Source organism: Cricetulus griseus, chromosome 2 (genome assembly GCF_003668045.3).
Source record: "Cricetulus griseus strain 17A/GY chromosome 2, alternate assembly CriGri-PICRH-1.0, whole genome shotgun sequence".
NCBI lineage: Eukaryota > Metazoa > Chordata > Mammalia > Rodentia > Cricetidae > Cricetulus > Cricetulus griseus.
The window spans coordinates 277,875,204-277,947,292 of NC_048595.1; the positions used below are offsets into that span (position 1 = coordinate 277,875,204).

At 41.4% G+C, this 72,089-nt stretch overlaps 2 protein-coding genes across 2 annotated transcripts; one reads left to right on the forward strand and one right to left on the reverse strand.

Moving 5' to 3' along the window:
* Positions 1-32,403: 32,403 nt before the first annotated feature.
* On the reverse strand, positions 32,404-34,657 carry LOC118238365. The gene is made up of 2 exons (XM_035440391.1): positions 34,442-34,657; positions 32,404-34,020 (listed from the first exon to the last, which is right to left on the reverse strand). The coding sequence occupies exon 2, from the start codon at positions 33,363-33,365 to the stop codon at positions 32,433-32,435; it is 933 nt and encodes a 310-aa protein (XP_035296282.1). The 5' UTR covers positions 33,366-34,020; positions 34,442-34,657; the 3' UTR covers positions 32,404-32,432.
* A 5,079-nt stretch (positions 34,658-39,736) lies between these two features.
* Rab32 (RAB32, member RAS oncogene family) lies at positions 39,737-54,839 on the forward strand. The gene is made up of 3 exons (XM_027402027.2): positions 39,737-40,144; positions 48,831-49,108; positions 53,304-54,839. The coding sequence occupies exons 1-3, from the start codon at positions 39,901-39,903 to the stop codon at positions 53,451-53,453; spliced, it is 672 nt and encodes a 223-aa protein (XP_027257828.1). The 5' UTR covers positions 39,737-39,900; the 3' UTR covers positions 53,454-54,839.
* The last annotated feature ends 17,250 nt before the right edge of the window (positions 54,840-72,089 follow it).

Here is a 72,089-nt window from a genome sequence, read left to right on the forward strand (position 1 = left end):
CTCTACAATCAATAGTCAAATATAGCTTGTGGTGGTTTGAATGAGCCTTATAGGCTCATAAATTTGAATGTTACTTCCCAGTTGGTGGAACTGCTTAAGAAGGATTAGGAGGTGTGGCCTTGTCAGAGGAGTTGTGTCACTGGTGGTGGGCATTGAGGTTTCAAAAGTCCATGCCAGGCCCAGTCTCACTTTCCCTGCTTCTTGCTTGTAGATCAGATGTGGTCTGTCAATTACTGTCCCATCACCATGCCTGCCTGCCATGATCCCAACCATAATGATCATGGACTCATCCTCTTTAACTGTAAACAATCTGTCAATTAAATGCTCTCTTTTATAAGTTGCCTCTGTCATGGTGTCTCTTCACAGTAATATAATGCTTACTAAGACAGGCTCCATGGTGGATAAGAGTTTCGTCATTTTTGTGGTTCAAGAAAGATGTGCAGGGTGGTAGGAATTCATTCTATATTAAAGTTTGCATGTGATCACAGTATAAAACCATAATATCAATTGACTGTTTCCAAATTATCAGACCCATGAGAGGGATGGGATGGGTAGGGTGAAGTGCACTTCTTTCAGCAAGACTCTGTGAACACACATAGCTTCATCACTTAACAGGGGAAAGGGCAGTGCTAAAGAGAGTTCTTTGCTAATTGGGGGCATGAGGGTAGGGGGGAAGGAGCTGCTACAATAAGAGCAAGAGAAGAGGAGTAGAGGAGAGGAAATGGAGGGGCAGAAATATTGAGTTGGGGGAAGAATAGAGGAAAGAGAACAGGATGAGAGATACCATATCAGAGGGAGCCACTATAGGTCCGAGAAGAGATCTGGCACCAGGGAGATCTCCAGAGACCTACAAGGATGACACTATCTGACAATCCAGGCAATGGTGGAGAGGATAACTCAAAAGCCCTTCCCCTAAAATGAGATTGATGACTTCTCTTTATGCCATCCTAGAGCCCTCACCCAGTGACTGAAGGAAGCAGAGACAGACATCCACAAATATACACTGAGCCGAAATCGGGAATTTAGTTGAAGAGAGGGAGGAATGAAGAACGAGGGGGTCTGTACCAGGTTGGAGAAACCCACAGGAACAGTTGACCTGAACAAGGGAGAGCACATGGACCCCAGATGCTGTCAGGGAGACCAGTACAAGACTGATCCAGACCCCTGAACATGGATGTCAATAAAGAGGCCTCTGCACTCCAGGGAGCTTCTGATGGTGGATTAGTATTTTTCCCTGGTGCAAGAAGGGACTTTGAGAGCCCATCCCACGTGAAGGGATACACTCTGGCCCTGGACACATGGGGAAGGGCCCAGGACCAGCACAGGAAGATTTGGTGGACTTTGCAGAGCCCCCTTTGAGGGCCCTACCCTGCCTGGGGAGTGGTGGGTGGATGGGATGGAGGGTGGGCTGGGGGTAGGGGAGGAGGGTTGAGGGTGAGGGGAGGGAGAGGGAGAAGGAACTTGAAATAAGCTTGTTCCCTAACTAGAACTAATAAAATAAAAAATAAAAAAAGAGAGTTCTTCTCATGCTTCCTTTAGGTGAAAACCAGTCACTAAATACTATTTTTTAATAGAAAATACTATTTTAAAGAGTATTGTTATGTGCAAATGTGTGTGTGTATGTGAGAGAGAGAGAGAGAGAAAGACTGAGAGAGAGAGAGAGAAAGAGAGAGAGAGAAAGAGAGAGTTACAGAGAGAGAGAGACAAAGAGTCAGAGACAGAGAATACATTTATATATGGCCATGCTGGTATTCAGCCATTTAATACTTTCTGGTAATAGTAAGATTATATGGGACATGAAATTATCATCTCCCAAAACAGACACTTGGTTTCAGGATGCTGTGTGTTTTCCATGTTGTAACTACGGCCATGATTTTTATTTGTTTGTTCATTTTTTGTTTTCAAACAGGGTTTCCATTTGTAGCTATGACTGCCCTGGAACTTCCTCTGTAGACCAGGTTGACTTCTGTCTCCCAAGTGCTGAAACTCTGAAACTAAAAGCATGAGCCACCACGGTCTGCAGGCTATGATTGTTTCTCTTCCCCAAGAGAAGTTAATAATGGTCCCTTGCCTTCTACCTCTTTCACTCAGGCTGCTTCTGCTCCACCGCAAGTTTGAGGGAATCCCTGGAGTAGGTTAGAATCAGTTTCCAATGGAAATGCTTCTATTTTAAAAGAGAAGGCAGGAGGGAGTGAAGATTCCTCTGCCTCTGTGATCCTCCTTCTGACAAACTGCTGTTTGGGAGACAGATTGCTTTTTCTGCCACCTCCGCACATCTGGGGGTGTGCAAGGATGTGCAAAGAAGCCCTCTGTATTGGAGATTGTTCTGTTCTGCACACATATCTCATAAGGAGGGAATAAACTTGTGGAGAAAATGACACAGGGACCTTTTGCAGAATGTGCTTATAAGAGACCTCCCGAGTCTGTGCAAACGACCCCTCCTGGACCACACACTCCATGTTGGTGTGATTTCAGTGGTGTGTGATTCATTTGCCTCTCGGCTTTGATGTCAGAAGCCAGGTAGCCTAAGATACTCAGGATTTTCTTCATTTGAGTTGTATCATATGTTCAAGCTGTCTCCCTAAACTCCCGATGGAGCTGCTAAAAATAATGTGACTCCCAAGACAAATAACGAGGAATCCTCTGAGCAGGGTGATGGGAGAGGGAGGAGAATGTTTGCAGCTGAGATTTCAAAAAGAATCAGTGGGGGAAAGAGATCAAAACAATTGTAAGAGTGGAGGGGGAGAAGCACCCCTCTCCTGCCGAATTTTCTCCCATGTTGCCTGTCATTGAACCAGAGCAGAAACAAAAGCATCAAATGGGTTCTCAAAGAGCAGCCCTGGGAAACCTTAAAACTAACAAATAAAAATGTCAAGCAGTTGTCAAGTTGAAAATATTCAGAGAAACTCTGTTAGGTTCATTATCAACAGAACCGTAATTATTTTTGTTGGTAGGGAAAATAGGTTAAGAAAGGTTTGATGACTGACCTATGCCATAAGAAATAAGCAAAACAATCTTTATCCTGGGAATCAGAATCATGGTTTCTGGAAACAGAAACGGTTCTCAATCAGTCTTCTTAGCACACAAAGCCCTTGGGTTTTCATCATACTGCAGCAATCGAAAAGTTTTTACAGCCCTTTGCTGTTCATTGTGAGGCACGTGTGTACACAGATGTATGTGTATTACGTATGTGTGTGTATGCATATATGTGTGTGTTTGTGGGTGGGTGTATATGTGTGTATATGCATGTATGTGTGTACACAGGTGTGTGTATGTAGGTATATGTGTATGTGTGCATGTGTATGCATGTATGTGTATGCATGTATGTGTATGCATGTATGTGTGTATGCATGTGTGTGTGTGTGTGTGGCTGGGCATTGGGCCCAGAGCCTTGTGCCTGCTGTACAGATGCTTTACCATTGAGATACAATCCAAGTTCTAGATAAGGAGCACCAGCTACCATTTAATCAAGCATATAATGAATAAAATAAATGAGTCATTTTGGCAATAGATATGAAATGTAACATCCCCAACCTGGAGAGTCTCTCATACTAATCTCTGAAATTTCCCCCAAGGTATGATTTCAGATGACTTTTGGAGTTATAATAAGTGGTGGTGAATCTTGGGGATCAAGAACAAGGGGTTTAAGCAAGCACTTGGGAGGCAGAGGCAGTGGATCTCTGTGAGTTCGAGGCCATCCTGGTCTCCGGAGTGAGTGCCAGGATAGGCTCCAAAGCTACACAGAGAAACCCTGTCTCTAAATACCAAAAAAAAAAAAAAAAAGCCCAAGGGGTTTAGAGTCACCGTGGAAATAAACATTTGGGCACATCTGTGAGGCATTTCTAGACTGAGCTAAGTGAAGTGAGAAGATATACTATAAGAGTGAGCAGCAGCAGGCCTAGCACTGGGATCTTAAACTAAATAAAAGAGAAGGTGAGCTTAGGACCAGGATCCCTTTCATTGTTTCCTGGCTGTTGACACAGGGTGACCAGATGCCCCGCACCCCAGCCACCATGCCTTCCACACCACTAAGCTTTCCAACTGTGAGTTAACAAAAACCTTTCTTTCCTTACCCTTCTTTTGTCAGGTGTTTTGTTACAGCGATGAGAACAACGACTCGTGCATTTTAATTTGTAAGAATTTTTCAAGTTCCATAGTCCTAAAGTTAGTTCCATTTTGAAACTTGAGTTTTAAATTTGGAAAAGTACATCAAAGAGCAACCTTTTCCAATCCAGTAACAATGATGCTAAGGGCTCTTAACTTGATACTTTAAAAATGAAAATAAACACCCTCCTCACCTTTATAAATTGGTTTGAATCTGTGTTTTAGAAGTTTCTAACCAAAATTACATTTCACTTGGGCCTACAGTCCCATGAAATCGTTCAGGGGCTAACTATAATTTTTTAATATTGTATTAAGATCTAAATTGATATGTTATATGAATTCTCTTGCATTCTACTATAAATCATCGTCATTTTGTATGAGAAATCCGTATTACACCAAATATTGAAGATTTATTTTTAATCAGTGATCTGCTTGTGCTGGGTAAGTGGATGCATTTTTCAAAAAACATTGCTTCCGACCCTGCCCATCACCATCAAGACTGAGCAGGAGAAGGAGACCCTCACACCTGCCCAGGGTCCTGGGCAGTGAGGAGAAAACACTGTTTGACTGTGCCTTGCCCTGAGTCATGAGAGTGTAAGAGCTATACCCGGCCCTCAGCACCTGCAGCACTCCTGAGAACAGACCCTTACCTGGGAAGCACAGTAGAGCTGACTTTGTTGGCAGAGGTGCAGACCCTGAGGGCATGAGATTGGGAGAGCTGACCCTGACTCCCTCTTCTGCCATGTGGTGATGAGGGCAGGGGAAAGATGCCCTTCCCCCCCCACCCCTTGCCACCCGTGACAAGCGAGGGAGCCTACCCTCCTCCTTACCGGCTACAGCACTCGGGAAAGCAGGCCCTGAACCTTCCTTCGGTAGCACAATAGAGATGACCCTGTTGGTGCGGTGGGGAGGCAGGGGGCAGGTGAGCCAGCCTTGAGGGCTTGAGCATGGGCGATCTGTCCCCACCCCACATCTGCCGTAAGGTGGCATGGGTGAGGGAGTGATGTCCTCCTTACTATACCTCTCACCCCCTCACCACCTGTGTCAGGTTGAAGAGCTGGCCCTGGTCATGAGAGCAGGAGAGTTGTCCCTGCCCCTCACCAGCTGCAGCACTCAGAAGAGTGACCCCTGCACCGCACCTGCGCAACACAGTAGAGCTGGCCCTAGTGGTGCGGGTGTGAGTGAGCCAACCCCGAGGGCATTAAAACAAGAGAATCTACCTTGCCCCTTGCTCTTTGCTGCATAGGGTGAACTAGCCCAAGCAATGCTGGAGAGCTCACCCTAATAGTGATGATAGGGGAGACCCGGCAAGCCGACCAATCTTGCAACCACCCAGGCCCAGAACCAGGGCTATGAGTTGGCCCACCCCAACATCCACCCCGTCTGTGACCTAATGGAGTAGGTGAAGGGATGGTCCCATAGACCCAAAGCTGAAGAATCTCCAAGACAAAGGGCAACAACAGGATATCTAGGCAGAGTCCCAGTGAGGGCCCAGTATTGATAGAGTAGCAGAAACCAGAGGTTTTAAACCAGACGAATGACTCTGTGCAACGAACACTTCCAAGTAAAGATATAAGAACTAAAGGGTAATCTGTGTGACTCGCTGACTACAGCTTCCACGAAGAGATCTTTGTTTCTTTCTGCCTTCCTTCCTTCCTTCCTTCCTTCCTTCCTTCCTTCCTTCCTTCCTTTCTTCCTTCCTCTTTCTTTCTTTCTTTCTTTCTTTCTTTCTCTTTCTTTTCCTTCCTTCTTTCCCTTCCTCCTTCCCTCCCACCCTCCTTCCTTCCTTCTTTTCCAAGCAGAGATATCAAATTCTATTTAGTTTCACCACTTAAGAGTAATCAAGCTCTCTCTAGAGGTATGAATCCTTGAGATAAGGATTTGTTTTACCTGCTATAGGAAAGAAGCATAAAGTTCAAAGGAAAAAGCTTTATCACAATGTGTCGAAATGTTCTGTATATAGAATGCAGAGCTTCAGGAGACAGGTCAGAAACCTATAACACATCGCTGATTTTTTGGCAACTTGGATTTGCAGAGACATGAAGGGGTCAGTTGCCAGGGGCATTGTTTGTTTGCTTTTCTTTGTCCAAGCCATAAGCAAAATCACAATAAAGTCAGAATTTATGACCCATTATGCATACTAAAATATCATAAGGATAAAAATGTTGACTCTAATATTAACTTCAATGCCTCTTTAAAAGATATTAACCAAATGATATTAAACAAATCTCATTAAGCACCTGAGCAATGTTCTATGTCCAGTTTAGAAACAGAGGGAAGAATACAACACAAAGATTAATATTTTAATTCAATAACTACTTATCAAGTTACTAGAGAGAGGTGGGATTCTAGCACACAGTACCCCAAACCTCACATGAGTGGAAGACTGAGAGTTCACTTAACAGCAACTGGAAGATGCGGTTCTGCCCATGCACCCCTTCCCAGACCTGCCACCTGTAGTGAGAGAAGAAAAACGAACATGGGCAAAGCCGTTTAAATAAGCTTTTGTTGAGAAATCATGCTTGCTGGTATTTCATATTTCTATAAATATAATAGGGAAAGGCGAGTTCCCTTGCATACCAAATATGGCCATAAGAAATTAAATTTTGATGCTACCATGGACACCCAGATTCTAGCCAGAAGAATGTAAATAGAAATGATGAGAATACCCTCTCCCAGCTGGAACTGCATGTGGGCATCCCTGCAAGAGGTGTGTGTGTGTGTGTGTGTGTGTGTGTGTGTGTGTGTGTGTGTGTGTTTGTGTGTGTGTGTGTGTGTGTGTGTGTGTAATTATATGCCCAAACAAAGCAACCCCTTCTTCTCCAAGGTGGGTCTGCTAACCCCTGTGGTATAGAGGCATGTGGGGATTAGAGAATGTCACCTGAGGCAGGGGGCTGTCTTTGGAGCATTGTTCTTCATGAAAATAAAAGGAAGAAATAGGTCTTTGATGAATTTTTAAACATTTTGCAATTTCTATTTCATCACGAACCTAAGGTACCTGCAGCCAGTCACACCACAGGCAGAACATACCAGGTTTACCTCCTTCTAAGATCTGGGGTTGACAAAAGTGAATAATGGTCTTGAACCCATTGATACCTGCTATTAAGGCCAATCAGATGAGCAAGATTTGAAAATCTCTGAAGGAAGTAATAAAGAAGAGCAGAATTTGGCCATTACTGAAAATGAAAAAACAAAGAAATATGATGGGCTGTCAGGACCAAAGAGGAGGGTTTCCTCTAAGAGGTGGTTCTCAATGTTTCTAATGCTGTGACCTTTTAATACAGTTTTTCATGTTGTGGTGATCCCCAGCCACAAAATTATTTCATTGCTACTTCATAACTGTAATTTTGCTATTGTTCTGAATCAAGATGTAAATAAATATCTGATACATGATCCCCAAAGGAGTTGTGACCCACAGGTTGAGAACCACTGCTCTAAGTCATCACAATGGTTTATACGTAATGGATGACTTTCTGAATGGAACTCTTTTTCACTACCTAACTCTTACATGGGAAGGCACAAAAACTAGGCATGTGGGCTGGAGAGATGGCTCAGAGGTTAAGAGCACTGTCTGCTCTTCCAGAGGTCCTGAGTTCAATTCCCAGCAACCACATGGTGGTTCACAACCATCCCTAATGAGATCTGGTGCCCTCTTCTGGCCTGCAGGGACACATGCAGACAGAACACTGTATACATAATAAATAAATAAACCTTAAAAAAAAAAGAAAAACAAAAACAAAAACTAGGCATTTAATTCTTAGGTAAACACAAAATATAGGGCTTATTGTCTAACTACCCCACAGTGAGTGACTGAATAAGCCTATTTACCTATGATGGAGTTCTCTCATTTGTGAACAAAAAACTGAAGAATTTTATGAAGATAAATAAACTGGTATTTGTGAACCTAGTGTCTGGAAATCTACATCAGAAAACGGAATAAAAATACGTTCTATTATTGAAACTTTCTTAAAGAAAAGAATACTTGAGTTGACTTGTGCTGTACAGTGGGGGATGTGGCCCCTTAGGAGCACTTGTTTAACATTCATAAGGCCCTGTGTTTCATCCCCAGTACTGTGGGTGGGAGTATGTGTTATGCTTGTCTATGCACTGAGGTAGAAAAGCAGTTTCTCTGGTATATTCCGTTTTATAGAAACAGGATTTGGTAACATGCTCCAGTCTCTAGAGGTTTAAAATATACTGTATAATGCTCTATTTTCTAATTGAAATAGAGTGAATTTCCATGTAGATAAAATTATGAAAATACACTTTACTGAAAGGAAATGTTCATCCTGATTTTTGAGGACCAATGGTAGTTGAGATACTTCTTATCCTCTCTGAGTCAAAACAGGTGAAACAAAAAGCTTCAGACAAATTAATGCAGGGGGTAGCGGGAGAAGACAAATGCACACTGAGAGCTGGCTAGGTAGGAGGAAGGACACTCATCAGCGTAATCAGGACAGATTCAACCAAGGTAGTTTTGAAATGGATTTCATAGACTGACTTGGAGAGTTTTCCATGCATAGGTTATAAGTCAAGGTCTGGCCAAGCAGAGGAAAGTACTTACAAATGTCAGATGTAGATGCTTTTGGATAAATGGCAAAATGCTCATCAGGTCTGGGTGGGGTGGGGAGTAAAGGTGGGGGTTGGGTAACAACATGTATGGTCTCAGAGATCTTTCAGCATGGATTCTCAGTGTTTCTATAATTTATTCTTTTCATGGCCCCCAAGCTACCTTTTCTGATAATTTGTGTACAGAGTTTTTAGTCATGTTTTCCCGACTGCTTGGTTCCTGCGTAATAGGTTAGAATGCTGTCCAACATAGTTTATTATCTAGGGATCAAAGTGATTTCTCATACAAGTTCAATTTCATAGTTTACACACATGCCTAATTGCAGGTGATTAATTTACATAGCCATAAACTACAGAAGGCTAATTATGTGTAGTCTCTCTGAGGGGCTGTGTAAGTGCATGTTTACAGCAGGCTCCCTGTGCTTAATAGTTTAGCAGATGCTGCAGACCAGTCACAGCAGAGGGATAGGATACTTCATTTTTTTTGACTTGGAAGTTTACACCTCACTTGGATAAAACAGGGTGATGATGAAGTTGCCAGGATGTGCAGTTTCCTTGCTTCAAAGGCCACATGTGACACACTTTATCAAGAGTTAGCCTATTCAAAATTGCAGACCCTCACCCAGAAGGGCTTTTATTTTAAGACACTACCAAATTATAGAATTTCAGGCTTAGAAATAGCTCAATATATATTTGTTGATTATGTAAAGTCACTGCCCTAGAAGAGGTGGCTACAGCAGTGAGCAAACTAGTCAAGGACAAGAGTTTCAAATGGAGAGACTGTCAAAGTTTACAACATGCATACATACACACACACATATGAATACATTTGTACATACATATATAATGATTGCATTCACATATATATATGTATATATATGTGTGTGCATGCATGGATATATACATTCACATGCATGCATATATGCACATGCATATATATACATGTACACATACATACATACTTGCATTCACATATATAGACACACACATATATGCAGCATCACAAGCGCACAATGAAATGTATACCATATACATGCATGCATACACACACATTCTACACACATGCATACATACATGTATGTTATAGGGAAAGGAGAATGGAGTGAGTGAGGAAGGAAGATAAGTGTTACTTGTCTCCAAGACCAAGGAAGGCCTCCTCAATATGCTATTTTAGGGAAGACATGAAGCTTGGAAATCCATGAGCTTGCATGAGCTGAAGTTGTATGCTGTGAACTATTACCAAGTATTGGAGAAGAGCAAGGTGGCCATAGTTCCTGGAGCAGGTTCTGAAAAGAGAAAGGGCACAGAGAAGAGTCAGAAACTGTCCTGAAACTCACTTTATAGAGCAGGCTGGCCTTGAACTCAGAGATTCACCTGCCTCTGCCTTCTAAGAGCTGGGATTAAAGGCATGCCCCACCACCCCCAGAAACTTATATATAACTCTTACATCATCACACCTTCCTCTTTCTCCCTCTCTTCTTCCTCCTCCTTCTTTATTTTCTCTATTAGATAAACAGGACCTAGCAATCCACATGAGTTTATCACTGGTGACATTAGTTGCCAGTCTTCCCTTCTTTCCTCTTTGAGTGTTTGCTGATGGTCTCTTCTCCAGACCCCCACCTTGGGTTCTTTCCCTTGGACACAAAAGACAGTTTCCTTCCTTATCACTCTTTAACAGACAGAAAAACTCACCATCAGGAGCCATAATCAAATGTTTGGAAGGCAGCTAAGTTGTTGCATAGTTTTGTTGAAGCCAGCATGAAGAATGAAATATTTAAAGGCAAGTGAATTGCTATGAAAATTTAAAAATCCATTCTATTATCATTCCTGAAGCTCTGGCAGTGGGACAGCTAGGCACATTAATTGGCAAGCTTCTCTCAAATAAGCTGGGTATGCATGGAAAGCAATAAACTTCAAGATATTTGGGGAATTAAAATCTAATGAGAAAGCATCTACGGTTTAATTCATCTCATTGATGCATGCCTTGTGCAAAACATTGTGAGGGATTGTGTGAAATACGCAATTGAATGATAACTAATACCCATAATTAAAGAAGGAAAACTACAGAACAAGAATGAAGTATTTAGTTATTTTTAATAACTCCAACCCCCCACACAATACCATACTAATCATTCTCCAAAAGCATCAAGTATCTTCAGATTCCATGTTTTCACACAGCCATTCCAACTACCTGAGGCATCTTCCTCTATTCTCCACCTTTGAAATAGCTTTCGTCCCTTAAGCTAAAGGTTCCTGGGAATTTTTTAATCTTTCCAGTGGGAATTAATCCCTACTTCACTCTTCTTGGCAATTGGGTGTTTTACTGATGATCGATAGCTGTCTGCTTACTCCAGCCTATTCAGAACTCTTTGAAGATGGGCATTTCTTCTTCTTCTTCTTCTTCTTCTTCTTCTTCTTCTTCTTCTTCTTCTTCTTCTTCTTCTTCTTCTTCTTCTTCTTCTTCTTCTTCTTCTCTTCTCCTCCTCCTCCTTCTTTTTCTTCCTCTTCTTCTTCCTCCTCCTCTTCTTTTTCTTCTTCCTCTTCCTCTTCTTTCAGTGTCCTTCCCAGTACCTTAGCCATAAAAAGCATGAAAGATACTTTTGTGAAACTAATTTTTATCATAGGTCATCAGTTTGAGAAAGCTCAAGCAAGGATAAAATAAAATAAAAACTACACATAAAATTTTTTTGAGAACTGGAAACATTGTTCATCTTGCCTGGGAAATATAAGAAGAATGAACTATACACTGTGCTTGAAATTATTGTATTTTCTAGAAAAACCTTTCTGAGACCTTTTTAAGATGAGAAAATTGAAGACCATAAAGCTGACAAATCAAACCCCCTTCAGCTTCAAGGAGAAAATGTCAATCTAGGCATAGTGCAAATTTCTACAGATGGACTCCAGTGATATGTCACTCAAAGTGCTGCTCTAACCACCCATCCCTGCCTCTATCTGCTCCTGGCTGTTGAGAGAGACAGGAAAAGCATAACTTCTTTGAGAACTTACCATGTGCCCAGGATCCTGTAATTACTTAGCATGTATTATCTTATTTGATGGTCACAAAATTTCCAAGCCATCAGCATACAGAGGCTGAGCAAGGAAGGGAATTCTCACAGTTGGTATAGCTAGCTGGTCGCTGATAAGCTGAGCTTTCTGCTCCCGTCTGTATACCAAACTGAATATTGTGTTTATATATTTAGTCCTTCTGGTTTTGTGACACTGAGTCCTCAAAGCCAGCTGAGCCTGCTCTGCTCTACCTGACCATGTTCGCTGCTCCTGGTCAACTCCCTTCTCTCCCCTCTTAGCGAAGTGCAGTTTCACGGCCCTTACATGGCTAAGAATCAGTCTTTTCTTTTCTACCTTTCCCAATGATCCAATACTCCTCAGAGTGCAGAAGAATAGGTCTGTCACCTGGCCACTACTCAGGGGCTCCAGGTGGATTACACCTCATTGCCCATGATATCTTTCTTGCACCTTCTCCCTTCCTCCAACCCACCAATTTCCTACCTCTCCTTCCCCTGTTGGTCTTCACCCTAGACTTCCTATGTGTGAATTTTTCACATTTGACAGTTGCAATATTTGACAACTAGATGTGGCATGCGCTTCTCTCCCACTGTTTGTTTTATTCTAGAACAATCATGGGAATGTTTGGGGTGCAATGTGAGTTACAGTGATAATTATTGCTCTCAACAGTATATAATGTGACTAATGGTGAACTATGATAAAGTTAAGCATGATGAAATTTGGCCAGTTTTGATACCTCAGTTCAAGAGAAGCCAGCTGATGGGATAAGAGTTTGATGAGAACAGGGTCATGCTTAGAGGACAGTGGAGTCTAAATTGATGAGACAACACAGAAATTAGGAAATCAAGGAGTCACTGCTGTTTGATGGCTGTAATGGCTGGTAGTAAAGGGAATCTCAGGATATGTGTAGCTACTGAGAGAGGAGGGCACAGGTTCATATTCAAGAGTGAGGAGCATGGAAGGCCAAGATACTTGTACTTGAGAAAATCATCTTTAATGCTCAAGCTTCCACACAAGGAATTTAAAACAAATTTTACTCAGAAAACCTTCAGTATCATGAGTGGGAGTTTAATAAGCAAATCCCGTCAAGCTCATTTTATGTGGCTTAAAGTCATTTAATTGGCCACATTATTAAATCATACATAGATAGAACCACACATATGCTAACAAAAATCCTTCGTTTAAAAATATCTTTCTTAAACTGAAAAGATAAAAGCTGTGTTTAAGTATATTTTATACTTTGACAGAATAAAGTCAAAAGACCAAACACATTAGATCCTTGGGGCCACCGCTCAAGCCTTCAGTAGCTGCATAAGACATTAAAATTCCAAGCAGACTACATTTTGAGAAATTAGATTGCTTATCATTTATATTATGTCACATATATCCATACGTATTATATAAGTTCCCTTTCTGTGCTATAGTAAAATACCCTCGCAAAATCAATTCAAGGCAAAAGGTTTATTTTGGCTTACTGCTCCAGAGGATACAGTTCATCATAGAGGGAAGACATGGAGGCAGGCAATGAAGTCATGATATCAGGTAAAGAGGTTGGGCGGTCACATTGCACTCTCAGTCAAAAAAGCAGAGAGTGAATAGGTTATACAGCCTGATGACCCACCCCAGTGACACACAGCCTCCACCAGGCTCCACTGCCTAAACCTCCCACAACCATTCCAACCAGCACCAATAGCTAAGGCTACATGTTCAAACACATGAGACTGTGGGAACATTTCATATTTATATGAAATTGCACATACATACCACACATGCACACATATCACACACACTATATGCACAAACATATATAGTATGCACACACCACACACACACATACCACAGACACACATACCACATGTGTACATACACACATACTGCACATGCACACATACCACATATGCACACACTACATGCATGCCACAAACACCACACACACACACACACACACACACACACACACACACACAAACACACACACACACACAAGTCCTGTCCATTTGCTTCTTTCTAATCTGGATGCCTATGATTTGAACTGATTCTCTAACTCTTAATTCTCTTCCCCTTCACATTGATGAGAGCCATTGGAATCCATTTGCTTAGGAACCTGCTGAGGGTAGAAGATCCTGGCTCTAATTCTTCAGACAAATCTGTCTGCATGGTCAGGGCTTGGCAGCCTTTCATAGTTCTTTCCATATTCTCTTCGTCCAGTCCATAATATTGTTCTCTTTCTCTTTTTTATCTTGGTCAGTCATGCAGTTCTCTGTATTTCAGTTCACTATTTGCAATGACTCAGAAATAAAATTCCCATCGCCCTTTGTCTTAAGGTGTTCCCATGGCTTTGCTGAACATGCTATAGGTAAAGTGCCTCTCTTCTCTGAAGCCAAAGAGCATTTCCATTAGAACACAGTTTAATCAGTGCCAATAAAAATGTGTTAATATGTCTCTTTTATATCCACTATACTGTGTGTCTCCTGAGAACAGAAATGGCATCTTTTCTTACTGAATTTTCTATAATTCAGACAGCACCTGTCCCATAGAAGAGAGATGACAAATCCTTTTGGAGGCCATCTGTGATCCCAGTGATGGTATTAGATAGACCTCTGTGATCCAGTGATGTCATTGGATTCACTTGTCTATTTACTACACACTCATGGTAGGAATGAAATATTCCACCTTTTCCAGTTCATTTCCTCATCTGTTAAATAGGATATTTTAAAAATTATTTTAGTATTTGAAATGATTCTTTACAAAAATAATACAATGTTTGTAGTCTTGCATATGTTACTGTGCTAACTTCCAAGTTTGCAGCTGAGAATGTTATAGGGAATATTTCTGGCCAGTGAGTTTCTACTGGGGTTAATTGTTTGCCCACACCTCTTCCAGGAGGCATTTGACAATGTCACATCTGGGTCAGGGGAGGATTGGTTATTGGTAGCCCTAAGTTAGAAGGCAAAGATGCAACCTGTATCACTTAATGCATTGAAAAGTTCCACATGGTAAATAATTAACAAGAATGCAAGTTCTAGCAAGCTTACTTAAAATTTAAAAACATGAGCTATGAAAAAGACTCCTCTGATGTATTTGACCCTGTGTAACTGTCAGAGTTTTAGCTATTCCCATGAGTTAAGCACATCACATTTCTTATAACTTTTGGAATAATTCCCAGTCTTTTACAATATAACTAAATGTGCTTGCTCACTCTCTGTATCGTCTTTCAGAAACCGCCACCATGTATGGCAGTTTCTCTGCTTTCCTTTCATTCCAGGTACCTAGTGAGTTTATGTGTCCCCATGTCCCAAATAGTAGACAAGGGTTTGTGACTAACCAGCCCCATTTTTTGTTTTGTTTTGGTTTTGGTTTTTCAAGACAGGGTTTCTCTGTGGCTTTGGAGGCTTTCCTGGATCTAGCTCTTGTAGACCAATCTTGTGGCTAGAAGTGATATATGTGAATTCCATGCCAGAGCATTTAATGGCTGGTGCAGGCTGCTCAGGCCTATCTTGTCCTGGTTCAGGGATTGGAGAAGCAGCAGTTGACATGGTGACACCACAGAGAAGAATCAGCCAGGATTCCAGTGTTTTGTTCAGTGCACGATTGCCTAGAGCTGGTCCTAAGCCGACATCAGTGTTGAACAGTCTCTGGGATATAACAGATACTTTGAAGTATTTTAATCCCTTAGGGCTGGAGAGATGGCCCTATGGTTAAAGAGTACTGACTGCTCTTGCAGAGGGCCTTGCTTTGATTCCCAGCACCACACAGTGGCTCAATGATATCTGTAACTTGAATTCCAGAGGATCAGAGTGTGCCTCTTTGGGCACTAGGCACACACCTACATGATGGTGCTCAAACATAAAAGCATAAATAAACCCATACACATGATAAGAAAATAAAATGTATGCTAATGTATAAAATGTATGCTAATCTCATGTTGAGGTAACATAGGTAAAGAAAATCAGTGACTTTTTGGTTTCTGATGACATCTCTGTTCGGTTATGACAAGCATTTCACAGAAGCATTTTCTCATACAGAAGACACCATCCACCAATTAATTTAAATCATATGCACCCGATTCTTGAAACCGACTGGAGCCTACTGACCCCCAAGGCTCCTCTCCAGGCTCACTAAAATCCCAGGGAATGTCTCACGATCTTTTGCTCCTTGGGGAATGCCTGGGTTAAATTAGCTATGCATGACAGGGCATTTTCTGCCACTACTCAGCGGGTCTTATTTTACAAATCTTGCCCGGGTGAGGACAAACAACACCATCCAGATTGTTTTACCTGGATAATAAATATACAGCAGTCTCCTGATGCCTTTTAAACTACTGATGGATGAGGACTGGGCTCTGCCAAGACAGGAAGGTCAGGGAGTGCAGGACCAGGTCCCTGAGTTGGTGTCTAGAACCTGAGATTTCAACTGCCATTGTAAGGTTCAAGTTTTCATATTAAAGGGCTGGTAAACTTTCTTTATCTGTGCACATGGTTTAAAATAATATGTGTTGTGATGCAAGTATTCAAATAAAGTGACCTGATACATTTTTTTGTAATTTTTTAAATTAGTTCAAATTAGGAACAAGCTTGTTTCACATGTCAATCCCTTCTCCCTCTCCCTCTCCCTCTTCTACCCCCACCCCTAAACCCTATCCCCGGCCTATCCCCCACACCATTCACCCTCCAATTCCCAGGCAGGGTAGGGCCCTCCACAGGGGCTCCCCAAAGTCCACCACATCATCCTGGGCCGGACCTGGGCCCTCCCCCATGTGTCCAGGCCAAGAGTGCATCCCTTCACATGGGATGGGCTCTCAAGGTCCCTTCTTACCACCAGGGAAAAATACTAATCCACTACCAGGGGCCCCCTAGAGTGCAGAGGCCTCCTCATTGACATCCATGTTCAAGGATCTGGTTCAGTCCTGTACTGGCCTCCCAGACAGCAGTCTGGGGTCCATGTGCTCCCCCTTGTACAGGCCAGCTGTTTCTGTGGGTTTTACCAGCCTGGTACTGACCCTTTTTATCTTCATTCCTCCAGAGTTCAGTTCAGTGTATATCTGTGGATGTCTGCCTCTGCTTCCATCAGCCACTGGATGAGGGCTCTAGGATGGCATAAAAAATAGTCGTCAGTCTCATTATATGGGAAGGGCATTTAGGTTATACTCTCCACTATTGCCTAGATTGTCAGTTCGTGTCATCCTTGTAGGTCTCTGGAAATCTCCTTAGCACCAACCAGATCTCTCCTTGAACATATAATGGCTCCCTCTAATATGGTATCTCTCATCCTGCTCTCCTCTATTCTTCCCTCAACTCAATACTTCTGCTCCTCCATTTCCTCCTCAACCCTCCTCTTTTCCTCCTCTCTCATTCTGGCAGCTCCCTCTCCCATACCCTCATGCTCCCAATTAGCTCATGAGGTCTTGCCCCTTCCCATTCCTGGGGGCCATGCATTTTTCCTTTAGAGTCCTTCTTGTTGTTTCCTAGTTTCTTTGGTGAAGAAGACTGTAGGCTGGTAATCCTTTGCTCTATGTCTAAAATTCATATATGAGTGAGTACATACCATGTTTGTCTTTTTGTGACTGGGTTACCTCACTCAGGATGATTTCTTCTAGTTCCATCCATTTGTCCATGGATTTCAAGATTCCATTACTTTTTTCTGCTGAGTAGTACTCCATTGTATAAATTTCTCCATCCATTCTTCAGTTGAGGAGCATCTAGGTTGCTTCCAGGTTCTGGCTATTACAAACAATGCTGCTATGAACATGGTTGAACATATGTCCTTGCTGTGTGGGCATGCATTATTTGGGTATATGCCCAAGAGAGGAATTGCTGGATCTTGAGATAGACTGATTCCCAGTTTTGTGAGCAACCGCCATACTGATTTCCAAAGTTGTCTTACAAGTTTCCATTCCCACCAGAAATGGAGTAGTGTTCCTTTTTCTCCACATCCTCTCCAGCGTAGATTGTCATTGGTGTTTTTGATTTTAGCCATTCTGGCCAGTATAAAATGGGATCTCAGAGTTGTTTTGAGTTGCATTTCTCTGGTGGCCAAGCACTTTCTTAAGTGTCTTTCAGCCATTTTTGATCCCTCTGTTGAGAATTCTCAATTTAGTTCTGCACCCCACTTTTAATTTTCATTGTTTAGTGTTTTGGTGGCTAGCTTCTTGAGTTCATTGTATATTTTGGAAATCATCCCTCTGTCAGATGTGGGATTGGTGACGATCTTTTCCCATTGGTGGGCTGTAATTTTGTGTTACTGACTGTGTTCTTTGCCTTACAGAAGCTTCTCAGTTTCAGGAGGTCTCATTTATTAATTGCAGATCTCAAAGTCTGTGATACTGGAGTAATTTCAGGAAGCAGTCTCCTGTGCCAATTCATTAAGGGCATCTCCCACTTTCTCTTCTAGAAGATTCAGTGTGGCTGGATTTATGTTGAGATCAAAAATCCATTTGCACTTAGTTTTGTGCATGGTGACAGATATGGATCTATCGGCAATCTTCTGCATGTCTGAAGAAGTTGTGCAAATACCATTTGTTGAAGATGCTACCTTTCTTCCATTGTATAGATTTAGCATTTTGGTCAAAAATAAGGTGTTCATAGGTGTGTGGGTTAATATCAGGGTTTTCGATTCGATTCCATTCATCTATCCGTCTATTTTTGTGTCAATACCAAGCTGTTTTCAGAACTATGTCTATAATGGATCTTGAAGTCAGGGATGGTGATGCCTCCAGAAGATCCTTTATTGTAAAGTGTTGTTTTGGCTATCCTGTTTTTTTTTTTTTCCATATGAAGTTGAGTATTGTTCTTTCAATGTCTGTGAAAAACTGTGTTGGGATTTTAATGGGGATTGCATTGAGTCTGTAGATTACTTTTGGCAAGATTGCCATTTTTACTATGTTGATTCTACCTATCCAAGAGCATAGGAGATCTTTCCATTTTCTGGTATCTTCTTTAATTTCTTTCTTTAAAGGCTCAAAGTTCTTACTGAACAGGTCTTTCACTTTTTTGGTTAGTGTTACCCCAAGATATTTTATGTTGCTTGTGGATATCGTGAAGTGTGATGTTTCTCTGATTTTTTTCTCATTGGATTTATCATCTGTATATGGTAGGGCTACTGATTTTTGGAGTTAATTTTGTATCCTGCTGCTTTGCTGAAGGTGTTTATCAGCTGTAGGAGTTCCCTGGTAGAGTTTTTTGGGTCACTAATGTAGACTACCATATCATCTGCAAATAGTGAAAGTTTGACTTCTTCCTTTCCAATATGTATCCCTTTGATTCCCCTTTTCTTTTCTTATTGTTCTAGTTAGAACTTCAAGTACAATATTGAAGAGATATGGAGAGAGTGGACAGCCTTGTCTTGTTCCTAATTTTAGAGGAATCTCTTTCAGTTTCTCTACATTTACTTAGATGTTGGTTGTTGGTTTGGTGAATATTGTTTTTATCATGTTTAGATATGTTCCTGTTATTCCTGTTCTCTCCAAGATCTTTATCATGAAAGGATGTTGGATTTTGTCAAAGGCTTTTTCAGCATCTAGTGAGATGATCATGTGGTTTTTCTTTTTCAGTTTGTTTATATGGTGGATTACACTGATGGATTTTTGTATGTTGAACCATCCTTGCATTCCTGGGATGAAGTCTACTTGATCATAGTGGATGATTTTTCTGATGTATTCTTGGATTTGATTCACCAATATTTTGTTGAGTATTTTTGCATTGATGTTCATGAAGGATATTGGTCTGTAGTTCTCTTTTTTAGTTGTATCTTTGTGTGGTTTGGGTATCAAAGTGATTGTAGCCTCATAAAAAGAGTTTGACAATGTCCCTTCTGCTTCTATTGTGTGGAACAATTTGAGGAGTACTGGTATTAGCTCTTGCTTGTATTTCTGGTAGAATTCTGCAGTGAAGCCATCTGGCCCTGGGCTTTTTTTTTTTTTTTTTGGTTGGGAGGCTTTTGATGACTGCTTCTATTTCATTATGGGTTATAGGTTTATACTGCTTATCTGTTTATCTGTTCTTGTTTTAATTTTGGTAAGTGATATCTATCCAGAAAATTGTCCATTTCCTTTAGAATTTCCAATTTTGTGGAGTACAGGTTTTCAAAGTATGGCCTGATGATTCTATGGATTTGCTGTGTCAGTTGTTATATCCCCCTTTTCATTTCTGATTTTGTTAATTAGCATGCTCTCTCTCTGCCTTTTGATTAGTTTGGATAGAGGTTTGTCTATCCTGTTGATCTTCTCAAAGAACCAACTCTTTGTTTCATTGATTCTTTGTAATGTTTTCCTAGTTTCTACTTTATTTATTTCAGCCCTCAGATTATTTCCTGATGTCTAGTACTCTGTGGTGAACTTGCTTTTTTATTTTTTTATTTTTTTGCTATAAAGCTTTCAGTTGTTCTGTCACTTCTCTAGTGTGACTTTTCTCCAGTTCCTTCATGTGGACACTTAGTGCTATGAACTTTCCTCTTATCACTGCTTTCAGAGTGTTCCATAAGTTTGGGTATGTTGTGTCTACATTCTCATTAAATTCTAGGAAGTTTTTAATTTCTTCCTTAACCCAGGAATGGTGCAATTGTGTATTATTCAATTTCCATGAGTTTGTAGGTTTTCTGCGATTTGTATTGCTATTGAATTCTAATTTTAAAGCACGTTGATCTGATAAGATACAGGGGATTATTTCAATTCTTTTGTATTTGTGGAGGTTTGCTTGCCAACTATGTGGTCAATTTTAGAGAAGGTGTCATGTTGCGCTGAGAACAAGGTATATTCTTTTGTGTTTGGATGGAATGTTCTATAGAAATCTGTTAAACCCAGTTGGGTCATAACTTCTGTTAGATTCTTTGTTTCTTTGTTAAGTTTCTGCCTGGTGGTCCTTTCTAGTGGTGAAAGAGGGGTGTTGAAGTCTCCTACTATAAGTGTGTGGTTTGAGCTTTAGTAATGTTTCTTTCACAAATGTGGATGCCTTCGTATTTGGGGCATACATGTTCAGGATTGAGACTTCATCTTGATGGACTTTTCCTGTGATGAGTGTGAAATGCCCTTCTTCATCTCTTTTGATTGATTTTAGTTTGTAGTCTAATTTGTTAGATATTAGGATTGCTATACCAGCTTGTTTCTTGGGCCCATTTGATTGGAAAATCTTTTCCCAACCCTTTACTCTGAGGTAACACCTGTCTTTGAAGTTGAGGTGTGTTTCTTATATACAGCAGAAGGATGGATCTGTCTTCATATCCATTCTGTTAGCCTGTATCTTTTTATGGGCACATTAAGACCATTGACATTGAGGGATATTAATGTCCATTGGTTGTTGGTTCTTGTTTGTTTTGGATTTATTGTTGGTGGTGTCATTGTGTGTGTATTTTGCCCTTCTATTTCTTTTTGTGTTTGGTAAAATTGGATTATCTATTGCCTATGTTTTTGTGAGTGTAGTTATCTTCGTTGGGTTGGAGCTTTTCTTCCAGATCTTTCTGTAGGACTGGATTTGTGGATATGTATTATTTAAGTCTGGTTTTGTCATGGAATATCTTGTTTTCTCCATCTATAGTGGTTGAAAGTTTTGCTGGGTACAGTAGTCTGGGTTGGCATCCATGCTGCCTTAGTGTTTGTAGGATATCTATCCAGGACCTTCTTGCTTTCAAAGTTTCCATTGAGAAGTCGGGTGTGATTCTCATAGGTCTGCCTTTATATGTTACTTGGCCTTTTTCCTTTGCTGCTCTTAATATTTTCTCTTTATTCTGTACATTTAGTGTTTTGATTATTATTTGTCAAGGGGACTTCTTTTGGTGGTCCAATCTGTTTGGTGTTCTGTAAGCTTCTTGTACTTCCATAGACATATCCTTCTGTAGGTTGGGGAAGTTTTCTTCTATGATTTTGTTGAATATGTTTTCTGTACCTTTGAGCTGTATTTCTTCACCTTCTATACCTATTATTCTTAGGTTTGGCCTTTTCACCGTGTCCCATATTTCCTGGATATTTTGTGTTAGGGATTTGTTGGATTTGAGATTTTCTTTGGTCGACGACTGTATATCATCTAGCGAGTCTTCAACACCTGAGATTCTGTCTTCCATCTCTTGAATTCTATTGGTTATACTCACATCTTTAGTTCCTGATCATTTATCTAGTCTTTCTATTTCCAGTATCCCCATGTTCTGTGTTTTCTTTATTGTGTCTATTTCAGCTTTCATGCCTTGAACTGTTTTGAGTGCTTCCTTCACTCATGTGGTTGTTTTTTCTTGGCTTTCTTTAGATTCTTTAAGAGATTTGTTTACTTCTTGAATTTTTTGGTTTGTCTTTTCCTCCATTTCACATAATTTCTTGCTTGTTTTTTCTTGTATTTCTTTAAGGGATTTTTTTGTTTCCTCTTTAAAGGTCTCTATCATCTTCCTAAGATAATTTTTAAGGTCCATCTCTTCTTCATCCTCTATATTGGGCTTTTCAGATCTTGCTAGTGTGGAGTCCCTAGATTCTGGTGGTGTCATATTGGTCTCTTTGTTGTTGAGTGTGTTCTTACTCTATCTTCTTCCCATCCTTTCTTCCAGTGAGTGCAGGTGGGGTCTCTCCCTCTCTCCCGTGGGAGGCAGAGGACTCAGCTTCTGGTGGCAGCCGGGTGGCAGAGGGCAGCAGGTGGACAAGGGTGAGCTGTGTCTGGACTCAGGGTGGGCCTTCCAGTTCTGGACAGGTCCATTCTTGCCCGGGTGGGCTCAGGCAGAAGTGAGCAGGGGGTGATGGGGCAGTTGGGGAGCAGAGAACACCCAGACTCACCTGAAGCTTGGGTGCCTGCTGCAGGACAGAGTGCATAGTGTGGACAGGGGTGAGGTGTGTCCAGACTCAGGGTGGGCCTTCTAGTCTGGGCATGTCCACTCTGAGGCTCTGGCACCTGCTGCAGGACAGAGGGCAGAGTGTAGACAAGGCCAGTGACCTGATATTATCTTCAGCTGTTCTGAACTATTATCTACAATAATTTTTTCATGGTATTATTCACATTAATGAGGTAAACCAGGGTTATTCTCAGAGTGAATTCCTGCTTTACCAGCTAATATCTCGAAATAAATTCAGAACAGATAAAACTATTAGCTTAAGACAGGACTACAACCTGCTTTGAAATATGCCTGACAGATCATGTGTTTTTTACAGGAGTCTGCATCACATCAAGCCATCCAAGTCATGCAAATATTCATATCTTCTCAACTGATGTTTTTAAAGGATTTGAAAGGATAAGAGGTACTTTAATTTTTTTCTCTAAACATTTCCACTTATCTTTAAAATATCCAGGCAATTGAATAAACATTGCAGTTTTAAAACTGGATGTGGATTTTATATTGTAGATAAAATCCAAACTGATTCAAAAATTATTTTAGTGGCTCCATAGAAGAGAGCCAACTTAATATGAGAATATATCATAACAATGGCTATTGTGAGTTCTCTGGAAACTATGTCAAGTAGCTCTGTGCAGAGAAGCTTAAAACCCATTTTACCAGCATCCACACTTGTAGGGCCTCACATAGAACATGGATATAAAATGGCATATCTTAAACTGTGAAGATAATATTGTGTTTAGCTCAGTGATGCCAAGAATATTAGATTATCTGGTACATTGTAGAAGCAAAAGGCAACACATAAACTTGTCTAAACTGGCTATAACTTTATTTACAGTTTGCTAAATTCTTTTTGCTGAACTGCCACAAATTAAATGAAATGAGCACAGAATTTAAATTAAATGAATATATATATATTATATATATATATATATATATATATATGTATATTTAGAGAAGTGGCTCAGTGCTTTAAGAGCATTTGCTGCACAATTGTGGGAACTGTAATTCAAATCCCAGCACTCACAGAAGAAGCCAGAGAATGCACATGCATGCCTAAACTCCAGCTGTGAGGTAGAAAGACACAGGAGGATTTCTGGGCCATGCTGGCTTCTAGCCTAGCTGAGAAAAAGCAAGCATCAGGCTCACAGAGACCTTGCCTTGAAGGTATAGGTAGAAATCAATAAAGGAAGATATGTGATGCCCTCTTCTGGATACAAACACACACACACACACACACACACACACACACACACACACACACACACACACACAGAAACACAGGCACACACACACACACACACACACATATTCACAAACACTCATACACACACTAACACACATACACACACACATACACCACACACACACAAACCACACATACACAAACACACATACACACACCACACACACCACACATACACACAAACACACACACACACAAACACACAAACACACACATACACATATACACATACACACACCTCACACATATACAAACACACAAACACACACACATATACACACAAACACACACAAATAAATAAAAATTTTCAAGTTTTAAAATTAAATGGTTAAATAAGAATATATGTGCTCTGAAAAATTATTGAAAAATGTAATTGCTTAATATATTCGAAATATTTAGTGCAATTATAATTACTTAAAATTCCATTAATAAAGGAACTTCTCTCTTCTTTAACCTATTCATATCTTGCTATTCTAAACACTTGAAGAAAATAAGAGGCTATTAATTTAAACATAATTTCATACTGAAGACACACTTACTTGTACGTGTCCAGTAAAAACCTGACAGGTAGCACATTGCTAGGTACCTAACTTCTTAATATGTTTTCTTAATATGAGATTGATTTTTTAGCACATTTTATACATTTGTAAAGCATATTACACACTCATGAATACCTGAACATCACTTTGTGTGGAAAACAAAGCATACACTTTGGTTTCAGTAAAGCTAAGAAAATGAGAAATTGAAGACTGTGTTTTTCTGAGATCAAATAAAAGGTAGCAGAGCCAGAAACTGACCTCAAGGTACCTCTAAATCTTGGACCCTGCTGCTATTTAAAGAATACAAAAATGGTCAAAAGCTAAAGCTAAAATGTAAACACAGGTCTTGGAACAGAGTCTTGGATTCATTTAATATTCACTTATTAAATACCTAAGGAATGCCTTCTATGAAGATTATGCATATTTATGTCACTATAGTAATGATGCCCGGTGCCTGCATTCCCTTCGCAGCTGGGGGCATGGAGTACCAAATATACTTGTAATGCAGTGCCACGGGGCGCCTCTTAAGAAACTCAGAAAAGTGGTAAAGTTGGTGTTATTTAATGCCAGAGCTGGGCCATTATGAGACGTACAAAGAAAAGTGTAGGAAAGGAAGAGTTCTTTGTAAATCACTGAGATCTATGGCAAACAAAATTAACCATGGTAAGGACTGGTAGAATTAGGATAAGTGGGAAAGGGCCCTAAAAAAGACAATGCTTTCTTAAAAAATTTAGAGCTCAATTGAAATTATGTGAACAACCACTGATCAATTCTTTCTCTTTCTTTTACCTTTATTAGATTTTGATTGATATTTAATGTGTTCACTTTGATGGATTTCTACATGTGCATAAAACTTGCAATGTTGTTACCCCAAACAAAGCATTAAACATTTTCATTTGTATCCAGATTTTTCCTGTGTTTGTTCACGTTTATAATTTTTGTAGGTGTTTTGTTTTTTGTCAGAACATTTTGTATAATACCTAAGTCTCATCTTAGGGTGCATAAAACTGTGTTGTTGACTGGAAATGTAAAAGTTGACTGAAACTGTAATCCTCTTTGAGGAAAAGAGGATTAAAACCTTCTGCATATTGGTCTTTGCAATTAAATATTGTTTTTTAATTTTTTAATTTAAATTAGAAACAAGCTTGTTTTACATGTCAATCCCAGTTCCCTTTCCCTCCCCTCCTCCCCTGCCCCCCACCTACCCCCTTATCCCATCTCCTTTCTGCTCCCCAGGGAAGGTGAGGCCTTCCATGGAGGATCTTCAACGTCTGTCATATCATTTGGAGCAATGCCTAGGCCCTCCCGCATGTGTCTAGGCTGAGAGAGTACCCCTCTATGGGGAATGGGCTCCCAAAGTCCATTCGTATACTAGGGATAAATACTGATCCACTGCCAGTGGCCCCATAGATTGCCGAGGCCTCCTCACTGACACCCACATTCAGGGGGTCTGCATCAGTCTTTTGCTGGTTTCCCAGCTATCAGTCTGGGGCCCAAGAGCTCCCCCTTGTTCAGGTCAGCTGTTTCTGTGGGTTTCACTGGACTTGTCTTGACCCCTTTGCTCATCTCTCTTCCCACTCCAGAGTTCAGTTCAGTGTTTAACTGTGGGTATCTGCTTCTGTTTCCATCAGCTACTGGATAATCTAGGATGGTATATAAGTTAGACACCAATCTCATTATCGGGGAAGGGTATTTAAGGTAGCCTCTCCTCTATTGCTTAGATTGTTAGTTGGTGTCGTCCTTGTAGATCTCTGGACATGTCCCTAGCACCTGATTTCTCTTTAAACTTATAATGGCTCCCTCTATTATGTTATCTTGAAAGACCCTCGGACCGAGGAGTCTCTACAAATTGGACGATCCCCCCAAAAACACTCAATGTCCAGTCCAGCTGATGCAAAAAACAAGAGGTAAGTTTATTATGGGACGTTTGCGCAAACGGGCTTCCCAGTCCGACAGACAAAGAAGAAGCCCTGTTCCTCTAAAGCAGGCTCCTTTTATAAGAGAAAAAACCATAGGATTTTAGGGGTTTGGGTACGTGACCAGAGTCACAGATCCTTTGGAGATCTCTTATCTTTGGGGCCGGATGGTCTCCTGGCTCAGTGGGATAGTCTGTTTCTATCTTCATGACCCTAGGGCAGGGTGGCCCTCTAGGAATTCTTGGTATTCAGTTAGGTTGTCTTGTGGCCTTGTAAGGGAGTTATATCTGCCAGCTAAGAAATTCCAGGGGCTTGGGTCATTGTGACCTTGGTTAGGTTTTAAGTCAGGTCTCCCTGTTCTTAGGGTGAGAGGATTGTTTTTCTTCTTAGTTATTTCTTTGTTAATTCTAAAGTCCTTCATTTCCCCCTTTTTTTTTTTTTTAGGTAACCCATTCTTGGGTTATTAGTGGACAATTTTATATAGCATTTTGACCAGGTAAATGGGCGGCGTCTGTCTCATACTACTTCCTGCTGACTTTGGGGCGTCGTTAGGGGTCTAAAAAATGAAATGTTAGTCAAAAGAAAAGGGGATTTAGGCAGTGGAGAGGCAGCTGGTTGAAGAGTCGGGAGTGTCCGCAGCAGCACGACTGGTTTATAGTCTGGGCCTCATGGTCCTTAGGAGCAGGCTGTAGTCAGTGGCTGATACTTAAATGCGTTCTTGAGTCCTAAAAAAAACTCACAGATTTAGGTTAGAAGAAACATCAGGGACCTCAGCGCTTGGCACAGCGTGGTACTGTTGAGTTAGGACGAGGGCTTGAGTGATGGATAACCTTTCACGTATAAACTGTAGGAGCCTAGTGAGGAGACAAGGGCCAAGTGTCAGGAGTAAGAGGAGAATGAACAGGGGTCCTACCAGGGTGGAAATTAGGGTAGTCAACCATGGGGTCTTATTGAACCATCCTTCGAACCATCCTTGTTGAGCTTCGGCCTCCCTCTGTCTTTTAGCTAATCTCTCTCTGAGTTTTGTCATGGAGTCCCTAATTACTCCTGAGTGGTTTACATAGAAGCAGCATTCCTCTCTGAGGGCAACGCAGAGTCCTCCTTCTTTTAGAAACAATAGGTCTAGTCCTCTCCGGTTTTGGAGGGCTACCTCTGCCAGGGAGGCCAGTGATTCCTCCAGCCTGGTTATTGACTTTTCTAATTCCTTTAAATCTGCCGTCATGGCATTTTTGAGCTCGCTGTACTGTTGCGGTCCTTGGACCAGGGCCGTGGTCCCTGTACCAATCCCTGCGGTGACCCCAATCCCTAACAGAACAGCTAGGGTTATGGATACTGGCTCCCTTCGATATCGGGTCCGATGAGAACCATACATGTCCTCCAGATAGCCCGCTGGATGGTACAATACACGGGGCATCAGTTGGACCAGCACACAGAAGTCTTTGGTTTGGTTGAGGGCTCCTGTATGTATGCAAGGGGTGAGCCCAGTATTGCAGGCCCACCATAGGCCTGGACTAGGTATCAGGTAGGTGGGTTTCACAGGCTGTGGGAGGGTATGGTTACAAAGGTCTTGGTGAGACTGGGGAACAGGCCCTAGGCAGGTACCCATTCCTGAGACTTGAGTAAGAGTTAGTCTATGGTGTGCTCCCCAATCACACTGAGATGAATCAGTGGTGCTATTAAACGTCCCTAGGGTGGCTATGCCTTCATAGTAGGGGGGTGTAGAAGCAAGGCATAGCCAGCAAGGGTTAGTCATCTCTGGCCTGGTTTGGTTAAGGGCAGAGAAGGCTCCCCTGACCAGATTAAAAATTCGCTGTCTAGTAGATGGAATATTTTCTACTTGGGAGGCAGTGGCGAGGGAATGGCTGGTGGCGGTTGGAACCGGGGTAATGGCCCGAGCCAGAGCTCTAGGTTGGGGGAGCTTTGGGGTTCCTAGGTTTCTAAGGACTGGATTAGGCCCTATCGTCCGTGGAGTAGGGCTCTGTATCAGCAACCGGACCTTGAATATGACTCCTCTATCTGTTCCTGTCATGTGCCATCTTAAACCCCAAGTTTTCCCGGTTAGCCAGGCCGTATAGGTTGCCTTCCCTCGGTTAGTGAAGTTAATTCTTAAAGGGAGGCAAAGAGTTCCTTTGCAAGTTTGCTCCCAGTCCCCAAAACTATGGGGACTACATTGGAGGGGTTGCGAGTAGTTCCGCTTGACAGTTATCAGATCCCAGGAGGAGCTGGGTTTCCAATAAGCATCCCCGGTAGTTTCGCAACCCCACTTAGCACAGAAATACTCAGTATAACCCCCGCACCCAGAGCCCCGGGGCTGCCCCTCCCGGGGACATACATAGAAATCAAGTCTGGCTAGCTCACACTGGGTTATCTTATTACTACAGCCAAATCGGCGGTTTCCTCTACCCCTGTAGGTTGTCATCTCATCTGCTCCTATAGTCAGGATATCCCAGGTTTCTAGACCTGCGGCTAAATGGCAAAAATCAGGGGTGAGTGTAGGCCACCAGGTACCGGGTGGCTGAAGGCTAGTGACTGACCAGACGACCTCCTCTGTCTGGGATATCACCTGCCAAGTTAGCTGCTGGGGGGCATGTGGGGCTCCTTTAACTAGGGCTGAGAAATGGAAAAGCATCGAGCATAGTGAAATGATTAAACATCGCGTAAAAGTCTTATCTTGAGTGGGTTTTGAGTGCGCTGTAGTTTCCATTTTGGGGTCTCGTTCGTCACCCAATTCTCGCTGGTGTTGGCCTTCTTGGCATGTGAGGCGTGGACCCATGCTGCGATCCCGTCCACCTTTAGTGCCGTGGGGGTGGTCAGAAGCACGGTGTAGGGGCCTTTCCAGCGAGGCTCAAGAGTCTTAGACTGGTGGCGTCTGATGTATACGGAGTCCCCAATCTGGAAGGGGTGAGGTACAGCAGGGTTTCCGGCCTGGTACACTGCAGCCAATGGTTTCCAGATCTGGTTTTGAATAATCTGGAGTGCTCGTAGTCGGGCCTGAAGGGATGGGGGGTTAACGGAGTGGTTAGGATCAGCAGGGAACACATCCATAATAGGTGGGGGTCCTCCGAACAAAATCTCAAAAGGTGTGAGCCCATGTACCGAGGGGGTATTCCGAACCCTAAATAGGGCCATGGGCAGGAGCTGTACCCAGTCCTTAGCGCCAGTCTCTAAGGCTAATTTGGTCAGGGTCTCTTTAATTGTTCGGTTTGCCCGTTCTACCTGACCTGAACTTTGGGGGCGATATGCACAATGTAATTTCCAATTGATCCCCAATGTTTTGGCCACCAACTGACTTACCTGGGAGACAAAGGCAGGTCCGTTGTCGGACCCTATTACCTTAGGCAGTCCGAACCTCGGAAAGATCTCTTCAAGAATCTTCTTGACCACCACCTGGGCGGTCTCATGCTTAGTAGGAAAAGCCTCAGTCCATCCTGAAAAGGTGTCTATGAAAACCAGGAGGTACCTGTTCCCAAAGCTACCGGGTCTGATTTCGGTGAAATCCACTTCCCAGTTGGTCCCTGGACGTTCTCCTCTTACCCTGGTTCCCTCAGGCAACTTGAACCGTCCTGTATTCACCTTTGCACAGGGGGTACAGGTGCTAGTGATCTGTTGGATGAGAGCATTGAGGTTGTGGATATAGTAGGTTTGTTCTTCTCGTTGTAGAAGGGCTTTTAGCTTTTTGTGCCCGAGGTGGGTCCATCGATGTAGTTGTGACAAAAGTTCCTTAGCAGCCCCCTGTGGCAACAGAATTTTTCCTTGGTAGCGCCAGACGTTTGCCTCCTGATCATAGTTGGCCCCCAGATTTTGAACTGTTTCTAAGTCGCTGTCCGTGTATTCGAATCCTTGGCATGAGGTTGGATCAGAGGTCTTTAGGGAGAGGACTTGTGGCCCCAAGGCTGCTTTTCTGGCCTCTTCATCGGCCATTCGGTTCCCTCTAGCCACTGGGTCATTTCCCTTCTGGTGTCCGGGGCAGTGTATAATGCTCAATCTTCGTGGCAGAAAAAGAGCCTGCAAGAGCTCTAGGATCTCAGTCTTATTTTTAATGTCTTTTCCTGCTGAAGTTAAAAGTCCCCGTCTCCGATAAATTTCTCCATGTACATGGGCTGTAGCGAAGGCATAGCGGCTGTCTGTATAGATATTGACTCTACGACCTTCAGCCATTTTGAGTGCTTGGGTCAGGGCAATCAGCTCTGCTCTCTGGGCTGAGGTTCCTGGCAGCAAGGCACTGGCCCATATTGTAGTCTGCCCGTCCACCACCGCCGCCCCTGCCTTTCGTATACCGTCTTGCAGAAAACTGCTCCCGTCTGTGAACCAGGTATGCTCGGCTCCTTGTAGTGGTTGATCCATCAGGTCTTCTCGGGCTCCGCAGGTCTCGGCCAGGATTAGGCGGCAGTCATGGGGCAGAGCAGTTTCGGCATCCGCATCCGGAAGGAGGGTGGCTGGGTTTAAGGATGTTGCTGCCCCGAATCGCAGTCTGTCTGGGTTGAGGAGCAGAGCCTGGTAATGTGTCATTCGTGCATTCGAAAGCCATCGATCGGGGGGTTGTCGGACCACTGCCTCAATCGCATGTGGGGCTATCACTGTGAGTTGCTGACCCAGAGTCAATCTGTCCGCGTCCTTGGTCAGAACCGCCACAGCAGCCACCATCCGGAGGCAGGGGGGCCAGCCCATGGCCACATTGTCCAATTTCTTAGAGAAGTATGCTACAGGTCTTTTCCAGGGTCCGAGCTGTTGTGTTAAGACCCCTTTTGCCATCCCAGCCTTTTCGTCCACATAAAGGGTGAAAGGCTTGTTTATGTTGGGGAGGCTTAGTGCAGGGGCAGACAGTAAGGCCTTTTTGATGCCATCAAAGGCCTTCTGATGCTCCTCTGTCCATGAAAAAGGGGTGTTAGCCTTAGTCAGAGGATACAGTGGGGCTGCCAGCTCCGCGAAACCTGGGATCCAGAGACGGCAGAACCCTGCGCTGCCCAGGAATTCCCGAACTTCCCGGGAGCTCTTGGGTGCTGGAATCAGGGCTACAGCTTGCTTACGGCTCTCTGTTAGCCATCTCTGGCCACCCTGGAGCCGGTATCCTAAGTAGGTGACCTGTTCCCTGCAAAGTTGAGCTTTCTTTGCTGAAGCTCTGTACCCCAATTCCCCCAGCTTTTGCAGTAAGGCCCCGGTACCTTGGAGGCAGTCTTTTTCAGATTCCGCTGCCAGGAGGAGGTCATCTACGTATTGAAGCAGGATCAGGTTAGGGTTATGGATCCGGAAGTCTGCTAGGTCTTGGTGTAAGGCCTCATCGAAGAGAGTTGGTGAGTTTTTGAACCCCTGGGGGAGCCGTGTCCAAGTGAGCTGGCCAGAAAACCCAGTCTCCGGGTCCTTCCATTCAAACGCGAACATGGGCTGGCTCTGGGGACTCAGTCTGAGGCAAAAGAATGCATCCTTAAGATCTAGCACCGTGTACCAGATGTGGCTCGGAGGCAACATGCTCAGCAAGTTATAAGGATTGGGCACTGTCGGATGGATGTCCTCAGTTCTCCGGTTGACCTCCCGAAGGTCTTGAACGGGCCTGTACTCTCCCGTACCTGGTTTCTTTATGGGGAGAAGGGGGGTATTCCAAGGGCTGTGACAGGGCCTAAGGATGCCTTGTTGTAATAGTCTATTAATGTGTGGCCTGATTCCTTCCCGGGCCTCTTGGCTCAAAGGATATTGTTTAATGGCCGCTGGAGTGGCTGAGGGCTTGAGGTTGATAATTAAAGGAGGCTGTTTTTTTGCCAACCCCATGCCTGCTGTTTCTGCCCAGGCTTGGGGATATTTTTCTAACCAGCTAGACTCCATGGTTGGCGAGGGGGGTAAGGGATCCTCTAGAAGTCTATATTCATCCTCGAGCCTTAAGGTCAGTACCTGGAGGGGTTGTCCCCCCTCTCCTGTGATGGTGGCACCCTTCTGATGGAAGTGAATGTGGGCTCCCACTTTAGAGAGGAGGTCTCTCCCTAATAAGGGGTAAGGACATTCGGGCACCAGCAAGAAGGAGTGAGTCACGTGTCCAGTGCTCAGGTGGACCTTACGTTCAGTTGTCCATCGATGTAGCTTTCCTCCGGTGGCACCCTGGACCCAGGCTGTCCGGGTGCTCAGGGGTCCCTGGGTCTGAGTCAGGACTGAGTGCTGAGCTCCCGTGTCTACCAAGAAAGTTACTGGTTGCCCCCCGACGTTAAGAGTTACCCGGGGCTCAGGGGGAGGCACCTGGCCCTGACTGTCCTAATCTCCCTTTTCCAGAGGGAGAATGGGGGTGGGCTTCCGCCTTGGATTCTTCGGGCAATGTTTGACCCAATGTCCTTTTTCCTTGCAATAAGCACACTGGTTTCTCTCCACTCTTGTTCTCCTTTTGTCTCCCAGGTTCCCTGTCTGACCTGGTCTATGTTCTGATCCTTGAACTACAGTGGCCAAAATTTTAGCTAGCTCTTGGTTTTGCTTTTTGTCTCTTACATTCTCCCTGTCCTCCTGTAACTTTCGTAATCTTTCTTCCTTTTCTTCGGGAGTCTCTCTCTTATTGAAAATCTTTTCTGCTTCCTTTACTAAGTCTCGAAGGGTGTACCCCTGTAGCCCCTCAAGGCGCTGTAGCTTTGTGCGTATGTCAGGCGCCGATTGTCCAATGAATGACATGATTATATCTGCTTCCCTATCCTGAGCCTGGGGGTCAAAGGGTGTATACATTCTGTAGGCTTCCATCAAACGCTCTAGAAACCCTGCGGGGGTCTCTTCCAAGCCCTGAACTACCGCACGTACCTTGGCCAAATTTGTGGGGCGCCTTCCTGCCCCTTTGAGACCCGCCAACAGAGTCTGGCGATAAAGACGGTGACGCTCCCTACCGGCTGCTGTGTTGATGTCCCAGTCTGTCGGTCTGATCAAGGGAAAGACTTCATCTATTTCATTTGGGAGCTGGGTGGGTCTGCCATCTGGCCCCGGGACGTTCTTCCGGGCTTCTAGGAGTACCCGTTGTCTCTCCTCGGTTGTGAGGAGAATTCGTAATAACTGTTGACAATCATCCCAGGTGGGCTGGTGGGTGATGAGGATAGATTCAATAAGACCTGTCAAGGCCTGGGGGTCCTGTGAAAAGGGGGGGTTATGTGCCTTCCAATTATAAAGGTCCGCAGAGGAGAAAGGCCAGTATTGGTAACGCCCCTCCCCCATCGACCGGAGGGGAAAAGCCTGGGAGATTCCAGAGCTGTCAGGCCCCTCCAGTGTTTTGTCTCTTCGAGATCGAAGTCGGGTGGACGGTGGCGACGGGTCCCCAGGGTCTCCGGTAGTAGAGCTCGGTGGTGGGGGGCTCTGGTCAGCTGCTGGGAGCTGGGATGCTGCCTGCTCAGCATTAGGGTAAGGAGGAGGGGAGTCCAGGAGGAGGAGATCCTCCTGTGTATTGGGCAAGACGGCAGGGGCTTTGGGCCTAGGGTTGGGAGATCGGGGCTCTGTCAAGGGGAGCAGGGAAGAAGTCGAAGGGGGTGCAGAAGGAGTAGGGATAAGTGGAGCAGGCAAAGGCAGAGGTGTCGGGCAGGGGCCCGAAAGACGGGGTGGGAGGAAGGGCCTGACCCAGGGAGGAGGATCACGGCTCAGGCTCTCCCAGGTGACAATATAGGGTACCTGGTCGGGGTAGCCCCAAGGTCCTGGCTGGAAAACACGAGTTTTGACCTGTAAGATAGTAGTGAGGTCAAAGGTACCGTCTCTCGGCCAGCCTGTATTGAGAGCAGGCCATTCCGAGAAACAGAGAGTCCGCCACTTTTTCTTCCGGATCTCTACTGATTCCTTGCGTGCTCGGCTCAAAACATCCTGCCAGTGACCTAAAGTCAAACTTAAGGGGGTAGTTAGTTGCTGACCCATGGGGAGAAGCAGAGATTGACACGAATAACAAGCACAGTGGAACGAAATACAACAGACAGGACGGACCGCGGTAGACAGTTGGCGCCAAACAAGTTACAAAGCGGGAGGGAGGCCAAGTCCGGGGCGGCCGCTTCCCCAGAGAAATGAGACTTCGTCTCTTCTCCCTCCTCCAAATGGCCCTCAGACTCTCGTCTGGGCCGAACCAAAAGCTTACAAAGCGGGAGGGAAGCAAAGTCCGGGGCGGCCGCTTCCCCAGAGAAATGAGACTTCGTCTCTTCTCCCTCCTCCAAATGGCCCTCAGACTCTCGTCTGGGCCGAACCAAAACTCCTTACAAGACACAAAGACACAGAGACACAGAGACACATACACACAAATACATAGACTGTCTTACCTCCAACTGGCTGTGAAATTGAGTCTGGGGGGTGTCCTGATCTCGGTGGGACCTCCAAATGAAAGACCCTCGGACCGAGGAGTCTCTACAAATTGGACGATCCCCCCAAAAACACTCAATGTCCAGTCCAGCTGATGCAAAAAACAAGAGGTAAGTTTATTATGGGACGTTTGCGCAAACGGGCTTCCCAGTCCGACAGACAAAGAAGAAGCCCTGTTCCTCTAAAGCAGGCTCCTTTTATAAGAGAAAAAACCATAGGATTTTAGGGGTTTGGGTACGTGACCAGAGTCACAGATCCTTTGGAGATCTCTTATCTTTGGGGCCGGATGGTCTCCTGGCTCAGTGGGATAGTCTGTTTCTATCTTCATGACCCTAGGGCAGGGTGGCCCTCTAGGAATTCTTGGTATTCAGTTAGGTTGTCTTGTGGCCTTGTAAGGGAGTTATATCTGCCAGCTAAGAAATTCCAGGGGCTTGGGTCATTGTGACCTTGGTTAGGTTTTAAGTCAGGTCTCCCTGTTCTTAGGGTGAGAGGATTGTTTTTCTTCTTAGTTATTTCTTTGTTAATTCTAAAGTCCTTCAATCTCTTATCTTGCGCTCCTCTATTCTTCCAATGACTCAATTTTCCTGTTCCCTTATGTCCTCCTCTCCCCTTCTCTTCTCCCCTTCTCTTTCTCCTAGCTTCCTTTCCCATCCCACCATGTTCCCAATTTGCTCAGGAGATCTTGTCTCTTTCCTCGTTTCCTCGGAACCATATATGTCTCGTTTAGGGTCCTCCTTGTTTCCTAGCTTCTCTGGTGGTGTGGATTGTAGGCTGGTAATCCTTTGCTCTATGTCTAAAATCCATATATGAGTGAGTTTGACAACAAAATATCAAATGATAAAATGAAGAAGGGACATTATATTAAGCTAAAGTTTTCTTACAACACAGAAAACAATTAAAAGCATAGAAATGTAGGCTAGTTAATGGGGGAACTATTTGCAAATTCTTTGGTAAAGGGTTAGTGCCCCAAATATCCAAGAATCTCTAACAATTTGATACACAAAAATAAATAACCCAGTTAAACATAGGGAATGGCTTAAGTAGTTATTTTGTCAAAGAGAACACACAAAAACTACCAAGCATGTGGGAAAAAATCTGCAATTGGACTAATCACCAGGCAAATGCAGGGAAAGAGAGGTATTAGTAAACTTAAAGAGAACCTTGATTGAAAGATAAAGAGAAAACAAGATAAAGCTAAGATGGAAACATCTTCTCTACTGTCTAGCTTTCATAATGACAGAAGGCACCGATGGCCCTTCACATCTGTGAGTGCTGTGAAGTTCAATCACAATTTTCCAGGCAAGATGGGACTGCTTGTGCAGTAGTGGCATGGCTGTTATGGGAGTAACCAACTATGCTGCGATTGGAGGTCTGCTCTACAGATGGAAACTCGTGCATATACTGTAAAACCAGTCAAAGACATATGGCTAGGAAAGTCACAGACCCTACTAGGGAATTTGCTACTGATTAGTTAAATAGATGCAGTGATCAAACTGCCTTCTAAATATCAATATTTATACCCATAAAAACAATATTGATGGTATGAAAGTGGAATGTTGCATATTGTATAAAACTTTGTTTATTCTAAAACTTAAAAAAAGAACTACTATATTATCTGTTAGTAGTCAGGAATCTATACTGGCCTGTCCTTAGGGTTCTGACAGGATACATCGTCAGCTGCAGCCACTAAGAGCACCACCTGTGCCTATTCACTATGTTCCCTTTTAAAAGGGCCCTGCTCACCTCCCATTCTTCTCTCTCTCTTTCTCTCCCTCTCTCTGTTAACCTCCCTCATCCCCTCCTTCCTTTCTCCTCTTTTCCTGCTGCTCCTGTCTCTGGAGGCCAGTATCCCCCTCTTCCCTTCCCTTTCCCATTTTTATGATCCCTTTCCCTAATAAAAACACCTCTGTTTGAACCCTGTTGCATGGTGTCTTTTCTTAAATTACAACACTAACAATAGTATTTCTTGGTGTGTATGCACAAATATCAAGTTAAGGATCTTAACACAAGATGAGTACCATTTTGTTCATTGTTCACATTAACTATGGCATGATGATAATTCAAATTTCTAAGAAAAAATGGCTAAATAAAGAAATGCATACAATGGAGTATTATTTACTCTTCAAAATTAAATAAATAAATCCTCCAGTAAGCCAGTCAGAGAGGAGTGAGCTCTACTGTTACCACTTACATGAAGTTTTTAATATAAACTTACACAGAGAATAGAACATGGCCAGAAGGTGGGGAGAGAAGAATTGGAAATTACTGCTCAATGGTATCAAGTGTCAGTTACATGAGATGAACTGTCAATGAGGGGTTTGTTATATTTTGTTTTCGAGATTATGATTGCAACATTCCCCTCTTCTCTTTCTTCATTCAAAACTCTCCTATACACCGCTTCCCACTCTCCTTCAAAATTACGGCCTCTTTTTTCATTGTTATTGCATTCATATATGTATGTGGATATACATATATAGTCTTAAATATAACCTGTTTAGCTTGTATAATGCTGTCTGTATGCATGTTTTACAAACTGGACAACCAAATGGTGTGTTCTTTCCTGAGGAGGGCTATCTCTGTTGCTCCCAGCTTTCTTTGGTTGCTTATAGTTCTTTGTGTAGGGTGTAAGGCCTCATGGGCTTTTCCCCATCCCATCTCTCCAGCTCCCCCTGTGTCCTTATACCCACAGATAAGTGTTGTCTTCGTCTCTCATTAAGGAAATTTCTTTTTGCAGTTAGTGAGATTTTTGAGAAGACATAAACATGATTCAAACTGAATTTTAGAAATCTCATTCTGACTTCTAACTAAGCATAGTAAGGTGAATGAACACACACACACACACACACACACACACACACACACACACACACACACACACACACACGCATATCCATTTGCTCCTAAATCTAGCAAAACATGAAAGTGACTTAAAAAGTGGAAAATTTATAAGGTCAAATAGAATGCATGAACAACAGGAAGTAAGAAATCACCACAGATATTTTGAAGGTGAATAGGACACAATATCACATAAGTTTTAAAAACCAAGGGTGCCTAAGAATAAGATGATTTAGTGTAACCTGCAGACACTTGGGAACTGCAGGTACAGTTACTCTTTGTAAGCTATACTCTCCAAACACATTAAAGATTTTTTTTAAAAAAATGCATGTGTGTATATGTATTTGCATGTATGTATGTGTACCTGTGTTTGTGTATGTATATGTGTGTATCTGTGCATGTGTGTTATTGTATATGTCTGTGTGTGTTATTGTGCATATATCTTTGTTCGTGTGTGTATGTGTGTGCATTGTGTGTTTTGTGTGTGTGTGTGTGTGTGTATATATATATATATATATAATATATATATATATATAGTTTTAAAATCTTAAAAACAAATTTAATATGAAAAAATCTCCAAAAACAGAGAAATTTAGTGACTAGGACAAATATTTTAAAAGAGAAAACTTTTGTTCAGGAGAGATGAGGAAATGCTTGTTTGTTTAAAAGGAATATATACTTTTAGTAAAAAATAAAAAGAACATGGAAGAGTTCTTAGAAATAATGCAGTTGCGGAAGGCAACCATTTTGAAGTCATCTAGAAAAACAAGACTAAACATGTAATAACTAGCTTTATTTATTTTGATTATTTTCTTGCAAAGGGCATCTACTGCTTTTCTCCAAAAAGTGGAGGATATTACTCCACGCTGGTAATGCTGGGCTGCATCCCATGAAGCTCATTTGTAGATAGAAGAGAAAAATGTCCTGGCACAGAACAAAATGAGAAATGCATGGAGCAGATACACCTGAGCAGCCAAGACTAGCTGACCCAGCCAAGTCACAAAGAGCTCCAGACAACTGGAACCCAAACAAACAGACTTTAAAAAAATAGACGTAGGTCAAACAACCAGCTAAAAAGCATTTCAAAGAGAGAAAATCAGGAAGGTAAAAAGGTGAGGTATTGGAAATTATATAGTGTAAGGAACATTCTAGAAATTCTGAATCTAAACTCCACTATCGAGAGTCCTGTGGCCGTTAATCTTGTCAATGTGATTGAATTGAAGCATGCCAAGAATCTTAACATAATACAACGTTTCTCACATTTTCCTTATCTTATGGTCTGAAAAAAGTGCTTTAGTGTGGATTTTTTGTATTCACTGGACTTGTCTATGGGGCATTTCCAGGATGGATTAATCCACCCTGAATGTGGGCAATGCTGTTCCATAGTTTGTTACCCTAACTGCAATGAAGAAGGGCAGGAGCCAGTTAGCACAAGCCCTCCCTCTCCCTTTGTTTTTTCGACTACCATAATGTGAGCTACGTATCATGGCTTCCTTGTCATTTATTTTGTTGCATCCATTTTAAGATTGAATAATACTCCATTGCATATATACACAAACATATATATAAGTATAAACCTATGTGTATTTACTCAATTCGTCTTCCATACTTCTGTTCATGAACACTTCCATTCTTCCCACATCTTGGCTATTGTGAATAAATAATACTATAGTGAATTTAGGAGTGTGTTTACCACCTGGGAGGACCTGATTTCATTTCTTTAGGGTGTTTTCTCAGTACCAATTGCTGGGTCACATGCTGGCACCAAGCTTAGCAACTACATTGGAAATCACCCCAAAGCTAAAGCCGAAACTGACAAATGGAAGTTCATTAACAAGAAAAGTCTCTGGACACCCAAGCAAAATGAAGAAAGAAGCCTATAGACTGGCAGAAAATTACATGTAAGCCAAACACCCAAAACACTGAGGAGTTCACAATCTCAACAGCAAAGAAACGAAACTCTCAAATACCCAATTATCAAATGGGCATGGTGATCTGAATGGGCATTTTCCTAAAAGGGATATACAAATGGCCAACATGTGTATGACAAAGGAACTTGACATTCCTAACCATCAGGGAAATGTCAATCAAAACCTCATGCAGGCACCACCTCACGCTCATGAGGATATAGCTACTACCAAACAGCCAGAGATAAGTATTGGCTTCAGGTATGGAGAAAAGGGATTGCTCGCACACCATTGCTGACGATGTAAATTGCGGTCATTATGGGAAGGAGCGTGCAGTTTCCTCACACATTAAAACTAGATTTATCAGACGACCCAACCTTTGAGTCACCTGCCTTTTATTTTCCAGCTACTAGATATCAAAGGCACGGGCTCAATGCCAGCACTGGCCTCCCAGGTCCCCATGCGGCCCGAGGCCAGCAGGGGGCGCCATGGACCACGAGGGGTCCCGCGGGAAGAGGAAGTGCCGGACCAGGCTGGCCCAGCTCAGGGTGCACCCAGACTCTCCTGGGCCGGCTGAGCGCGGTCGGTTCCGGGTCCGGTGACTCGTGACAAGCGTCGCCGAGTGCTCAGAGAGGAAGGATCTGCCCTGACAGCGTGGTGGAAGATTTCTGGTGCCCATGGCGGGCGAGGGATTCAGGCAGCTGGGGACGACAGCCACCCCGGCGCCCGAGACCCGAGAGCACCTCTTCAAGGTGCTGGTCATCGGCGAGCTCGGCGTGGGCAAGACCAGCATCATCAAGCGCTATGTGCACCAGCTCTTCTCCCAGAACTACCGGGCCACCATCGGGGTGGACTTCGCCCTCAAGGTCCTCAACTGGGACAGCAGGACGCTAGTGCGCCTGCAACTGTGGGACATCGCGGGTAAGCCGGCAGCGTCCCAGTGCCACCAGACTCTCGCTCCTCTATGCCTCCTGGTTCCTCTCTTTTCTTTTCTCTGCCTGAACTCCCTGAGGTGCGCTTTTAGAAGTGGACAAATGGAACGGGAAGATAAGTGACTCCTGGAGGGGTTGAAAGGGTCCTGGAAAGTCGGCTTTGGGAGGCCTATCGCTTCCTATACTGAAGTTCTGGGCGACTAAAGGACTTGCCTGGAGTTCCACTACCGGTTAGGGCAGGGGCTCTCAACACTGGGGGCGACGAACGACCCATTCACATGAGGTTGCCTACGACCATCAGAAAACACAGACATTTACATTATGATTCATAACAGTAGCAAAATTACAGTTATGAAGTAGCAGTGAAAATAATTTTATGGTTGGGAGTCACCACAACATGAGGAATTGCATTAAAGGATTGCAGCATTAAGAAGGTTGAGGATCACTGTGTCAGGGATAGAACCAAACCCAACAAAACCGGGCTGCTCTCGACCACGTTCTCCCTCTCATCTGTCTTGGGTCTGTGCCCAGCTGATGTAAGGGGTTTCTCTCTCCTTGAGTCAAGAGATTTTACCTCTGAGTAATGACAGACCTGCTTATAATTTACTAAAAGGGGTTGGAACTATGAGTGAGAAAAGCTTGGAGCCCAGCCAAGCCTTTGTGAAGGGAAACTCCATTCCTGAAATTCCTCTCACTTGGGAGGCCTGGTGACCCTGAAGAAGGGTTGGGAAAGTTCTGAAACTTTCCCGATGCCTGGCCCTCCCTAAGCCAATCCTCAGGCCTTCCCCTGGGCACTTCCCCATGCCATAAACACTGAATTGTTACCTTTTGCTTTCACTTGTTGCTGTGAAATGTAGGAAACATTAATTGTCTTTGAGAGAACACCCTTCTGTGTGTTCTTGCTGGTGTGATAGGTGCTATATGGGCATACAACAAAAGGTGACCTTGTGTGAAGTTTAATGTAATGGTAGCAAAGGTTAACCTGTTTGATCATTGCATGTTCAGAACCTAGGTCTGCCAAGAAGCATTTGAATGGGAGCTTGTTTAAGATTGTAGAACACCTTGCCATGGGTTGTTCCCACGGAGTGCATATCATGAAGTCCCAGAGGGTGTGATTATACAGGTGGTGGCAGAGTGGAGGGACACTTGGCACTTACACTGGGTAGTAAGTGCCCCGTTTTTGTTTATTTGTTTGTTTGTTTGTTTGATTTTTCCTAGCCTTCCACATGAAGAGGTGTGGAAGGATTATAAACTCTACACTCACTTGCTTAAGAACAGAGCCAATTTAGATAAGAAGATCTATGTATGCACAAGTCTCTCAGAAACTTACTTGGCCTTGGGCTCTACTTGTTTTATTTGTTTAAAAAAAAAAAAGCTAAGAATCCATTGGAAGTGCCATCCATTCTTTAAAGCAAGAGGCCTCATTTGAAACCCTGTCTGAAACTGCTCAGAACACTGAAGAACAGGCTATTGGTTCTTCACAACTTCTCACAACCTGAAGGTTGTCTTACCCTGTCCAGTGCAGCTTTTTCACAGGGATGGTTTGAAACGCCTGTTACAATAGTAATTCAGTTTCTTTTATTATGGGTAAATCAGTATGTTACTACTAAGTATTAAATTACTTTTGGAGATTTGAGGAAACAAGAGCAAGAGTTTTGGATGCTTTTAATCCCAGCCCTTGGGACACAGAAGTAGGCAGATCTGTGAGTTTGAAGCTAGACTGATCTATAGAGTGAGTCCCAGGATAGCCAGGGCTACACAGAGAAACCCTGTATGGAAAAATAAGTAAGTAAATAAATATAGAAGAGTGTTTCCTTTCTGGGCATCATCTCAGCTCTTTGCTTGTCCTCCCCACTTTTACTTCCTCTCTATGTAGCAGAAGCTGGACCCCAACTCTAGATTCTTCTCCCTCAGCTTCCCTACGTTGGAACTACAAGAATGTACCGGTACACCTGGCTTCATCATTCTTCAACTGACACCATAGCCAGGAGGGAGACATAGCCCATCTGCCTCCCATGATGACACCGTGTTTGCACTCTTGCCAAAATCTGAAGCTTGAGCTTTGCTGGGAAAGAAAGAAACATTTTATAATCTCCAGAAGGGATCTCTGATGTTAGCTGCTCCTTTTCAACAGGAACTCTTGTAGTGTTCAGCAAATACATAACTCCAAATAACAACTAGAGAAAAACTTACTAGGTGTCTTAGTTAGGGTTTCTGTTGTTGAAACATCATGACCAAAAGGCATGCTGGGGAGGAAAGGGTTTATTCAGCTTACACTTCAACATTGTTCATCACTGAAGGAAGTCAGGACAAGAACTCAAACAGGCCAGGAATCTGGAAGCAGGGGTTGATGCAGAGGCCATGGAGGGGTATTGCTTCCTGGCTTGCTCCTCATGGCTTGCTCGGCCTGCTTTCTTATAAAACCCATGACCACCGGCCCAGAGATGGCCCCACTCACAATGGAATGGATCCTTCCTCATAATCACAAATGAAGAAAATGCCTTACAGCTAGACCTTAGGGAGGCATTTTCTCAATTGAGGTTCCTTTCTTTCAGATGACTCTAGTTTGTGTGTCAAGTTGATATAAGATGAGTCCGTACATGTGGTACCTATACACTTTTAGCCTTTTCTCATAGAGTCAGAGTTTGGGGCATGCAGATGACAGGAGACACAAATAACTTGGATTCAGGCTGGAATTTGCAGAACTACAGCCTCAACTGTGCTTGGTTTGAACATTTGAGTTAGTAGTAAATTCTGCTTAGCTTATACCATTTGGATGAGGAAAAAGTTGTATAATGAAGACCATGGCAAAACACTTCCCCAAGGCTAAGCAAATGCCATGTATGATTACAACGTTGACTCATACTGAAGTCTGAAAGAATAAAAGTTTTCCCTGAGTTGCAAAACAAAAGGAGGAGCCAGCCATATGACATGACTCAGCTGCTAGTTCCTTTTCAATGCTGTTGTTCTGGAGGCTGCAGAGGTGGACAGGGCCATAAAAAAGAAAACAATAATAGTAATGTCAACCATCAGAAAAGCTTTGAAATGCACAATAGGCAAGAATTATGCAATGCTTTCTGTAAAGGGAGCCAAACAGCTTCATGTAAATCCTTCAAATTAAGGGTCACAGTAGCTTGCTGGTACAGGCCACAGCAAAGTGTTTTTCCTTGCCTCGAAGGAACCTAAATTAGAACATACTTCACACTGTAGACTCATGACAATTAGCATTTTTTTCCTACCTTCATTCCAAAGTCTCCAGTCACTGTTCTTCTTACTTAGGAAGTTCAGAAATCCCGCAGTAGGCAGTTTTTGATAGGCTGCACCCTTTTAAAATGCATTTTGAAAGACTTTCCACTATGGACTACATGTGATAAGTTGTTTATTGGTACATGGCTACAAGAACACACCCTATAAAAACATCAAAGCAATAATAGTGGATGTTTTCCTGGTCTCTGGTAAACAACCACTGATGAAGCCTGAGCCACGTATGGATTGGCTCAGGAATGAAGTGTTGTTTTCAAATACATTCTTGGAGAAATTGTATCCATTGTGTATACTTTATACGGACAATTTGATTGGCTTTTTATAAACTTCCCATATAGAATTTTCTGGGTTTTTTTTTCATAAACGTGGGAGACTTCTGTGAAGCCATAAATCAAGGAAACATGTTTTAGGATTCACCCAAGTGTTCTCATCAAAAGCCTTTTACCCTTTGACTCAGCAAGCCAGGCAGGAGTGGCTCCTTTCTGAGACAGAGATGGGGGGCGGGATGGTAGATATCAAAGATGTAGCTTTGTGGTTTCTATTGGTCATTTTAGCTGACAGCCTGAATTCTCTCTTACCCCATCCTCCCCTCCCCACAGAATTCTCTCTGGATAGTTTATTTATGCATCCTCCACCATAGCTTGTGACTGCTTCTTGAGAGTACTCTGAATATGCTGGGGTTCCTATTGTGATTATCTGGAATCTCTCATCAGAACCACAGGGGCCTAAGCATCCATTGTCTGAAGCATGCACAGACTCCTTAGCATCTGCTGTGTCACCAAACTAGGCTTCAACTGACAACTGTGTTCATTGGGCCTGGATCAGCAAGAGTTACTCCTTTCACACATAAGTCTGGGGTTAGGCATTCCAGGACCGGTGAACTATACCATAAGATCTTCATAGACAAAAGCTGGCTTGCCACTACTCACTTATTCTAAAACTGTATTATTTGTTTCAGTGGTCCAGTAAAATGGGCATGTCTACATGCAAGGGCAGTTAAGAGATATAAGGCTCGTGTTTTAAACTGGGCATGGAGCTTGCTCCAAACTACTTTGTACGGGGAAGTTGGGGCTAACAATTAGCCACCCTTCATACCTGCCAAATGGGAATTTGAAGCACTTGGGAGTTTGTCACCTATCACACACACATGCTGTGTGTGATTCTGATTTCTACTGAAGCTGAGAAGCATTGCTCTATCTTGGGCTCTGTTGCACCCTGGCAACACACCCACATTCCCATTACACTCCAGGAACTTACCACTTAATCAGACAGCCTGCTTGGCATCCACGTTCCCTCACACTCACACCTCCCATGGCCTTCACTTCAGTTCCCAGATTCGCAGCACTTCCATAGAAGTGCCAACAGGCCATCCTCATCCCCAGGAGCCTCTGGCGGAGGCCATTTTATGGACAAAAGAGGAATTTACATATAGAGACAGGATACTTTTTGTTCCTGTTGAATACATGTGTTTAAAGGATCAGGAACAATGTCATAATCTTTTAAAGCTATCATGAATGTGAATACGAATTAAAAGGTATTTTTATTTTCATAGGTAATCATCCTCTTATAATCTGACTGGAGATTGCCTGTTGACAGTACTTTGTCTCTGAAATGTGCCATGAGATTTAAGGGTTTTCTTCAGGAGACCTTCCATTTAGTAATTAGAAACTGGACATTTCTTCCAAGTCACCTTGGGTAGTTAATGGGTAACTCCTGTTTACTCTCAGTAAATGGAGAAGAGGTGAATACCTGAAAGTGGGGAAACTAAGCACTTTTTACTCTATTGCTTTGGGGTTTTGTTACAAAATTTTTATTTTGAATTTCTACTAACATTATTGAAACATTTGGATTTTCAAACAGGAGACACAAATATAATAGACAGGGAAAACCCAAGCAAGTCATGATGGAAATCCCAAAACCCGTTTCTGTGAATTGTGCATCTCATAACAGCAGAAAATGCTATGTTCTTTATTAAGTCTGAGGCAAACACATTCATTAAGATTTTCATATGTTTTAAAGAGATAAGACAAACGATTTTGTGTGTGTGTGTGTGTGTGTGTGTGTGTGTGTGTGTGTTTTACTCAAATGGGAATGTCTATTCCTAGAAAAATACTAGTTTTGCTGTCTTATCCTCCTCAGTGTCATTATTGTGTAGTACTCCAAATAGCATTATAAATATTTTAATCCTTTGCCAACTTAAGATATTTTTTTAAATTTTTATTTATATCTTTTTAAGATTTATTTATTTATTATGTATACAGTGTTCTGCCTGCATGTACACCTTCATGCCACAAAAGGGCATCAGATCTCATTATGGATGGTTGTTGAGCCCACCATGTGGTTGCTGGGAATTGAACTCAGGACCTCTGGAAGAGCAGCCAGTGCTCTTACCCACTAAGCCATCTCTCCAGCCCCCCAACTAAGGTATTTTTAAGATTTCAGCATTTGCATATGTAAGAACTTGTGTGATATCTTTGGAGCCTGCCTCACTCTCTCAGCACTTACTCTTCTTGTCCTTCATGCTTGCCAAAATTCCCAGTTATAATCAACATGCCTTCCTCCTGAGGCAATAGCACATTGTTTAAGAGACAAAACATTTGGAGAATCATTGAAAATGTGCTGTCAGTATGTCAGCAGCAATGTAGATGACAAAGGCTACCCCTAGTATCAGAGTGACTGGTGTACTCTGCAATAGGGGTCTTCCCTCAGCTACTGTAGTAAAGCACAAGATGACTGGGTGTGGGGGGGTGGGCACTGTAGCAGCATTGTACTGTGCTTGAGAAATCAAGTTAGCTACTGGTACTAACTGGTGCAATCAACCCAGAGAATTCATGTATCTCCTTGGGACTCCATTCTCTCATAAGAGAGCTGGACTAACTGGGTGCTTGTTCCTGTCTCCTAGTTTCAGCCAGTAGTGTCTCTTTTAGCACTGCTCAAAGACATTACTCTTGCACTGAGATCCCTCTGAATTAATCTGAACTTGTTCAACACACCTATTAGAATGGTGAGCCCCTAGTTCTGATCAATTTTCCCATCAATGCAAGTTTTAACTCTCAACATTCACACTCTACAGGAAGCAAAGCCTCCCCAGCCTCCTCATAACTACCGAGGACAGGCTTCTTCCTTTACTCAGCTGTTTCTCATGCAAATATTCCATCAGATCCCAAGCCAGGCCCTGCAGCATCTGCAGGGTTTGTCTGCTTTCCAGTAATGTGTCTGTTCTAATGTTTTCACGACTGTTAACCACTGGTTTCTCTTCTTGCTTGGGTGTCCTCTTTCCAAACTTACTATGGATGCAAATCTTCACTGGGTAAGTGACTGACACTTGATTCCCCCCTCCCAAGTCCTCTCCTTTTCATCTGTTGAATTGTATAACTGACACCTTTTTCACTTAACATACAGGTTGTTGGTTTTTATTTTTTTATTGTTGTTGTTTGGTTGGTTGGTTGGTTTTGTTTGAAGTACAGTTTCTGATGTGAGACCTGTCAGGGAGAATTTGCTTCAAGTCTTGACATCTCATAGAATCTGTCTGACATTTCTAAGCCGAAATGTCTTCCCCCAAAATTCCTTATCATAGGCATTGCTGGTTTTGGATGAGTTACCAGAAAGGGCAAATGAGTACATCTTTTAAATCCGTGGATTATGATTAACAGAAAAATTATTTGGAATTTTCAGAAGATTCTCTCTCTCTCTCTCTCTCTCTCTCTCTCTCTCTCTCTCTCTCTCTCTCTCTCTCTCTCTCACACACACACACACACACACACACACACACACATGCAAGCAAGAGTTATGAAAGCTTAGCAGCTCTTTAGAACATATAGTTAGCCATTATTTTACTAATTTGGCACCTTATCTTTTTGAAATGAAAATGGATGATCAAACTGAGAACATGTAATTACCATAAAATGCTAATCCTTCATCTTTCTTAACCTATGACTATCTTAGTAGGAGTCACTTGTTACTACAGCCCTTTTGTGTTCAGTAATTAAAGTTCATAACAGGGGGTTCCTTTAGGCTCACTAGTAGAAGTTGAAGTCCAAACATCTTCAATGCTTCGGTCTAGTTGTTTTTGAAGACTTGGTGACCTTACCCTTAACCTTTAAAATACCCTGAATGAACATATCGATGTCATTGTTCAATGTACATTTATAAAGAAAGATAGGAGCCTAAGTTTCCATAGTTGTCAGCATTTATGATCAAATGAACTACACAGATAAACTAAATCAGATTTATCTTACCAATAAAAACAGGTTCCAACATATTCAGATGTTTGGACATATGAAGAGTCACAAGCCAAAGCAATATTTAAAAATATAATGGCATGATAGAATTTGGAGGAGAGAGGGTATTTGGAGTCTGGGGTAGCTTTGCATTTGTGTAAATAAAGTATAATAAAGATGTAGATGAAGCTTGTTCCTCAGTGTGTTTGAACAGGAAAAGTGGTGCTGTAACTATGCCTTTGTCTTAGATCACAGTGATAATCTTAGACTCTCATTGCTTGCCACTCATTCTCCCCCTCTGAATCTAGTCACTATTTTGACAACTTAAATATATGAGATTAAAAACTCAAGTCAACTGCAAGATAGTTCAGAAACTTAAGCCTGTCTCCTTTGGTGAGTGGCACCATGATCCAGACCATACACCTTTTTGTCCCTCTTTTCATCTGTCAGATGAAGATTGGTAGCCTTGTTATGTGAAAGACTTGTTTGGCAGCAGGTAGTAACAGCCTGCTTTGCAGGCTTGTCTGGATGTGCAGACAGTACTATATGGAGTAGCAGAATTTGTTCAGCAGTTAACAGAATCTCAGTTCTTTTCAAAGGGCCGTATCTAAAGAACTGTCCGTAGAACCTTCTCAAAACCATACAACCAGGTATGTGCCACTTGTTTGGAAAACAGGTTTTTCCAGCACCTGCTTCTAAGAGGGGATGAGGCAACAGCGGGTAGATATGGGGTAGAGGTGTAAAGGGAAGGTGAACTGAGATCACAAGCTACCTTGTCTCCTGTCCAGTCCCAATGTTTTTGACTGGCTTTTTACCACATCATCTGTCTGTATTCTGTAATTAGGATGATTTTATTGTTGACTCCTCTTCCACTTCTACCTCTCTTTTTCCCTCATGCCTCTCCCTTCTTAGACTAATGGGAGAGAAAGCAGACCCATCTGTCTGTGCAGCCTGCAGTACTGGAACCCTGAAGAGTATGGTAAATGTATTCAACAAGGACTAGCTCCTCCTGTCAAGCAATTGTCAGCCACTTTTGTTAAGTCCCTGGGTTGCTGTTCTGTCTGGATGTCCTTAATCCCACCAGTGACGCTTGTTCCTCAAAATGGTTTTGAGGATCTTTGAGCATTCACCTGTACTTTAATATGATCCTCACCATCATGAATGTTTAACCTCTTTTGTATGCATTTCTAGGGCAGGAGCGGTTTGGGAACATGACCCGAGTGTACTACAAGGAAGCTCTTGGAGCATTTGTTGTCTTTGATCTCTCAAGAGGTTCCACATTTGAGGCAGTCTTAAAATGGAAAAGTGATCTGGATAGTAAGGTCCATCTCCCCAATGGCAGCCCCATTCCTGCTGTCCTCCTAGCTAACAAATGTGACCAGAAGAAGGATGGCGCCCAAAGTCCTTCCCAGATGGACCAATTCTGTAAAGACCATGGCTTCATTGGATGGTTTGAAACCTCTGCCAAGGTGAGCTGACTTTCCTGACAGATCTGTTTCCAAAACCCTTGTCAGGCTGGGCTGGGACATGAAGTGAATGGATGGATTTCTGCAAGGAGTTTTGTAAGCTCATAAATAACAAAATCATAGTGTGGATATGTGTCACTCCCCCTCTCTGAAGCAGAAGTGCTTTCAAAGTTAGCTGATGGGTCCATGAATAGACAAGCAGAACTGTCGTCCAGGGCAAAAATTACATGACATTTTCTGCAGGTTTGAGTTCTTAACCAAGGTGTTTCTCTCCTGCTACTGGACTGAACGGGAGATAAGGTGTTTTGTCAAAGAGAAACACTTTTTGAGTCTTAAAAAAGGCAAAGAACAGGAAGAAGAAATGTCTCTAGAAGTTGAATGTTATATGTAGTCATATATATGGCTCATAGTCAACAGTCACCAGCAGACTGGATAACAGCAAGCTTTAAGCAAAATGTCAACATTTACTCTGTGCTTCTTCCTGAATAATTGAATAGATTGTTTTCTCCTATCATTGGGAATTGCATTTTTTCTCTTTTAGAAAACAAAAAACACTAAGATAAATTTTCACAAGCTTAACTATGTGGAAACTAGAAAACTAAGGTTAAAAAAAAATAAGAAATACACTCACTACTGGAGAGTTGTATTTTCTGGAATTGTTAAATAAAAGAATTCAATAATCATCAGACATGCCAAAAAAAAAAGTAATTCCCTTCTTGAGAAATTCTGTGATAATCATTCATTCCTTAATTTGCATATAATTTATACTGTTGAAGCTTATAATATGTGTGCTCTAGATGTATGTATTGTGTGTGTGTGTGTGTGTGTGTGTGTGTGTGTGTGTGTGTGTGTGTGTACATCGTTGTTCCTCCAAATACCCTTCCTGAGTGATGGTTTTTGGGATTCTTGTCAGGTTGCTTTCAGCTTTACTAGGCTCTTACCCTCAAGGTGGGAGATTGTTTAATGTCAGTTCTCATCAGAATGATGAAAGCAAGTGATGAGTGGCTGCATCATAGGGCAGCCTCTGAGTGTTGAGTGATGATGGAGTCACTGGCAGAAGAAAGTCCCTGAAGGCAGAAGTGAGCGGTCCCAGCCATACACTGTTTTGATAAATGCAGCATCTTATGTTGTCCTTGCTTTCATGAAAAGTTGTGGTGGAAGAATGATGGAGCCCAGAGATCCTACAGGAGTTATTTAGCATGGCAGGAATGAGGAAATCACAGAAAAGGAAAGCCATCATGGAGAGACTGAATTTTCCAGGACTGTGCCTGTCTCTGCCCTGTGTACATACATGCCATATAAATTTGCTCTAACTTCCCACTGCAGAGTAGTGTGTGTGTAACTACATGTAAATGTTGAGGAATGTCCTATATTGCTTGTAAAATCCCATGTAGGATTTATTTGATCTCCTAGCTAACAAATTTAAATTTTATACAAAAACCTGCCTATGAAATTCATAAATTATTGTCATAGGACCTACAATTTGAAACTGTAAGTGATTGGCTTTATTACATTTTTAGACAAGATACTATGTAGAAGGGGGGGGGCATGTTTATAAGTGAACATTCTCATGAGCGTCCACCTGATTTCCTGTGTGGCAACTCAGGAGTATTCTAGAGTCTAGAATCTCTAGTGTAACATTACTATGAGTTTTTACTTTAAAAGTTTGAAAAATCGAATCAAAGCTTTAAGTATTATGTGAGTATTACCAATAGATCTGCTTCCAGATCAGCCAGTAACTAACTTTCACAACTGGATTTTACTTGAATTCTAGTGCTATGGATTCTAATGGATACATAGTCAGAAGGTAGTATTGAGGTCACAGATTTAGTATTTTCTCCTTCATGGCACACATGGATTTTTATATGGAACTCTGCAACTCATTTCACTATAATATGGAATTTTTGGTTCCCACTTACCTTGGAATAACCACTGCTAAAGAGCTGTGTTTGAAGGAGAATATCCCCAGAGGCTCGTGTATTGAATACTGATGTATTTGATGGAACTGTTTGGTGAGACTTAGGAGGTATGGAGGAAGTAGATCACTCGGAACTAGCATTGAGATTTGAAAATCTCATATCATCCCCAGTTTTCTCTCTCTGCTTCCTGCTTATGGTTTGAGGTATTATCTCTTAGTTTCTAGTTGTCCCAGTTTCCATGCCTGCCTGCTGACATCCTTCCCCCTAGCGCATGATGGTGACAGCACCTCTGGGTTCCATCACAACTATCTATCTGTTCACAAAACTAAGGACAACATAAGACAATATATTTGCCAAAACAGTGTACGGTTGGGACCACTCACTTCTGCCTCGAGGGACTTTCCTTTGCCATCAACTCTATCATCATTCAATACTCAGAGGCTGTCCTGTGATGCAGTCGCTCCTCACTTGCTTTCATCATTCTGATGAGAACTGACATTGAATAATCTCCCACCTGTGAGCCCAAATACATCCTTCCCTCATAAATTGCCTTGGTCATGGTGTTTTATCACAGCAACAACAATACAAATATAACTAATGATGAGTGGAAATGACAAGAGCTGAGCAACACTTTTGGAAATTCAAAGATCCTTGCTTCTGTTAAAGTTATCTTGGGAGTAAAGGTCTCAAACCAGTCCATGCTGTGAAAAACATCCTAAATAAACAGCATCCAGACAGTGGTGGTGCACGCCTTTAATCCTATCACTTGGGAGACAGAGGCAGGCAGATCTCTGTGAATTTCAGACCAGCCTGGTCTACAGAGCAAGTTCCAGGACAGGCTCCAAAGCTACACCAAGAACACCTGGTCTTGGAAAAAATAAACAGCATCACTCCCAAATGAACAGCCCTGCTATCTGATAAAGTTTACACAAATAAGGGAGATAATTTCATAGTGTTGGATTTGGCTGGAGACATTAATATAGTTTCCTATTTTATAAATTTATGTGTGTATTCATATATATGCATTTATTTTCATGAATATTTATAAAAATACAAAAAAGATGTAGGTGGTGTGTGTGTGTGTGTGTGTGTGTGTGTGTGTGTGTGTGTGTGTGTGTGTGTGTGTGTACACATGTATTTAATAGCTCTATTTGCCAAGAGGACTGGGGGCATATAAAGAATGAACTCTCCTAATACAATTACAATACAATTTTTCAAATAAACAGATTGACAATATCAGAAGAAAGACATGATTCCATGGCTGATGGGAATAGAAAATGAAGATAATCTTGAGATAGTCTGTGTTGCCAGAAAGTAAGGAGGTATTCACAAAACAATGTGGACATGTCCCAAAGAGCATAGGGGCCTGCTTGTAGATGCTACAGAATTATAGGACAATCACTAAGTAAAGAATTATTGGGATGGGCTTAATGGATAAAATTGATAACAACCCATGATGTGCACAAACAAATGATGAATACATTTTCTCTCACAGTAGAGTCCTAACCAGTAAATACAGAAGGACTGGTGCAAATGAAATGACAGCTTCCATTAGCACAGTGGTAATTGCCTAGAAGAGAACTAATAGATGCTAAATTTAGTGAGGAGAAATGTGTAAGAAGTAGGATATTCACCTATTTGTATTCACTAAGTCCAAAGGTGGAATTGCAACTTTTCAACAGGAAGCCTGGAAGCATGACCTTAATCCACATGTCTTCCGCACTCCAAAGACACATGGTTCTATCTGCTTCCCACCAAGAATGCAGCACTTGAAGTTACTCAAAAGTTACTCAAAATATTAGAAAGACCCAGGCCAAGGGCTATACTGTGGCCAGTGTTCTCCAAGACGTCACTTGAGGTTACAAAAGTGGTGTAACCACTATAACATTTCCTGTGTTTCAATAAATAGCCTCCCACTCATGCTGGGGCAACAACTCTAATTAACTCAGTGAATCACACACAAAAAGACATGAAAACGGTGGGGGGAGGAGACGTTTCTGGAAGATGAGGCTCTGGGAAGAAGGATGGGATATGAGAGATTAATGGTAGCAGAATTAACTAAAATTCATTCTATACATGTATGACACTTTCAAAGAATAAATAGCAAATTAAATTAATGCCTTGAACGCTTAATGTAACAGATGCTAGCATTGGAGAAGAGATTTCGCTGTGTGCTTAGTGCCCTCTGGCATGTCTCCCTAGTCCCCTCACTGCACTCATCATTTATTTTCTGAGGCCAAGGCAGACACTGACCTTCCCATTCTGTGTTCCCATCACAGGATAATATAAACATCGACGAGGCCACCCGGTTCCTAGTGGAAAACATCCTTGCAAACCAGCAGAACTTTCCCAGTGAAGAAAACGACATGGACAAAATTAAACTGACTGATGAGCCCCTCCCAACAAAGGCCAGGTCCCAGTGCTGCTGATGTGTTCTGCACTGGCTGCACTTTCTCCTTGGTCCTGCGTGTGTCTGAGGATACTCACCATGTCACTGTCCCCGGTGAATCTTCCCTCAGGCGTGCTTCCATCGGGCCGCACAGGACCAGCTCATGGAGGGAGATCGTGGAGAACTGTTCCCACTAGAGGCCCTGTGACTTACCAGATGAACCCTAGGCACTTTCTGTACTGCCAAATACAGACTAATGTTTACATCCTTTGAAACATTATTGGACATGAATTTCAAGTGTTAGCTTTTAGTGTAAGTACTGAAGTAGTAGAAAAACTTCCCCACAGTGTTCCTGACATTTTGAGTGTCTTTGTTCCTGTGTTTATTCTCATCTAACTCCATTTTTAAGAAACAATTTTTTTTTTCTGTTAGCTATGCAGAATTGAAGATCCCATGCAGTTATTTCCTAGTCAAAACTTTGTACTTCGTATAAACTTTTTGTCCTTAAATACCATGAGTTTAAGCTGGGCTGGGTGGTGGTGGTGCTTGCCTTTAATCTCAGCACTAGGGAGGCAGAGGTAGGCTGATGTTTTTGAGTTCGAGGCCAACATGATCTACAAAGCAAATTCTTGGACAGCTAGGACAGTTACACAGGGAAACCCTGTCTCGAAAAACAAACAAGCAAGCAAAAAAAGTGATGTTCTGAAACATCTTGAGATTCCCTTTCCTAACTAATCAAAAAGTACTGAGCTGGCAGTGTGGCCCAATGAGAGAGTGCTTGCCTAGAATGTTACAGACCCTAGGTCTGCATGGTAGAAAGTGCTTGCACCATGCCTGCATTATGGGCATCTCCCTCTGGATGCCCTCAGGTATACTTGTCACTACCACTTGGAAACAATATAAACAAACATTCCTTCTCTGCCCTCCATTCTGTGTTAGAGCCTAGAGGTATGGAAGGCCCAGCCATAGGAAGTGGAACTTGCCTTTCCAGATTTCTCATGGTCAAGGGGAGAGTTTTTTCCAAAATGTATGCAGTTATATCCAAGTTTCTCGAGTATGAAACCTGAAAGAAGGTAAACCGTGTGTATATCGTTTTTTTGTCTGTGGTTCCAGACACCGACTGTATAATGCCTAAGACGATTTAGGCAGATCTACAATATTTGAGTTGCACTTAACTCAGTGAAAATAAAGATTAAATATTTTAACCTAAGCCTGTAAGTTGAATGAATATGTTTCTAGAAAGGCACTTTAGAAAATGTTGTGTTTGACTGGGATGTTGGCCTACATCTGTAATCCTAGCATGCAGGAGACAGAGGCAAATGTGTAGAAGTTCAAGGCATCTATTGACTACATAGCAAGCTCAAGGACAGCCTGGACTACACAAGATCCTTTCTCCAAAAGGAATAAACTTTTCTTAAAACATTGATTTCTGTTGAATTTTTTAGATTTAGTTACTTTATTTGTGTCCTCTGGTTGCATTGTCCCTATGTGTATCGTGTGCGTGTGCGTGTGTGTGTGTGTGTGTGTGTGTGTGTGTGTGTGTGTGTGTGTGTGTGTGTGTGTGTCCTGTGGGGGTCAGAAGAGGGCACTGGATTCCCTGGAACTGGAGCTATGGATGGTTGTGAACCACCATGTCCATAATGGGAGCCCAGCCCACATCCTCTGCAAGAGCAACAAATGCTTTTACTCAATGAGCCACCTCTTGATTTTTATTTTAAGGCACTTATCACATGATGCTGTAAGTTCAGCTTCCTTAAAGAAATTTAAAGAACCTTTGTGTCCTAGTTTAAAGCTAAAACAGATGAAATACTGGACACGTTTGTCTCCTGAACCATGTGAACATGGTAGGTGAACAGTCAGCCATAAAAATAAGAAAAACATAGAAATGCTATCATTCTGGCATGTGTATCCTGAGAATAAAGGACTCACGGGTTCTTTTTTTTCACTAAACTTACGTCTTACCTAAATGTGGCTATGTGCTATATTTTCAAATAATAAAATCATTTTAACTCTTTGGACAAGTATTCATGTAACCAGGTTTTCAGAAGTGAAGGATAACTAGGGTTTGATTGATGTGTATAATTTTATAAATCCCTTTAAGTATTTTTGTCATGTATTAAATCTCTCGTTCTAACAAATACATATCACCCAAGTGTAAAACACAGATTTATAATGGTTGATATTTCACAGCCAGTGAAAAATATATAATGTGTGGCTATCAAACCCCATATGATGAAAACATAAAATCTATCCTAAATAAATACTGAAAGTAACTGAAATCACTTGAAAGTTTTTTGTGTGTAACACAATTTTAATTTTTACAAATAATCTACCACATTTAAATCATTTAGCAGTGGTCTTAATACTCAATTTGTTCATCTTTATAGTGTTGGTTTATGTACAGTATTCATCCAGGACAGATCCTGACAAAATTGATTTCTGTTATATCAAGTGAGACGGTTTATACTATGTACTGTTCACATTTCAGAGAAAGAATTGTTAATCTTTTGCTTTAATCTTAAACTCTTTAATGTTTTGTAACTTTAGCATAAAATTTGAAAAAAAAATTGAATCGAGGCTAAATGACATAAAAAGGACTAAATGAAAGAAAAGAATTCTTTGTTCCTCCATTCACTTTAAAAAGTAGCTATACATTTAAACATATACCCTAGCTCAGACTCTGATGTTAAGTAACCAATTAAAAGAACTATCAAGATGTTGCCAAATTTCCTGTCTGCTATGTGTGGGTCTTTAAACCCCATGTTTCTAAATGTTATCACTGAGGAACAGTGACTTTCCAATGTGTAGTTTCATTTCTTTCATTATGTCAATGAAGGATTGAATTCCTTAATGAAATTTCTCAAACATCACTTCAGACTTGCATGGTTTCTTGGAAATACACTTTTATGGAAATCCAATATCTATTTTGAAATCTCCCATGCTAATTAGTATACAAAATTACTGAGTTTGAAATCTATAGTATGCTCAAAACACTATTAAAACATAAGGCTGTATTTCTGGGCAAATTATTGTTAGTATAAAGTCTAGGCACTTTAGACAATGGACTAAAAATATAAATTTGCTGTCACCCATTGAAGTCAATAGGTGCTTAAGGTTCTTGCTACCACTGATTAGCCATTTAATCTACATCATAGTTCTCTGTTGCTTGCTCCCAAGATTACATAAGGCCAAAATTAGTTTAAATGTGAGAAAAAGAAATCAAACTACATAAACTGTAGGGCCATTAGTGGGGAAGTATGCTAAGAAAATTCTTAAGCACTCTCAAGTGCTGAGAGCCAAGAAAACAAAAACATACATTTGATTACATAAGAATATAAATAAAGACAATGTAGACGGAATTCTAACAAGCAACAAACAAAATATTTACAACCTATTTGACTAGGTGGGGATTAAAAAGCAGGACAATGACAAATAATGAATGACAATGGGCAAAGAATGCAAAGCCAGCATGAGTGTGTAGTGATGAACCCATGTGCATTCATGCAAAGCATCCAGAGGAGGAGGACACTGGGTGTCCTTCTGTATCATTTTCTGCCTTAGTTCCTTGAGCCAGGGTTTCCTCACTGAAGCTAAAGCGCTAAACCTTTTTTTGCTATGCCCAGCTTTTACCTAGGCTTAGATTTCCTAGGGTCCTGACATTAACTTTTGGTCTCCACATGTAGCATGTGTGCATGTCTACATTTGTACATGTAAACACGCATCTGCCCACACACAGACATTACACACAGATGCAAAAGTTAATCATCAGGAAACAAAGTAACTTCTTGCCAGATTAATAAAAAGTGTATAACTTTGATTACATTTTTTGGTTATTTCCTCGATGTTGGGATCATAGAAATAAGGCAGTCTTAGCTGTTACACTCCATTTATTAGAATAGATATTGTCAAGTTTCCTTCCCCAAGCCGCTGCTCACTTTACACACCAAGTCCATATCCTGCCAAGAAGTTGTTAGGGGAAGTATAGTTAAAAGTGGAAAACTTTTATTTTTGAATAAGTATTATCAAAAACGATGTGCACATTTCAAATAATTCATTAGAAACTGAAAAAAAAAAACCCAGAAAGTACCCTCACTCTTTCATTCAGTCAAGTACATAGGACATGTTAGTACAATTTCTTAAGAAAAACACAATTAGTCCAAGAATAAAACAAATTGTCATCATTGGTCAAACAGTTTGTCCTGAGCCCATCTGGAAACTGGGAGGGTTATCTGTTTTGACCAGTTTTATCTGAAAGGGGAGAAAAAATGAACCCATGGTGTTGTGACAAATAAGTTTGTGTCTCCTGGCAGGTTCTCACCAAAGTTAGTCCGCACCAGAAGCTGTGAGCCAAAGGTTCTCTCTTTGCTGATACCTGCATTTCAAAGAGATGGCCCCTGTGCTTGGAAAAACTGGTGAGAGGCTAACTTACAATACAAAAGGACTTCCCACATCTCAGAGGCAGCAAAGGAACTTGAAAGTTTCCAAATGCAGTATCTCAGAAAAGGGTATGGGAAGCACTGCTTCCTTCATTTTCAATAGCGGAATTAAGCCTTTCATTTTTAGTGTGTGCTTGTCCTTCCTATCAACCCCAGTTAAACACTGGCTGTGCACACAAATCTGTTAATGTTCTTAAAGATCAACAGAAGCAATATCAGGCTCACAGCAAAAATGTAAACCTATATTTGGTGAGGTATTCATGAAAAGACAATTGTACAACTCAAAGAGGCTTTATACATAAAAATTACATGTCTTTAAAATTCTGTTTTGGAAGATGATTATATAGAAGCTATAATTCAAAGACTTGAACTGTAGTTTAGTGATAGAGTGCTCAAGTGAGGGGAACAAAGCCTTGACTTCAGCCCCGATCAACATACCTATACACACACACACACACACACACACACACACAGAGAGAGAGAGAGAGAGAGAGAGAGAGAGAGAGAGAGAGAGAGAGAGAGAGAGAGAGAGAGAGGGGAGGGAGGAAAGGTGGGAGGGAGGAAGAGAGAGAGAGAGAGAAAGAGAGAGAGAGAGAGAGAGCTGGCCCTACTTACACACTATAAATTAAGTCCACTCTAAGAAGCCATTTGAAAACCATCTAGTACCCTCTAACATTAGCATGTTCCAAAACATATCCCACTCTCCCCATGCCACACTTGCTCTAAAAGCTTAAGTGTTCATGCATTGAAAGTATTAAACGGAGTTACATCCACTGGAAGGCAGCATATGAAACTGTCTCTTGAAGGAAATGCTCATTTGGCTGAAATTTGAGGCCACATTGATAAAAACTTTGCTTTTGAGTCTTGGGGGATAGCATCAGCCATGCCTATAAAACTGGGAAAGACCCTGATTGAGTCTAGCCTCCATCTCATTTCAGTCTGTCTGTCTGTCTGTCTATAAAGACTGACTTCCACGACTTTTTTTCACTGATATTTCTTTTAATTTTGAAATTAAAATAGAATCCCATTATTTCCCCCTTCCCCTTTAACCTATTGCATGTACTGCCTCCCACCTGTTCTCTCTCAAATAAATGGCCTCTTTTTCTTTGATTGTTGTTATTCCTTCCTTTTTATTGATTACAAGCTTTTAAGGTACTGTCTAAAACCTTTTTCTCCTGTGGAGAGTTAGTTCTGTAAAATGCTAGAGTGCTTTTATGCTGGCTTGATTCAGAATGATTTTCTTCTCAGGGAAGAGAGGCCAAGTTTTCACATTACTGTGTCTTTAAAATAGGGCACATAGTCTAGCTTGTCCCATGGTACTGTTTGAACATATTTACACCCATTCCTACTTAACACAGCAATGGCTAAATGGTAAGTTAAGTGCACATTGATAACAATACACAATATAGTCAAGAGTATACTTTCTGCAGACAGGAATTAAAGATAAAACAGGACCTTGATGCCAAGAGATAGAATGCACCATTTCTCAGGCACACAGAATGCTAATTGCACCATGTTCTGAAGTAGAGATTATACCTAACTAGAAATCAGCTATGGTCAAGCATTCAAACATCTCATCCTGTAGTGTAAGATGAAGCCTGATTGTTGCCATTGCTGCATTGAAAGTGTTTTGTTCTGATAGTATTCATGTATTTATATATTACAATGTCTATTTCAATGATTTCACATCACACATTACTGAACTATAAAGGGAATATGAAATAAATAATTTTCTTGGTAACAGAAAATTTTAGTCATTGTACAATTTAGTGAAGGTCTCCAATGAAGAAGAGGGTCTCTATGTATTTCAAGAGAGATCTCTGATGAAACAAACTAAAGTAAAGCCATAAACAGAACGGAATCCTCTGTGGTAATACTACCTCTGATCTGGGAAACTAAGAAGGGTTGAGCCTGGTGAGTACTTGAATAGGAAACAGGACATGCAACCAACTCCTGTGTCTACTCCCTTTTAGCTCATTACTCTTGCATGTCCTGACTTGTAAGTGACAAAGTCTACTGCAACAACTGTCTTCTACTAAAAGCATCAGTCTTACTTTTAAATCCTGTACTGGTTGATTAAATTATTTGTATATTAAATGTGTATTTTATTTTTATTAAACCAATGTCAGCTGGAAGAGCAGCAAGTGCTTTTAACAGCTGAGGCATTTCTCCAGGCCATAGATCATGTTTTTGTCACTGAAGATGCCAACCAAGGCTTGCTCTCCAACTCTGAGTCCTCATGCAGTGTATTAAGTCACCAAATAAAGAAAGGAAGCCATGCTTTCTTCTCTTACTAATGAGTTTGACAGACTTTCCATATAGCTACTTGTAGCAGGGATATTTTTGGAACTGTGTATTACGAAGAGTCTGTCTTTTAACCTTTACTAAATGACATGTGGTAAGTTCACCTTTGAAGCCACCTTGTTCTTTGCAAACCAAGACTAATGTTGAACATGAAGAGGACAAGGAAATGGGGTCTGTCAGTGGTGTTAGTCACCCTTGAGCATCTCCACATACTCAAGCTGCTGTTATCAATTTTTATTCTGCTACAGTCCTAATGTTTTATGTTGGCATGGCTGCTTAACTCTGCTCTAACATTTATTTTAGGGGTCACCTTAAAATCTTAGAATTCACTATTTCTAATCCAACATTTTTATGTACCTTAAACATGGAAAAAATAATGTTTAAAAATAATTTTGAAGCAAAATTGAAAATGAATATGCTCTTTACTGAAATAAGGTCACTTTCTTTCTTTTTTCTTTCTTTTTTTTTGAAATATTTTTTGTGTGTTTCCAGATCTTTTTTTCACTGTTTCAGGAAATTATATTGTTAGCTGCTTCAACTACAACAAGATCAGAATTTATACCAAGGTATTAATGGTACAAAGATATGTAATGGATATGACTGAAATATGACCAGATGGTGATCAAATGGAAACATAGATGGGATGAACACCCTGTAAAGACAGTAAGGAGCTCCATCCCCAAGCCAGTACCACCAAAGATTTTTAACAAATCACCACATGCTGCAAGGAGTGAGGAAGGATTCCTCTAGAGGTTCTGGGGCCATCGTAACACATGAAGGTCTTGATCTTGGATTTGTAGCCTTCATAGTATTGCAGTAGTGTTGCTTTAGGCCACCAAGTAAGTGGAGCCCTGGAAAATAAATAGACACATCCTGTGGTGGTTTGTGTGAGAATGACTCCCATAGACTCATATAATTGGCTCCTTGGTTCCAGTTGAGAGACCATTGGCAATGATCAGGAACTGTGGCTTTGTTGGAGCAGGTGTGTCATTGGGAGTGGGCTGTGAGGTTTCAAAAGCTCATGCCAGGCCCAGTATCTGCTCTCTCTCTCTCTTTCTCTCTTTCTTTCTTTCTCTCTCTCTTTCTTTCCTTCTTTCTTTCTCTCTCTCTTTCTTTCTTTCTTTCTTTCTTTCTTTCTTTCTTTCTTTCTTTCTTTCTTTCTTTCTTTCTGTCTCCTGCCTATGGATCAAGGTGTAAAACTCTCACCTACTGCTCCAGCACCATGCCTGTCTCTTCCCCACCATAATGATAAGCAACTATTGCTCTGAAGCTATAAGCAAGCCCCCAGTTAAATGTTTTCTAGTGTAAGAGTTGCCTTGGTCATGGTGTTTTTTCACAGCAATAGAGCACTCACTAAGCCATCCTCACAGCAGCTTTGTTTCTTTCAGCAGATTAGATAAAAGAAGACAAAAATGAAGGATAATCATTAGAAGACCAAGATCTTGTTAGTAATAGAAGAAAATAGATGCTTGGAAACAGAAGGATGAACATGAGAAACTCAACTGCTAAAAGAAATTGCGATGCTCCCAAAAGCAGGAACTGAGGCCTAACCATCTTTGTCTTCAAAATATACCAAAGGCAATGTTTTTGAAATGTAAACACTAGGAGAGAAAAAAACAATCACAAATATCAAGAAAAGTGAAGCAAGGCCAAAGTACCATAAAACACACACACACACACACACACACACACACACACACACACACACACACACACACGTTACTTTATTATAGAAAGAAGAATTCACAGTAAGTACCTCAGAGTTGTAAGTCATTACAACTCATCATCAGTCTGGGAGCTCTGGGAAGTGTGAGAGGGAAAATGTTTGTATGAGACTGTGCTTAAACCTTCTTCAAACAAATGTGAAACAATGGAAGATCAGTCTAACACACTAAAAATGGCATGCTTTTTTTCCTCAAGTTACCTTCCAATGATCAGTCATACAAATGACTGTGGAGGAGACCATAAAGAAGCCTCAAATTCAAACAAAAACACAACAAAGTATAATTTTCAGCATTTATCACAAAGCAATGAGTTGAGATACTAGCTGTAGGCACATTACTGAATCAAATAAAGAAAACCTAACCTGAACATACATCTCAAGCAAAGGATAAAATCCATCCCATCATTTTAGTGTACCTGAAAAATAACTACCATGAAAAAACCACACACAGATGTCTTTGAGCTTCAGATGGTGTCAAAGGGAAAATACTTACACTGGAAAAAATCAAGAATTAAGTTGATGGATGAATTATCCCTTTTTAAGAACATCAAACAAATTACTTAATAAAGGTGTTACATATTTTTACTAGATGTAATGTGACACAGAACTGTGTCAATCTGAAAGCTTTTAGTCACTGGTCATAGCTTTGAGTCCTGCAGCTTCCATTCAGCATGGTCCTGGAATTGCTATCTAGAGCAGCTAGAGAGAAGGAGGAAATCAAATGCATCTAAATTAGCAAGAAAACAGTAAAAATGTCTGTTCAGAAACAATGCATTCTTATCTATAAAAGTAAACCTAAAGAGTCCATGCATGCATGAACATGCAGCATATAGATGGATCTCAGATGGGAATCCAGAAGTGTTCTCATTGCAGCATGATCACAAAAGCCAAGGCACACAAATAAGCCACATGTCCACAGATAATGAAGACAAAGAAAATGTGTTATGAGCATGAAACAGAACATGACTCCATGTTTTTCCAAGTAAAGAACTGTTGAGGAATCTCACTGTCCCATTCTTTTAAGTAATATATTCAAATACACTTTTTATTAATTACACCAGAAAAATTACTTGTCTATAATGTTCTAGAAGACAGTTGTCTGCTTTTTGATTCTGTGAAATCTAACAGTTGGGAAGACAATCAGAAACAAATTGCTCTGGACTGCCAAGCATTTTCATTGTAATTGATAGAAGAGAAATGTTTGTTTTTCCCAGTTATGAACTGCTGCAGTAAAATGTCATTTAGATAGATGTTGCTAGAAAAAAGGGTTGTTTTCATCCCTAAATTATATTCTACAATGCAAAAGCATCAAATGTTGGCTATAGTGAGTATACTGCTCTGAGCCTTCTATTTCATGCATTTGGACATGTGGGAATAAGTTTGACAGTGTAGAATGTTAATAATAAATTTCATAATGCTTCTGGATTATTTAGTAGCAGAGGGATTTCTGAGTCCTACATAGAAATCAGCATAGTAAATGAACTGAAGATACATTCAGAAGTAAGAAAAAAATGTGAAGCAGCATGAAATTGTCCCTGACCAAAAAACACATGAGGAGACCTCATGACACTGAGAATTTTGTATGGTTGTATTATATGTAGGGAGTAATTACAATGCTGCATACAGCAATGTTCATTGGTCAGAGCAGAGAATTATAATCCAGGATCCTCACTTCCTAGTCAAAGACAAAAATCCTACACCATAAAAGAGACTTTAGAATGTCCAGTTGTGAACACTTATGAGATCTTTAATCAAAGTGAAATAGGACCTCTATTGCTTGCAAAAAAATAAAGAAAATCTGAATGAAAACCAGAAAGACCTTTGATTGTTAGGTAATGTAAGATCTCAGTCATCACTCAATCAATGACTGCCTTTGGAGGATGAAGGAAGTTTGCTGAATGCTGCTGCTAAAGTAAGCTAAAAGTCTGGGAATGTGTTTGGCTCTTGCATGACAATGGGTGTTATTTGACATCGTCTGATTGCATGTCAAAGACAAACCCTGACACTCATGCAGAATCAACAGAACTGAGAAGCAGATGAAGGTGAGGGGACACCTTGATTATCTTGAGAAATAGTATTAGCTGTTCAATTTCTTTGTGCATTTTTCCAGGAGAAATTTCCTTAAAGAATGATATGAGCTAGAAATGCAAGACAATATTAATATTAGGAATAATATTTTGCTTAAGAGCAGCAATCTACCTAAAGTATTCCAAAAACAACTTCTTTAGGCAGGATGTGAAGGTTCATTTCCAGATGCAAGTGGGTGAAGAAGCAGGACCACCAGTTATTACTGGAAAACAGACAGGGCATAAGCAGCATGGATAGCTGACTCTGGAAGAGCCACTGAAGGAACACCTAACTCTTCCACTAGCTCAGTCAACATGAGCAATCAGTTTTGCATTAAAATAAGAATGGTCGGGAGCAATATAACATCTGGTGGTGCTGAGAACCCCTCCCTTGGTGTTATAATGCCAAATCCCTGGGGTTTGGCTTCTAAAAATGCTATTGTGAAACTCATAACTTTATAAGTAAGCCTAAAATGTTTATGTATGTGAAAAAGAAATATATAAAATTAAATACAGTTGTGACAATTAAAACCGTTTTTATTTATGTGTATGCACCATAAGGTCTTACTATAGGGATGATGTACAATAGGATCATTCAACACTGTGTTATAATAAGTACCCATGTATGGTACCAGCATAAGAATAACAACATAGACCAGAGCTTGAAAATTCAAAAATGAATCTGAAACCATTTATAAATATAGCATATGATGTGATGTTATTTCAATTCAACAAAAAGTTGATTATTTAGTAGAATAAGGGTCAATAACCAGGTATATATCTAGGAAAACATGTTGGTTCCTGTCTTAGTCACTGTTCCATTGCTGTGAAGAGACACCATGACCAAAGAAACTCTTATTAAAAAGGAAGCTACTGGGTCTTGCTTGGGTTTTTGAAACCCCCAAGTCAACCCCCAGTGACATACTTTCTCAAAAAGGCCACACCTACACCAACAAAGACAAATCTCCTAATCCTTACAATGCTTTCAAACGCTTCTACTCCCTGATAACTAAACATTCAACTATATGTGAGCCTATGGGAACCGTTCTTATTCAAACTACTACAGCTCCCTGTATCGTTATTTGTCCAAATAAATTTCAGGTAAAATAAAAATTTAAATTAAAATATATTTTCTAAATTACTAATATTAAAAAACAGTACTTAAAACCTCAATCACGACTGTGAAGTCTGATTTATTTAACTAAATAAAATTAGGTTCTTGCTCAACATCACCATAAATAAACTTATACAATGATCCTGGAAAATTTCTATATCACATATAAACTGACATTTTTCATTAATTTTTAAGAAATTCTCAAGAAACAAAGGAAAAGCCTAGCAGAAAATCGATCACAGAATAAGAAGAAATGGTTCATCAAAGTGAAAATTCAAATGGCAATTTAACACATGAAAAGATACTCAGACTTGCAATAATCCAAATTTAAAACAAGACTGTATTAGATTGGACAAAAATACAATTGCTAAAAAATACTAAGGTTTGATAAAATAGACTCTCATGTTGCTGAGACTGTGAAAACCAGTGAAATGCATGTGATCGTATGTAAATGTATGTAAAAACATCCATCACAATTACAAATGGAGTGTTGAGAGGCAGCTCAGTGGTAAAGACTTGTCTAGCACATATAAGGCCTGAGAACAAATTTCTCATACTCCCCTCAAATATACGTGTGTGTGTGTGTGTGTGTGTGTGTGTGTGTGTGTGTGTGTGTGTAGGTGAGTATGCAATGAGATGGCTCATTGGATAAAGGTGCTTGCGGCAAGGCTGATGACCTATGTTAGACTCTAAGGACCCACATAGTGACAGAACAGAGCATACTCCAGAAAGTTGTCCTTTTCTACTCTGTGGCACTCCAGCCTCACTTACATACAGATAAATAAACATTAACTGAATAAAATAAAAAAATTAAATGCTACTTTACATTGCAGTTCCACAGAGACCTTTAACTCAGAATGTAAGGATGTTTGCTGCAGTAATATTTTCAAAGGTGGAAATTTACAGGCTAGAGATCAAAACCAGAAAGGTGCTGTGGTATTATTTCATAACTATAGAAAAGCATGAATGCAGAAATGGTCCCTTAAATGGGAAGATAACAGTTTTACAGGCTATTCTGAAAGTAAAAGACTAAAATACCCACCATTTGCTCTGCATTGTAGAAATAAAATCTAAGTTTATGTATGTCTCTGATTTCATGGAGATGATTAGTTACTGAGTTCTATGCTGAACAAAAAGATTACCTTCCATATTTTATTCTAATAACTGCTTTGTAATGTCACTGAAGTCCTAACTTACTCTATAATCTATACAAATGAAGCAATGCTGTCATCAGGCAAGCATATTATAAAAAACGCCTATAAACCAAATGACTTAAAAATCATAAAGTTATTCTCAAGCTCTAGAAGCTGGCTCAAGTCCACAATTTAGGCTTTACTAGCTTCAAATGTCATGGCATGTAGACAGCTTCTTTCTCTCATGTCCTCATGAGCCAGTGGAGGTGGTGGTGGGGCTCTCAAATAAGGTGATCTGACAATTGTATTTCTGAATATTCTGTCCCATAACTAAGTCACCATCCAAAAGATTTGTCTCCAAACCAATAACCTTGAATGTTAAAAGTGGGAAGGAGGGAGCCAGGGCAGTGTCCTCTGCTCAAGAAAGAATTTGTCTTTATTTCCTGTCAGTTCTGCATATATTGGAATAAGAAACACTAAACCAAATGCTAACTTCCAGAAAGAAGTATACAAAAAGCTGGAGTGTCAAATCTTTCAACCATGACTGCACCCAAACCACACCAGAAAGTTAAAAAAAAGGCAAACTCTTATCTCTGAGGAGTCTCCAGTATATACACTTCCAAGTGACTAATAAGGGATTAAGCAGTGTCTCTTGTTGGTGTAAAACAGCTCTTACAAACTGGGGTGTTAGCCAAGATTGAATCATTTTGAAACTGAATAGAGAAGCACACACATGATTCAATAACTGCTAGGGCGTTAAGTGTTGAATATGCTTGCCCATTACCATATAGTCAGAAAGAAGGGGGATAACACATGCAGTACTCACCACATGGCCAGCATGTGTGTGTGTGTGTGTGTGTGTGTGTGTGTGTGTGTGTGTGTATACTTTATCCTTACTTACTACTTGTTAAGATATATAGCATCAATATTCTTACAGGAAATAAGACAGAAGTTCTAATAATTGAATCATTTGCCAAGAACAACTCTGTGTGGCAAAGCTAGTTCCAATTTACTCATTCCCACTCTCCTACAAGCAATAACAATAGCTAATTATAGAATTCATCAAATTGAGATATTATAAAGCATCACTATTTTACACTCCTCTGATAGATATGACTTGCAAATTACACCATAAAAGGGCATTATAACATATCACCTTCTAGCAAATTCCTAGTGTATAAAAATGTAGTATGGCAATATATTGGCATCTGATATTCTGATGGGAATCTTTCAAAACCTGAAATGCTAGCCTCTTACTATTTGGCATTTTGTTTTTCTATTCTTACACCTTCAGTTATAGAAGAAAGCTCTTGGCACCTTTCTTTCTTGGGTACAATGAAGCATTTGTGATCACTACTTATTTAGTAGCCTACGCAACAAAGGAAATTGTCGCCGTGCCTTAAATGACAGCCCCTCCATCCTTCAGTTTTACCTTGCTTTAGAGCAACTTCATTCCATAGAAAGTTAAGCTCTGGTGCTTCTAAAAGATCTCAACTGCAGTTAGACTCTACATTTGCTCAGTACCAACAGCAATTAATCCCAGTTATGAGTCAGTAAATCACTCTGACATTTGTGTTCTCTTATGTCCAGGCAATGACAGTTGTGTCTTCTCCTCTGACTACTACATAAGAATTGTGAACCTTCAAATAAATACTTACAGTTTTCAGCATTAAAATTAAAGTCTCAGAAATGGATGAAAAGGAGCTAGCATAACATATGGCTCAGAGGATGCAACAAGAGGCTCTTTCCTAGTGTTGTTCACTGTCCAATGTAGCCACAGTTACCAGTCAGACATTGAAACTAGATATAAAGATAAATGCAACAATAAACACTGATGCATCTCTTTATAGGTGTACATTTGTTCAGTTTTATAAAAAAAATTATGAGGTGGTTATTTGAAATGTTTAGACCCTTCCTTGATACCCAACCAAGCTATCTAAGCTTTGTTCTGAGGGTGGAAAGCTTTTTGTAGGAGGCACCATGTAAGAGTGGTCTAGAAAAAACAATTCAATTAGAGGTAGTCTCACTCAACAAGAGGAATCAGCACAACTGAGAGAGTAGGGCCCCTGGAAATACTCATGGTAATGTTGTGAAGGCCTTGAGGCTTACAGCCTGCTACAGCTAGCGAGTGAGACTTCTGTAGCATCATATCAGTGTAGAATGCATTCTATGAATGAGGAAGTCCATTTCTGACCTCGAGGCACCAGAGAGACCAATCAAGAGAAATAATTTTAAGAGTTGAATAAAAATTAATGAGGAGCAGGGGATGTGACTCACAGAGTACTTGGCTTGCATGCAGAAGGCCCTGGGTTCCGTCCCCAACACCTTATAATGCTGTGTGTGGTGGAATGTTCCTGTCATCTCTCACTTAGGAGGAGAAAGCAGGATGATCAGAAATTCAAATTCATCCTCCACCACAAAGCAAGTTCAAGGTTAGCCTGGGCTGCCTAAGCTTTTGTTATAATAATAAATTTAGATGGAATTTGTTACAAAGTGTGAAATATTAAATTCTGATATCAAAGAGGTGTCCTTAGTGAGAAAAAAAAAAAGGTGGAGCAGAGCATACTGAAGCTGTCTGTGCCCCTTTCCTAAAAGCAATGAAAAATCTGGCAACCACTGCAAGCATTTAGCTTTGGGGAACTCTAGCTATTAACTGAAGATGTGTAGGAACCCCCAGAAGAGTTGTTCAAGAGCAATGACGAGATCTCAATGAGAACACAGAGGCTTGAGGCTTCTTAGTGTAGACCTGTTTAATGTATTTAAGGAATAAAATTACCAATCAATAAATAAACATTTCAAGTATTAAAAAATATCAAGTCTAGAAGTCAGAAGGAACTCCCTTGCATGGGGATGCCAATATCTCTCACTCCCTGATGGGGGCGCTAGAGAGACAGCAATTCCAAGATTGGAATTTCAAAAAAAAAAAAAAAGGGGGGGGTAATGAAGGGACCTCCCCATTTCGGCAGCCATGACAGTAACACATGCTTGCCATGACCTTGCCTTGGTCACTAAGAGGTCAGATTCCTGCCTCGTGGCAAGGAACCAATCAGAAGTTAGCTAGTGGTGCTATGCTTTACGGCTCTGAGTGTGCTTTATGGACAAGTGCACAGCAATGAAGCACGCAGAGCATAGCAACCACCCTGGGAGGGCCTATGGGCCATAACAACCAGTTGGCCAATCAACACAGGGCAAGCCCTCCAAGCCTGGAGGCACACCAATCCTGAGCCTGTGCGTATCCCTAGACACTCCCCTTACAAGATCTTGCCCTACAAGCTCTCTATGCAGCCCCTTCAAGCTGTCTTTGCTAGCCATCCGCCATGGCGGGTGGATGAAAGACCCAAGCTAACATGGGGTTAGCTCATTAAACAACAATAAAGCCTCATGCTGTTTGCATCAAAAAAAAAAAAAAAAAGAAAGAAAGAAAAAGAAAAAGAAACAGAAAACGGATCATCATAAAGTCTTCTGCTACAGATGTGGCCTTGGAAGGAATAACCCTTCTTCCCCATGCTTGGGATGCATCCTGACTATTTTCACCCACCTAGTATTTGCCAGAAAACTAATTTTCAAACTTTGTACTTATCTTACCTGACTCCAGATTAGTCTAGTACTAGAGCTGCTATTTAGTAAGATGTTTATCAAAAGTGCTAAAAGGAAAACGCTCCAGTCTCTGCTACTGGAATCTATCTGTAGTCATGAGACTAGGGACAACCTGCTTTAAATCTAAGGACAGAAGCCTGAGAAGTAAGATGGCTACAACAGCCTTGGAAAGCTCCTGCATTCTTCAGAAATCCATTCCTGGGATGGTGTGGATGCTCACAGACACAAGGTAAAGGCCCTAAGCCAGTGGTTCTCAACCTATGAGTCACAACCCCTTTGGGGGTCGAATTATCAATCCATTCACAGGGGTCACCTAAGACCAACAGAAAACACAGATACCTACATTACAGTTCATAGTGTAACTATGGATTAGTTACACTAAAAATTACAGTTATGAAGTAGCAATGAAACTAATTTTATGATCAGGAGCCACCACAATATAAAGAAGTGTACGTATTAAAGGGCCACAGGGAGGTTGAAAACCACTCCAAGCTCTCAAGGCTTGGCAGAGCATCTCTGGCTTTGGAGTTAGGATTTGTTGTTGCTCTGTATTGAAAACACACCACTTGACAAGGGCTGGGAGAGTTTGGTTCCAGGCATGGAAGGAAATCTCTATGCGATCATTCATTATCTGACCACTAAATCTGGTGTAGGTCAAATGATAGATAGTACTCTGAAAATCCAAAATATAAATGATCCCAAGTTTTTTTAGAGATGACATCTGAAGAATTTAAAATTTGGAACCTTTGGGGTTTGAAAGCTTGAAATAGTAATATGCAAATATCCACCGATCCCAGAGATGCTGAAATCTGAACCACTTCTGTAAAATGAGTTCTTAATTGGTCTAGATAATAAAAGCTCAGAGTCAGATATAGAGCAAAATGCTGAGAGATCAGAGAGAAGGAGCAAGCCACAACACACCTTACTCTCCACAGTGAAGAGAGAGATTTCCTGTTTGTCCTTGCTTATATACTGTTACTGCCCAGCTATGTCACTTCCTGCCTGTCTGTACAGACCTACAGACCTCTATGGTTAGCTAGTGGCAAGCTCCATTCTCTGACACCCAGACAGGCTTTATTTGTGCAAGAAAGGTATCACCACAACTTCTGCTCTCCAGCAATTTGGGTCAGGAATACTCAGCATGTACTTTTGTTGGCAAGTGTGATAAAGGATACATGTTTTCTAGAATCAGTTAAGAAATGTCTTTGAACAAAGAGCAGCCACAGAATGGGTAGGGAGAAGAAAGGCCAGTGAGCCTCTGGAATACAGCTACCTCTGCTGGGGTAAGAGGCATTCATAGAAAATACAGAGTTTTTGTTCATTTGTTTTTTACATGGGCCCTAAGATTTGAACTCAAGTCCTCATGATTGCACAGCCAGTGGTATTACCCACTGAGCCATCTCCTCTCCAGTAACTCATGATTTCTTGGTTTTTCAAGACAGGGGCTCTCTGTGAAGCCTTGGCTGTCCTAGAACTCACTCAGTAAACCAGGCTGGCCTCAAACTCACAGATATCTGTCTGCTTCTGTCTCCTAAGTGCTAGGATTAAAGGTTTGTGCCACCACCACCCAGCTAAAAAGTATGGATCCTAGGCTGGTCTTGAACTCCAGGTCCCCCTGCCTCTGCCTCCTTTAAGCAAAGTCTACTGTCCTGTGCTACCAGAAAAGGCCATTATTCTTAGCCATTTCTTAGAACATTATTTCTTTATGTCTTAAAAAAAAACAAAACACTGCCCTTAGTCCAACAGTGATGTCACACACCTTTAATCCCAGAACTCAAAGACAAGAGGCAGGTGGATTTCTGAGTTCAAGGCCAGCCTGGTCTACAGATCCAGAAACCCTGTCTCAAAAAACCAAAAACCAACAAATACAACTGCTCATGGACTAGTAAGATGGCTTAGCATGTGTAACATTAATTATTGTTAAACCTGATGACCTGAGTTCCATTCCTGGAATCCACATGGTACATGGAGAGAACCAACTCCTCTGACCTCCACACTTGTGCCATGGTACATGCACTCATATATACATATCACACATACATAAATAAATGTAAAAAATGTAAAGACAACTGCCTAAGTCATTAGTTATAATTCTGTGTAAATGGACCAAAATGTAATTTCTAATAACAACATAAAAGTTGAAGGTCAGAGATATAGAAGGAAGTGTTTTGGAATCATTAAAACTTGAGTAGTCCCATAAGTATGAAAAAAAGAAATTGATGATCAATTGATTGAATTAATGATTAAATTAATGATTTAAATCTCTCAAGGCACAAGACCCATGTCTTTATTGGTGAAATATA

Excerpts from the sequence above, each read along its gene's own strand:
- LOC118238365 (XM_035440391.1), bottom strand. The coding sequence starts at position 33,365 with ATGGGGGAGGGGCGTTACCAATACTGGCCTTTCTCCTCTGCGGACCTT.
- Rab32 (XM_027402027.2), top strand. The coding sequence starts at position 39,901 with ATGGCGGGCGAGGGATTCAGGCAGCTGGGGACGACAGCCACCCCGGCG. Across the intron at positions 40,145-48,830 it reads GCAACTGTGGGACATCGCGG|GGCAGGAGCGGTTTGGGAAC; the intron begins GTAAGCCGGCAG and ends ATGCATTTCTAG. Across the intron at positions 49,109-53,303 it reads GGTTTGAAACCTCTGCCAAG|GATAATATAAACATCGACGA; the intron begins GTGAGCTGACTT and ends TTCCCATCACAG.